Source organism: Triturus cristatus, chromosome 1_1, assembly GCF_964204655.1.
Source record: "Triturus cristatus chromosome 1_1, aTriCri1.1, whole genome shotgun sequence".
NCBI classification, from domain to species: Eukaryota; Metazoa; Chordata; class Amphibia; order Caudata; family Salamandridae; genus Triturus; species Triturus cristatus.
In genome coordinates this window covers 1,218,609,754-1,218,681,842 of record NC_140579.1, presented here as the reverse complement: position 1 = coordinate 1,218,681,842, position 72,089 = coordinate 1,218,609,754, and positions in this window count along the sequence as shown.

Here is a 72,089-nt window from a genome sequence, read left to right as displayed (position 1 = left end):
AACGTCTCAACGTCTTCCCCCACACTGAGTAGCCTGTCTATGTGATCCCCATCACCACTCATGTATTGATGAACAACTGCAACTTTGCCTCGTCCCTTAGTCTTACACTTCCTGACATAATGTCCTATGTGACCACATTCTATACATTCTTTATTGGTACAAAAACAAGATTTTGAATCTACTGTGTGACTGGTACTCCCACGCCTGCAGCACATTTTTGTACTCGATCTAGACTGCATGTCTTTTTTTTCCAACTCTACACTTATTTTTCAACACAGACACAACACCAGCTACTATTTCACCAGTTTTGCCACCCTCAGATACCTCGCCTACATCATGCACTTGGTTTTTATTTTCTAACTCTTGCATGCATAATTCAGACTGCTCCACAACTTTGCCTAAATAAATGGCCGCCTTCAATGTGGGGTATTGGCTGCTCAAAAGCCTCTCTTTAATTTGTTTATTATTGTGTTGGACAATTAACTGATCTCTGATGAGTTCATCAGTCAGAGTCCCAAATGTACATTTAATAGACAATTCTCTCGATCTAGCTATGAACTCATCAACAATCAATTTTTTTGGTACTGTGTATAAAACCTATAACGATTCATGAACAAATTCTATTCTTTGGCATATTTGGCCTACGATCTACCTCTTTATAGTCATCTACCACCACAAAAGTAGGGATAAGCCCAAGTGACCCTACTATACCTGAGCAGAGGTAACTGTCATACAGAAAAAATGGTATAGAGTAGGGACTTATATTTGCATTACAAGTCTATCCAAGTGAAGACACAAATTAACCCCTGACCCCCGCACCAGCCACGAGGACCGCCGCCTCCGCTACGACGCCAACACCCTCGTCGCTCTCAACCCAGGAAAGACCCACACCTGCTGCAAGGCCGCCCCGAAGCGCACCCTCTGTCCCTTCACCTGCCGGAACTGCAGCTTCTCCTGCCTGGAAAGCGCCGAGACGCCTGCCACGACAGGACCCAACCAGCTAAGATGCATCCTGATCAACACCCGTTCCGCACACAAACACGCCGTCGAACTCTGGGACCTACTCGACCCCGCATCACCGGACGTCGCCTTCCTGACCGAGACCTGGATGAACGAAGCCTCCTCGCCAGACATCGCCATAGCCATCCCAGACGGGTACAAGATCACCCGCAGAGACCGCACCAACAGGGCCGGAGGAGGAATTGCCATTGTCCACAAAACCACCATCAGGGTCTCAACAAACACCAACGACACCCTCAGCACCGCCGAACACATGCACTTCCAGATCCACACGGACCCCAAGACCACCCTAAGAGGCACCCTCGTCTACAGACCACCAGGACCCCGACCTCAATTCTGCGACTCCATCGCCGACCTCATCAGCACACACGCGCTGACCTCCACCGACTACATCCTCCTCGGAGACCTGAACTACCACCTGGAGAACGACAACAACTCCTCCACCCTGATTGACAACCTCACCAACCTCGGACTGAAACAGCTCGTCACGACACCGACCCACATTGCCGGTCACACACTTGATGCCATCTTCTCCTCAAGCCCCAACGTCACCTTCAGCCACGCCTCCGAACTCACCTGGACAGACCACCACTGCATCCACTTCTCCTTCCGAAAACCCCTCACACACCACCGCACCCCACAGACCCCCCGCCGCTGCTGGGGCAAAGTCACTGAAGAACAACTGCAGACAAGCCTCGCACTCAACCCTCCAACCAACCCCACCAACCCCGATGAGGGTGGACTCACCCTCGAACGCTGGATGAACGACTGCGCCAACACCGTAGCCCCGCTGAAAAAACCCACCAACAGAGACACCAGCAAAAGAGTCAGCTGGTTCACCCCGGAACTCCTCGACTCAAAATGCACCTGCCGGAAATTAGAGAACATATGGCACAGCGACAAGACGCCAGACAGCCGCGCTCCCCACAAAGACGCCATACGCAACCACCACCGCCAAAAGGACGTCCTTCACAGACCGCCTTGACAACAACGCACACAACAGCAAGGAGCTCTTCACCATTGTGAAGGTTCTCTCCAACCCCAGCTCCAGTGCCAACAACATCCCACCATCGCAAGCCCTGTGCGACTCCCTCGCCAGCTTCTTTCACCGGAAAATCACCGACATCCATGACAGTTTCAAACCACGGACGACCCCTGCAGACCTCGCCGCACCAGACCTACCGCACCCCACCGCCCACAACACCCTGACAACCTGGGCCAACGTGAGCATCGAGGACACATTCAAGACCATGGGCACAATCCACTCCGGATCCCCGTCCGACCCTCTCCCGCACCACATCTTCAACAAAGCCAGCAACTCCATCTGCGCAACATCATCAACCTCTCCTTCGAGACCGCCACCTTCCCTGAGAACTGGAAGCACGCAGAGATCAACGCCCTACTGAAGAAACCCAAGGCGGATCCGAGCGACCTCAACAACTTCCGAACCATCTCCCTGCTTCCGTTCCCAGCAAAGGTCATCGAGAAGATAGTTAACACCCAGCTCACCCGTCACCTCGAAGACAACAACATCCTGGACCCGTCTCAATCAGGATTCCGCAGCAACCACAGCACCGAGACCGCCCTCATCGCCGCCACAGACGACATCAGGATCCTTCTAGACAAAGGCGAGACGGTGGCCCTCATCCTCCTGGATCTCTCCGCCGCCTTCGACACTGTCTGCCACCGCACACTACGCACGCGACTCCAAGATGCAGGGATCCGGGAGAAGGCCCTGGACTGGACCACCTCCTTCCTCTCCGGCAGAACTCAGAGAGTCTGGCTCCCCCCATTCCGGTCGGAGGCCTCCGAGATCATCTGCGGCGTCCCTCAAGGATCCTCCCTCAGCCCAACGCTGTTAAACGTCTACATGACACCACTAGCACGCATCGCCGACAGCACAACCTCAACATAATCTCCTACGCCGACGACACACAGCTAATCCTCTCCCTCACCAAGGACCCTCTCACCGCCAAATCCAACCTCCACCAAGGAATGAAGACAATTGCCGACTGGATGAAGGAAAGCCGACTTAAGCTGAACTCAGACAAGACGGAGATCCTCATCCTCGGGCCCAACCCCTCAGCATGGGATGACTCATGGTGGCCCGCAGCACTGGGGACCCCCCCGGCCCCCACCAACCACGCACGCAACCTGGGAATCATCATAGACTCAAAACTCACCATGACCAAACAAGTCAGCGCAGTCTCCTCCACCTGCTTCAACACCACCCGCATGCTCCGCAAGATCTACAGATGGATCCCAACAAACACGAGGAAAACAATCACCCAGGCCCTAGTCAGCAGCAGACTCGACTACGGAAACGCCCTCTACGCCGGAGCCTCGTCCAAACTCATCAACAGACTACAGAGAATCCAGAACGCCTCTGCACGCCTGATCCTCGACATCCTGCGCCGCGACCACATCACCCCCCACCTGAGGAACCTGCACTGGCTCCCCGTCGACAGCAGAATCTCCTTCAAGCTCCTGATCCACGCACACAAGGCACTCCACAAGACTGGACCAGCCTATCTCAACAATCGACTCTCCTTCTACGTACCCAACAGGAAACTCCGCTCTGCTGACCACGCCCCAGCCACGGTCCCGCGCATCCGTAGAACAACCTTCGGAGGCAGGTCCTTCTCCCACCGCGCCGCCAGGACCTGGAACACTCTCCCCCTCTACCTACGACAAACCGAAGACCTGCTGACCTTTAGGAGACAACTCAAGACCTGGCTCTTCGACCAGTAGCAGCAGCACCCTCCACCCCCAGCGCCTTGAAACCCTTACGGTTATGTAGTGCGCTTTACAAATTTCATGATTGATTGATTGATTGATTGAATTAATCACTGGACAGAAATATATGTATTACAAAATATATTTTTTGCCAGCCCAGACAAGCGAATGAACTGGTTCTCTTGGTATTGCTACTTAAAAAGACTTACACAAATACATCTATACACAAAAACACATAAATGACAGTACATTTTTTGTATAAACACAACCAGTTGTCTTCATTGTGTGTTTATGAACAGACAATATCATAATTAACCATTAAACTTGATTTTGTCTAAATATTACTTTTACAGGTCTTTCTAGTTTCTCCATTGTCCTGATTTGGGACTTTTCTTTCTCTTTTCTTCCTCCAACGTCTCAACGTCTTCCCCCACACTGAGTAGCCTGTCTATGTGATCCCCATCACCACTCATGTATTGATGAACAACTGCAACTTTGCCTCGTCCCTTAGTCTTACACTTCCTGACATAATGTCCTATGTGACCACATTCTATACATTCTTTATTGGTACAAAAACAAGATTTTGAATCTACTGTGTGACTGGTACTCCCACGCCTGTAGCACATTTTTGTACTCGATCTAGACTGCATGTCTTTTTTTTCCAACTCTACACTTATTTTTCAACACAGACACAACACCAGCTACTATTTCACCAGTTTTGCCACCCTCAGATACCTCGCCTACATCATGCACTTGGTTTTTATTTTCTAACTCTTGCATGCATAATTCAGACTGCTCCACAACTTTGCCTAAATAAATGGCCGCCTTCAATGTGGGGTATTGGCTGCTCAAAAGCCTCTCTTTAATTTGTTTATTATTGTGTTGGACAATTAACTGATCTCTGATGAGTTCATCAGTCAGAGTCCCAAATGTACATTTAATAGACAATTCTCTCGATCTAGCTATGAACTCATCAACAATCAATTTTTTTGGTACTGTGTATAAAACCTATAACGATTCATGAACAAATTCTATTCTTTGGCATATTTGGCCTACGATCTACCTCTTTATAGTCATCTACCACCACAAAAGTAGGGATAAGCCCAAGTGACCCTACTATACCTGAGCAGAGGTAACTGTCATACAGAAAAAATGGTATAGAGTAGGGACTTATATTTGCATTACAAGTCTATCCAAGTGAAGACACAAATTAACCCCTGACCCCCGCACCAGCCACGAGGACCGCCGCCTCCGCTACGACGCCAACACCCTCGTCGCTCTCAACCCAGGAAAGACCCACACCTGCTGCAAGGCCGCCCCGAAGCGCACCCTCTGTCCCTTCACCTGCCGGAACTGCAGCTTCTCCTGCCTGGAAAGCGCCGAGACGCCTGCCACGACAGGACCCAACCAGCTAAGATGCATCCTGATCAACACCCGTTCCGCACACAAACACGCCGTCGAACTCTGGGACCTACTCGACCCCGCATCACCGGACGTCGCCTTCCTGACCGAGACCTGGATGAACGAAGCCTCCTCGCCAGACATCGCCATAGCCATCCCAGACGGGTACAAGATCACCCGCAGAGACCGCACCAACAGGGCCGGAGGAGGAATTGCCATTGTCCACAAAACCACCATCAGGGTCTCAACAAACACCAACGACACCCTCAGCACCGCCGAACACATGCACTTCCAGATCCACACGGACCCCAAGACCACCCTAAGAGGCACCCTCGTCTACAGACCACCAGGACCCCGACCTCAATTCTGCGACTCCATCGCCGACCTCATCAGCACACACGCGCTGACCTCCACCGACTACATCCTCCTCGGAGACCTGAACTACCACCTGGAGAACGACAACAACTCCTCCACCCTGATTGACAACCTCACCAACCTCGGACTGAAACAGCTCGTCACGACACCGACCCACATTGCCGGTCACACACTTGATGCCATCTTCTCCTCAAGCCCCAACGTCACCTTCAGCCACGCCTCCGAACTCACCTGGACAGACCACCACTGCATCCACTTCTCCTTCCGAAAACCCCTCACACACCACCGCACCCCACAGACCCCCCGCCGCTGCTGGGGCAAAGTCACTGAAGAACAACTGCAGACAAGCCTCGCACTCAACCCTCCAACCAACCCCACCAACCCCGATGAGGGTGGACTCACCCTCGAACGCTGGATGAACGACTGCGCCAACACCGTAGCCCCGCTGAAAAAACCCACCAACAGAGACACCAGCAAAAGAGTCAGCTGGTTCACCCCGGAACTCCTCGACTCAAAATGCACCTGCCGGAAATTAGAGAACATATGGCACAGCGACAAGACGCCAGACAGCCGCGCTCCCCACAAAGACGCCATACGCAACCACCACCGCCAAAAGGACGTCCTTCACAGACCGCCTTGACAACAACGCACACAACAGCAAGGAGCTCTTCACCATCGTGAAGGTTCTCTCCAACCCCAGCTCCAGTGCCAACAACATCCCACCATCGCAAGCCCTGTGCGACTCCCTCGCCAGCTTCTTTCACCGGAAAATCACCAACATCCATGACAGTTTCAAACCCCGGACGACCCCTGCAGACCTCGCCGCACCAGACCTACCGCACCCCACCGCCCACAACACCCTGACAACCTGGGCCAACGTGAGCATCGAGGACACATTCAAGACCATGGGCACAATCCACTCCGGATCCCCGTCCGACCCTCTCCCGCACCACATCTTCAACAAAGCCAGCAACTCCATCTGCGCAACATCATCAACCTCTCCTTCGAGACCGCCACCTTCCCTGAGAACTGGAAGCACGCAGAGATCAACGCCCTACTGAAGAAACCCAAGGCGGATCCGAGCGACCTCAACAACTTCCGAACCATCTCCCTGCTTCCGTTCCCAGCAAAGGTCATCGAGAAGATAGTTAACACCCAGCTCACCCGTCACCTCGAAGACAACAACATCCTGGACCCGTCTCAATCAGGATTCCGCAGCAACCACAGCACCGAGACCGCCCTCATCGCCGCCACAGACGACATCAGGATCCTTCTAGACAAAGGCGAGACGGTGGCCCTCATCCTCCTGGATCTCTCCGCCGCCTTCGACACTGTCTGCCACCGCACACTACGCACGCGACTCCAAGATGCAGGGATCCGGGAGAAGGCCCTGGACTGGACCACCTCCTTCCTCTCCGGCAGAACTCAGAGAGTCTGGCTCCCCCCATTCCGGTCGGAGGCCTCCGAGATCATCTGCGGCGTCCCTCAAGGATCCTCCCTCAGCCCAACGCTGTTAAACGTCTACATGGCACCACTAGCACGCATCGCCGACAGCACAACCTCAACATAATCTCCTACGCCGACGACACACAGCTGATCCTCTCCCTCACCAAGGACCCTCTCACCGCCAAATCCAACCTCCACCAAGGAATGAAGACAATTGCCGACTGGATGAAGGAAAGCTGACTTAAGCTGAACTCAGACAAGACGGAGATCCTCATCCTCGGGCCCAACCCCTCAGCATGGGATGACTCATGGTGGCCCGCAGCACTGGGGACCCCCCCGGCCCCCACCAACCACGCACGCAACCTGGGAATCATCATAGACTCAAAACTCACCATGACCAAACAAGTCAGCGCAGTCTCCTCCACCTGCTTCAACACCCCCCGCATGCTCCGCAAGATCTACAGATGGATCCCAACAAACACGAGGAAAACAATCACCCAGGCCCTAGTCAGCAGCAGACTCGACTACGGAAACGCCCTCTACGCCGGAGCCTCATCCAAACTCATCAACAGACTACAGAGAATCCAGAACGCCTCTGCACGCCTGATCCTCGACATCCTGCGCCGCGACCACATCACCCCCCACCTGAGGAACCTGCACTGGCTCCCCGTCGACAGCAGAATCTCCTTCAAGCTCCTGATCCACGCACACAAGGCACTCCACAAGACTGGACCAGCCTATCTCAACAATCGACTCTCCTTCTACGTACCCAACAGGAAACTCCGCTCTGCTGACCACGCCCCAGCCACGGTCCCGCGCATCCGTAGAACAACCTTCGGAGGCAGGTCCTTCTCCCACCGCGCCGCCAGGACCTGGAACACCCTCCCCCTCTACCTACGACAAACCGAAGACCTGCTGACCTTTAGGAGACAACTCAAGACCTGACTCTTCGACCAGTAGCAGCAGCACCCTCCACCCCCAGCGCCTTGAAACCCTTACGGTTATGTAGTGCGCTTTACAAATTTCATGATTGATCGATTGATTGATTGAATTAATCACTGGACAGAAATATATGTATTACAAAATATATTTTTTGCCAGCCCAGACAAGCGAATGAACTGGTTCTCTTGGTATTGCTACTTAAAAAGACTTACACAAATACATCTATACACAAAAACACATAAATGACAGTACATTTTTTGTATAAACACAACCAGTTGTCTTCATTGTGTGTTTATGAACAGACAATATCATAATTAACCATTAAACTTGATTTTGTCTAAATATTACTTTTACAGGTCTTTCTAGTTTCTCCATTGTCCTGATTTGGGACTTTTCTTTCTCTTTTCTTCCTCCAACGTCTCAACGTCTTCCCCCACACTGAGTAGCCTGTCTATGTGATCCCCATCACCACTCATGTATTGATGAACAACTGCAACTTTGCCTCGTCCCTTAGTCTTACACTTCCTGACATAATGTCCTATGTGACCACATTCTATACATTCTTTATTGGTACAAAAACAAGATTTTGAATCTACTGTGTGACTGGTACTCCCACGCCTGTAGCACATTTTTGTACTCGATCTAGACTGCATGTCTTTTTTTTCCAACTCTACACTTATTTTTCAACACAGACACAACACCAGCTACTATTTCACCAGTTTTGCCACCCTCAGATACCTCGCCTACATCATGCACTTGGTTTTTATTTTCTAACTCTTGCATGCATAATTCAGACTGCTCCACAACTTTGCCTAAATAAATGGCCGCCTTCAATGTGGGGTATTGGCTGCTCAAAAGCCTCTCTTTAATTTGTTTATTATTGTGTTGGACAATTAACTGATCTCTGATGAGTTCATCAGTCAGAGTCCCAAATGTACATTTAATAGACAATTCTCTCGATCTAGCTATGAACTCATCAACAATCAATTTTTTTGGTACTGTGTATAAAACCTATAACGATTCATGAACAAATTCTATTCTTTGGCATATTTGGCCTACGATCTACCTCTTTATAGTCATCTAACACCACAAAAGTAGGGATAAGCCCAAGTGACCCTACTATACCTGAGCAGAGGTAACTGTCATAAAGAAAAAATGGTATAGAGTAGGGACTTATATTTGCATTACAAGTCTATCCAAGTGAAGACACAAATTAACCCCTGACCCCCGCACCAGCCACGAGGACCGCCGCCTCCGCTACGACGCCAACATCCTCGTCGCTCTCAACCCAGGAAAGACCCACACCTGCTGCAAGGCCGCCCCGAAGCGCACCCTCTGTCCCTTCACCTGCCGGAACTGCAGCTTCTCCTGCCTGGAAAGCGCCGAGACGCCTGCCACGACAGGACCCAACCAGCTAAGATGCATCCTGATCAACACCCGTTCCGCACACAAACACGCCGTCGAACTCTGGGACCTACTCGACCCCGCATCACCGGACGTCGCCTTCCTGACCGAGACCTGGATGAACGAAGCCTCCTCGCCAGACATCGCCATAGCCATCCCAGACGGGTACAAGATCACCCGCAGAGACCGCACCAACAGGGCCGGAGGAGGAATTGCCATTGTCCACAAAACCACCATCAGGGTCTCAACAAACACCAACGACACCCTCAGCACCGCCGAACACATGCACTTCCAGATCCACACGGACCCCAAGACCACCCTAAGAGGCACCCTCGTCTACAGACCACCAGGACCCCGACCTCAATTCTGCGACTCCATCGCCGACCTCATCAGCACACACGCGCTGACCTCCACCGACTACATCCTCCTCGGAGACCTGAACTACCACCTGGAGAACGACAACAACTCCTCCACCCTGATTGACAACCTCACCAACCTTGGACTGAAACAGCTCGTCACGACACCGACCCACATTGCCGGTCACACACTTGATGCCATCTTCTCCTCAAGCCCCAACGTCACCTTCAGCCACGCCTCCGAACTCACCTGGACAGACCACCACTGCATCCACTTCTCCTTCCGAAAACCCCTCACACACCACCGCACCCCACAGACCCCCCGCCGCTGCTGGGGCAAAGTCACTGAAGAACAACTGCAGACAAGCCTCGCACTCAACCCTCCAACCAACCCCACCAACCCCGATGAGGGTGGACTCACCCTCGAACGCTGGATGAACGACTGCGCCAACACCGTAGCCCCGCTGAAAAAACCCACCAACAGAGACACCAGCAAAAGAGTCAGCTGGTTCACCCCGGAACTCCTCGACTCAAAATGCACCTGCCGGAAATTAGAGAACATATGGCACAGCGACAAGACGCCAGACAGCCGCGCTCCCCACAAAGACGCCATACGCAACCACCACCGCCAAAAGGACGTCCTTCACAGACCGCCTTGACAACAACGCACACAACAGCAAGGAGCTCTTCACCATCGTGAAGGTTCTCTCCAACCCCAGCTCCAGTGCCAACAACATCCCACCATCGCAAGCCCTGTGCGACTCCCTCGCCAGCTTCTTTCACCGGAAAATCACCGACATCCATGACAGTTTCAAACCCCGGACGACCCCTGCAGACCTCGCCGCACCAGACCTACCGCACCCCACCGCCCACAACACCCTGACAACCTGGGCCAACGTGAGCATCGAGGACACATTCAAGACCATGGGCACAATCCACTCCGGATCCCCGTCCGACCCTCTCCCGCACCACATCTTCAACAAAGCCAGCAACTCCATCTGCGCAACATCATCAACCTCTCCTTCGAGACCGCCACCTTCCCTGAGAACTGGAAGCACGCAGAGATCAACGCCCTACTGAAGAAACCCAAGGCGGATCCGAGCGACCTCAACAACTTCCGAACCATCTCCCTGCTTCCGTTCCCAGCAAAGGTCATCGAGAAGATAGTTAACACCCAGCTCACCCGTCACCTCGAAGACAACAACATCCTGGACCCGTCTCAATCAGGATTCCGCAGCAACCACAGCACCGAGACCGCCCTCATCGCCGCCACAGACGACATCAGGATCCTTCTAGACAAAGGCGAGACGGTGGCCCTCATCCTCCTGGATCTCTCCGCCGCCTTCGACACTGTCTGCCACCGCACACTACGCACGCGACTCCAAGATGCAGGGATCCGGGAGAAGGCCCTGGACTGGACCACCTCCTTCCTCTCCGGCAGAACTCAGAGAGTCTGGCTCCCCCCATTCCGGTCGGAGGCCTCCGAGATCATCTGCGGCGTCCCTCAAGGATCCTCCCTCAGCCCAACGCTGTTAAACGTCTACATGGCACCACTAGCACGCATCGCCGACAGCACAACCTCAACATAATCTCCTACGCCGACGACACACAGCTGATCCTCTCCCTCACCAAGGACCCTCTCACCGCCAAATCCAACCTCCACCAAGGAATGAAGACAATTGCCGACTAGATGAAGGAAAGCCGACTTAAGCTGAACTCAGACAAGACGGAGATCCTCATCCTCGGGCCCAACCCCTCAGCATGGGATGACTCATGGTGGCCCGCAGCACTGGGGACCCCCCCGGCCCCCACCAACCACGCACGCAACCTGGGAATCATCATAGACTCAAAACTCACCATGACCAAACAAGTCAGAGCAGTCTCCTCCACCTGCTTCAACACCCCCCGCATGCTCCGCAAGATCTACAGATGGATCCCAACAAACACGAGGAAAACAATCACCCAGGCCCTAGTCAGCAGCAGACTCGACTACGGAAACGCCCTCTACGCCGGAGCCTCGTCCAAACTCATCAACAGACTACAGAGAATCCAGAACGCCTCTGCACGCCTGATCCTCGACATCCTGCGCCGCGACCATATCACCCCCCACCTGAGGAACCTGCACTGGCTCCCCGTCGACAGCAGAATCTCCTTCAAGCTCCTAATCCATGCACACAAGGCACTCCACAAGACTGGACCAGCCTATCTCAACAATCGACTCTCCTTCTACGTACCCAACAGGAAACTCCGCTCTGCTGACCACGCCCCAGCCACGGTCCCGCGCATCCATAGAACAACCTTCGGAGGCAGGTCCTTCTCCCACCGCGCCGCCAGGACCTGGAACACCCTCCCCCTCTACCTACGACAAACCGAAGACCTGCTGACCTTTAGGAGACAACTCAAGACCTGGCTCTTCGACCAGTAGCAGCAGCACCCTCCACCCCCAGCGCCTTGAAACCCTTACGGTTATGTAGTGTGCTTTACAAATTTCATGATTGATTGATTGATTGATTGAATTAATCACTGGACAGAAATATATGTATTACAAAATATATTTTTTGCCAGCCCAGACAAGCGAATGAACTGGTTCTCTTGGTATTGCTACTTAAAAAGACTTACACAAATACATCTATACACAAAAACACATAAATGACAGTACATTTTTTGTGTAAACACAACCAGTTGTCTTCATTGTGTGTTTATGAACAGACAATATCATAATTAACCATTAAACTTGATTTTGTCTAAATATTACTTTTACAGGTCTTTCTAGTTTCTCCATTGTCCTGATTTGGGACTTTTCTTTCTCTTTTCTTCCTCCAACGTCTCAACGTCTTCCCCCACACTGAGTAGCCTGTCTATGTGATCCCCATCACCACTCATGTATTGATGAACAACTGCAACTTTGCCTCGTCCCTTAGTCTTACACTTCCTGACATAATGTCCTATGTGACCACATTCTATACATTCTTTATTGGTACAAAAACAAGATTTTTAATCTACTGTGTGACTGGTACTCCCACGCCTGTAGCACATTTTTGTACTCGATCTAGACTGCATGTCTTTTTTTTCCAACTCTACACTTATTTTTCAACACAGACACAACACCAGCTACTATTTCACCAGTTTTGCCACCCTCAGATACCTCGCCTACATCATGCACTTGGTTTTTATTTTCTAACTCTTGCATGCATAATTCAGACTGCTCCACAACTTTGCCTAAATAAATGGCCGCCTTCAATGTGGGGTATTGGCTGCTCAAAAGCCTCTCTTTAATTTGTTTATTATTGTGTTGGACAATTAACTGATCTCTGATGAGTTCATCAGTCAGAGTCCCAAATGTACATTTAATAGACAATTCTCTCGATCTAGCTATGAACTCATCAACAATCAATTTTTTTGGTACTGTGTATAAAACCTATAACGATTCATGAACAAATTCTATTCTTTGGCATATTTGGCCTACGATCTACCTCTTTATAGTCATCTACCACCACAAAAGTAGGGATAAGCCCAAGTGACCCTACTATACCTGAGCAGAGGTAACTGTCATAAAGAAAAAATGGTATAGAGTAGGGACTTATATTTGCATTACAAGTCTATCCAAGTGAAGACACAAATTAACCCCTGACCCCCGCACCAGCCACGAGGACCGCCGCCTCCGCTACGACGCCAACACCCTCGTCGCTCTCAACCCAGGAAAGACCCACACCTGCTGCAAGGCCGCCCCGAAGCGCACCCTCTGTCCCTTCACCTGCCGGAACTGCAGCTTCTCCTGCCTGGAAAGCGCCGAGACGCCTGCCACGACAGGACCCAACCAGCTAAGATGCATCCTGATCAACACCCGTTCCGCACACAAACACGCCGTCGAACTCTGGGACCTACTCGACCCCGCATCACCGGACGTCGCCTTCCTGACCGAGACCTGGATGAACGAAGCCTCCTCGCCAGACATCGCCATAGCCATCCCAGACGGGTACAAGATCACCCGCAGAGACCGCACCAACAGGGCCGGAGGAGGAATTGCCATTGTCCACAAAACCACCATCAGGGTCTCAACAAACACCAACGACACCCTCAGCACCGCCGAACACATGCACTTCCAGATCCACACGGACCCCAAGACCACCCTAAGAGGCACCCTCGTCTACAGACCACCAGGACCCCGACCTCAATTCTGCGACTCCATCGCCGACCTCATCAGCACACACGCGCTGACCTCCACCGACTACATCCTCCTCGGAGACCTGAACTACCACCTGGAGAACGACAACAACTCCTCCACCCTGATTGACAACCTCACCAACCTCGGACTGAAACAGCTCGTCACGACACCGACCCACATTGCCGGTCACACACTTGATGCCATCTTCTCCTCAAGCCCCAACGTCACCTTCAGCCACGCCTCCGAACTCACCTGGACAGACCACCACTGCATCCACTTCTCCTTCCGAAAACCCCTCACACACCACCGCACCCCACAGACCCCCCGCCGCTGCTGGGGCAAAGTCACTGAAGAACAACTGCAGACAAGCCTCGCACTCAACCCTCCAACCAACCCCACCAACCCCGATGAGGGTGGACTCACCCTCGAACGCTGGATGAACGACTGCGCCAACACCGTAGCCCCGCTGAAAAAACCCACCAACAGAGACACCAGCAAAAGAGTCAGCTGGTTCACCCCGGAACTCCTCGACTCAAAATGCACCTGCCGGAAATTAGAGAACATATGGCACAGCGACAAGACGCCAGACAGCCGCGCTCCCCACAAAGACGCCATACGCAACCACCACCGCCAAAAGGACGTCCTTCACAGACCGCCTTGACAACAACGCACACAACAGCAAGGAGCTCTTCACCATCGTGAAGGTTCTCTCCAACCCCAGCTCCAGTGCCAACAACATCCCACCATCGCAAGCCCTGTGCGACTCCCTCGCCAGCTTCTTTCACCGGAAAATCACCGACATCCATGACAGTTTCAAACCCCGGACGACCCCTGCAGACCTCGCTGCACCAGACCTACCGCACCCCACCGCCCACAACACCCTGACAACCTGGGCCAACGTGAGCATCGAGGACACATTCAAGACCATGGGCACAATCCACTCCGGATCCCCGTCCGACCCTCTCCCGCACCACATCTTCAACAAAGCCAGCAACTCCATCTGCGCAACATCATCAACCTCTCCTTCGAGACCGCCACCTTCCCTGAGAACTGGAAGCACGCAGAGATCAACGCCCTACTGAAGAAACCCAAGGCGGATCCGAGCGACCTCAACAACTTCCGAACCATCTCCCTGCTTCCGTTCCCAGCAAAGGTCATCGAGAAGATAGTTAACACCCAGCTCACCCGTCACCTCGAAGACAACAACATCCTGGACCCGTCTCAATCAGGATTCCGCAGCAACCACAGCACCGAGACCGCCCTCATCGCCGCCACAGACGACATCAGGATCCTTCTAGACAAAGGCGAGACGGTGGCCCTCATCCTCCTGGATCTCTCCGCCGCCTTCGACACTGTCTGCCACCGCACACTACGCACGCGACTCCAAGATGCAGGGATCCGGGAGAAGGCCCTGGACTGGACCACCTCCTTCCTCTCCGGCAGAACTCAGAGAGTCTGGCTCCCCCCATTCCGGTCGGAGGCCTCCGAGATCATCTGCGGCGTCCCTCAAGGATCCTCCCTCAGCCCAACGCTGTTAAACGTCTACATGGCACCACTAGCACGCATCGCCGATAGCACAACCTCAACATAATCTCCTACGCCGACGACACACAGCTGATCCTCTCCCTCACCAAGGACCCTCTCACCGCCAAATCCAACCTCCACCAAGGAATGAAGACAATTGCCGACTGGATGAAGGAAAGCCGACTTAAGCTGAACTCAGACAAGACGGAGATCCTCATCCTCGGGCCCAACCCCTCAGCATGGGATGACTCATGGTGGCCCGCAGCACTGGGGACCCCCCCGGCCCCCACCAACCACGCACGCAACCTGGGAATCATCATAGACTCAAAACTCACCATGACCAAACAAGTCAGCGCAGTCTCCTCCACCTGCTTCAACACCCCCCGCATGCTCCGCAAGATCTACAGATGGATCCCAACAAACACGAGGAAAACAATCACCCAGGCCCTAGTCAGCAGCAGACTCGACTACGGAAACGCCCTCTACGCCGGAGCCTCGTCCAAACTCATCAACAGACTACAGAGAATCCAGAACGCCTCTGCACGCCTGATCCTCGACATCCTGCGCCGCGACCACATCACCCCCCACCTGAGGAACCTGCACTGGCTCCCCGTCGACAGCAGAATCTCCTTCAAGCTCCTGATCCACGCACACAAGGCACTCCACAAGACTGGACCAGCCTATCTCAACAATCGACTCTCCTTCTACGTACCCAACAGGAAACTCCGCTCTGCTGACCACGCCCCAGCCACGGTCCCGCGCATCCGTAGAACAACCTTCGGAGGCAGGTCCTTCTCCCACCGCGCCGCCAGGACCTGGAACACCCTCCCCCTCTACCTACGACAAACCGAAGACCTGCTGACCTTTAGGAGACAACTCAAGACCTGGCTCTTCGACCAGTAGCAGCAGCACCCTCCATCCCCAGCGCCTTGAAACCCTTACGGTTATGTAGTGCGCTTTACAAATTTCATGATTGATTGATTGATTGAATTAATCACTGGACAGAAATATATGTATTACAAAATATATTTTTTGCCAGCCCAGACAAGCGAATGAACTGGTTCTCTTGGTATTGCTACTTAAAAAGACTTACACAAATACATCTATACACAAAAACACATAAATGACAGTACATTTTTTGTATAAACACAACCAGTTGTCTTCATTGTGTGTTTATGAACAGACAATATCATAATTAACCATTAAACTTGATTTTGTCTAAATATTACTTTTACAGGTCTTTCTAGTTTCTCCATTGTCCTGATGAGGCCCAAAGGTGACAGGGCCGAAACGCTTGGTCATTGCTACTTTCAGCTGAATGGTTCTGAGCTAAGGCGCACTCTCCCTTACTCTTTGGCCAACAGGAGAAGCGCACTCCTTCCGTCTTTTCAAGCAGACTGAGAGTGTCCCGCCCACCCATCTTTTCAATGCGGCTAAAACGAAGCGCACTCACAGCTCGTGAGTTGTGTTTCAGCACCTGGCACAGGGCAATACAATGCTTCCATAAGAGATGGTTTTCAGCCATTTAGAGGTGCAGGCTTGGGGGAAAATACCTTTAATAGTTACTTTGAAAGGAAAATACACAGATAAGCAGGAAATAAAGAAAATAGACACAACCATATATTGGAGGTCCCACGTAAAGAACAGCTACCTACGTAGACGGTGATAAAAACAGTAGACAATAAATGTAATGTTAAAGTCATATTACTTATTTTGTCAGGAGCAGCCAATAAAAGAGGGATATGCTTATGGGACCTGGAATTGAGTTATATACTGTTTTGAAAGTTTCAAAAGTATATGTTTGTTTATGATGTGTTAAATGTTCTTTAAAGGGCTGCATGTTGGGGCACTAATACAAGGTTTATTGCCTCTGGTCTTGTAATGATTTTTCTAGAATACAATCTAGCTACATCTCTATAGTCTTTATATCAAGGCTTATTCCCCTTTGATCCAGAGTATTTATAGGGAAGAGTATGTTTACGATATTTGTGACACTTTGTAATCTTTTCATTGAGCTTACTTCCAAACAACTTGTTGCCTTCAAACAGCAATCTTATAAATGCTGCTTTCTCCGAAAATTCAGTCTTCCAGTCTCTCACCCATACTTTGCGCTGAGCCAGAATTGACGGCCCTGAAGATAAGGAAGTCATTTTTATAATTTCGGAAGAGATATCTGTCAATAACTTAGCTTATTGATCCATTTGTAACAACAATTCAAAACACGCAATCTTCTGTTGTATGACTTCCAACAGCATCTCAAAATCCTGAGCCAGGGATTGTGACATGTAGGCTGCATATGTTGCCATTCTCAGAGCCAGAATAGATGCGGTACAAGATTTCTTTAGAGCCGCTTCTCCCTTTTTATCGACAGCATCTGTTGGAGAGCAAATGGAAGTTACATTGAGTTTGAACTCTCTCACAACCAGAGGTCAGATTGTTGATCTTCAATCCTGCTGAAGTTTTCTTTAGCTTTTGACATTTGTTGATGAGGTTGGAATGAGTATTTTGCCTGTCCAAACAATAAAGGACATGGGCAGGAGTTAATATGCCTGGGGCGTTTAGGGACTAAACACTTCACTCAACACTGAGCAGATCTCAGGGTTCTCTTGTTCTAAAGCGAAATAACTATCTGTGGCATGTGTGTGGTTTTAAAGCAATACTAGAAATTAAGAGGTTAATAGCTGCAGGGAAATGGAAGAGTTTCAAAATGGAACAGCCCCTAACATTTGTCCACAGGCTGTCTAGAAATGATTCGGTTTATCTGGTGAGATGCAAGCCAGACCCTTCCCACAAAGAAACGTCCCATCCTGGTTCCTCTCATGGATGTCAACGTTTGGTTGGGTCACCCTGACAGCAGACACACATGTGGGGCCTTCTTTACTCCATGGTGGCAGACTAAGCACAATTGGGTCTTGCATGTGCAATTAGAGAGCTGGTTACAGTGTAAACTAAGATTTTTTTAGGCATTTATGCATAATATTTGTGAAGAGGAACTTGTAACTGGGGGCACTTCAGAGCACACTGGATGGGATCAAATGTAGATAGACAAACTCCAAGCAGCCATTGTGAATAGGGTGTAAAATCCTTTAAAAAACCCTGAAAGTCATGATGGCCTTGGAGCGGCTAAATTGTGAGTCTGGCATGCAGTATCTCATTTGACTGAGATGACTGAATAATCTTATTGCGTCAAAGACAAAGGTAGTGCATTGGTCCTAGGTTGAAAATAAATGGTAAGCCTTCAGAAATTGCTGAATCTTTGTCGATTGTAGGTGTTCCGGAAGATTGCGCCACAGGGAAGATCTTGGCAAATGTGATACTGTAATGGTCATGTTTGCACTTTATAAAACACAATAAACAAAAATAAATAAATAAATACACTGCTGCTATAACACTCCTGGAGGTGGAGAAAATGTATCCAGCCGAAGATAGCTTGCATAGCTGAAAAAAGCTCACACAGCTGAAGTAAGCTCACACTGCTGGAGAAAGTGTTATTCCTCCTACATAGCAAATCATAAATATTGTCTGACCATTATATTATGACCTAAATATTGTGAGTACAAAAACATTATGCATCAAAATATTGAAGGTAAGTTTCTGATTTTGTTTTATTTTAACATTATTATTTGTAAAATACTCTAATTATATTTTTGAGGTTGTTGGGTTCGCTAGGGAATTGGGGGTAGTGAGATTTTATGCATGTATGTTCATTAAATATATTGCTTATTTTTGTTGTTACTTATTTGTTTAAAGGTTTAATGAATTTTCTAATTATGTATTACATTTTTACTTCTGGTTCTTGTGTTTACTGCGGTAATTGGGTGGGTAGATTTTTTTTTATCATGTATGTATTAATTAATGTTAACTGATTAATTTGTTGATTATTTTGTATATTTTACATGCTATTTGATTGTTTATTAAATGTTGTATTAATGTATTATATTTTAAGTTCAAGTTGGGGGATATATTAGGTGGGTCTTTTTCCATTATATATTAATTTATTAATATGCTAATTGTTTTCAATGCTTAAATTGTTATTTATTTGTTTACATTTGTATAGATTGTTGAGTTATGTATTAAATTAGAAATTCGTGGTGTGGCGTTTATTGGGGGATTGAGTGGGTATTTTTTTTAATAAGATATATCACTCCACATATTGCCACTCCAAACAATGCCATACCACTCCACATCACATAATATCACCCTTCTCTACTCCAAACCATGTCACTGTACTCCACGCCTCACAATGCCATACAAGCCAAACAGTGACACACCACGCCACACAATGCCACTCCAAGCCACAAAATGCCACTCCACGCATGACCACTCTAATACACACCACACAGTGTCACTTCATTCCATGTAAAACATGGCTGCTTCTTTCCATGCCATACAATGCCGCTACATGCCACACAATGCCATGCCACACGCTGCCACACCACTCTACTCCACCAAAGCCAATAGATCTACATAGGCGAGAACGATTGGCCTTTGCCAATGATTGTTAACAAGAGCTGTTCAAAAAGTGCAAACCAATAAAGTATGTGCTCAACTGTCATGTTTTCTGAGGCTCACATTAGCAGGCCGGAGAGGGGAACATTTCCATTCCCTGAAACTCTTTAATAAACCCAGTAGCTGAAATGTGATTAGGAAAATAGATGACCTTGCAAGGTCTGTCTTGAAGGAAAGAGAGGAGACATTGTAGCATTAGGCTTTGTGTACTTTCATTCCACTAAAATTTCAACAAGAGCTTGCTTTGTTAACTCTACAGTGTAGCAAACCAGAATCAGAGAACAAGCAAATACAGCTTTGCATATGCATAAGTCAAGCATATAAAATATAGTATTTTGGTGTGATATTAAAAACTAGTTGCTGTCGAGATACTTATATAAAAGTTCCGAATTCACACATGATAGCATAATGAGGCACAAAGAGAAAATTGCCTTATTTAAATAAACTAATACAACTATGAGGTTAGACTTCTTGTTGTAACTTAGATATTAAGCCAACTGATTAGAAATGTGTGATAAAATATGACTTTGGATTATCCAACTTTTGCTCTAATGTGGATATTTATTGCTGGGCTGTCATTAGTTTTAGTATTGTCATTATGTTTAGGCGAGTAGTGTGTAACAATCATATAGTATACAATACCAATATCTGTACGTGTGTACTGATTTCGAGGATTGGGCCATGGGTCTGTGGTAGCACCTGTAGAAAAGAGATTCTCTGACAGGCTTTGTCTCACTCCTGACAACCTTACTCTGCAGATTATACCTCAGTAAGAGGGTGAGAGACATCTGCCAGTTTTCTTTTTCTCCAACGAGGTAACAGTTTCATTTTGGGGGATAGGGACCCTAATTTTGAGGTTACACAACACAAGACCCAAGATCCCCTGCTGCTTTCAGCAATAATCTTTTCTATAATTTTTTTGTTTCAATCAGATTTCCCTTTGAGGGGTAAGTGACATTTGTTTGCTGCCACCATTTCAGCCTACAAAAGGTAGTTTCCTCTACTTTTGCCCAGGAATGCATCCCTTAGTAGCAGCTCTATAACTTGGGTTATCTGCAGCAATCCGATAATACTGAAAAATGACCAAAATAAGGAAAGTAAAATGTCAGAGTTTACATTTTCAATGTGAGCTCAGAAATTCTACTTACAAAGATACTGCTGCGGTTCCTAAGGTTCTGTAATTCTCGAGTCTGACTCCATTTTGTTCTGTGCCACCATTTTGTGTTGCCCTCACGTAGGCCTGTGAAGGTAGCCTGGTGAATAAAGTGGCCTGGCCTTCTTAGTTCATGTATACATTAACTAGGTTTCTTTTTGACTCTGAAATGAACTGTAAGAAACTGACCTCTGCACCTGAAACTGACCCCGCAAAGCCAATTTCCCTTATCGATCTTTGTCTGAGATTGCCAATCAATGTTCAGGACATCGTTAACTTTTAGTTTCCTTGCACATGCCTTATCTTGTTCAGCATCTGTTACCGTTTCTTTTTTTATGTTTCTTCATTACATGGGTTATGCTTTCAATTATAGGTTTGTCCGGCTTGTGGAGATTGAATTTGGGACATTCCTAATAATTAACTTTTTGGTTGGGATACTGTAAATTGAGTTTTTGTTATGTGACACTTTGTTTGAAAATGTACCTTATTGGCTAGAATTTTGTGCAGTGGGTGTACATTTATAATGTGAATATTGGGTATAAAAGGAGACGTCTCGCCTTAGTAAAATGAGCAGTCTCCTGAGAATTTACACCGTGATGTATTTCTAGGATCACTGTTACTAGCTGCAGCTAATTAACTTGGTCTCTGATGCCATCCAGAAGTATTCCGTGTCTCTGTATACCAAGACAGGTGAACCCGAAGATCTTAGGCTTGCCCCTGACGCCGCTGGGTTAAACCCCAGTTCTTCAACTGGCGCCCAACGTGGGGCGACTTCAGCGGTACTGGTCCAAGCCCGAAGATTGTGAGGAGCCCCGTGAGGAAATTCTGGAGGACGGCCGCCACTTCATTGACCCCTGCATGTCGACGTGGACCGAAGGTTTTTTCTGCGAGGCTTCCCCTTTCCGACGGCTGCGAAGGACTGCTGCCCTGACTGTCGCCCTGTCTTGGACCCTCTTGTGATGATTTGTAAGGCGAGACGTTAGACGGTCTTCTGGTGGCGTGACAGACATTTTGGTTAAGTATAAGTGGATCGCTCCCACGACTTTGTTTTGTTTCTTGGTTTTGATTCGGCCATTGCAATAGTCGAAGCCGGGGGGTTCGTATATTTGCGAGTGTATCATTTTTGATAACCCCTTGAAGTTTGAAGCAAGACTAGTGAGCTAAAAGATGCCTGGTTTTAGCAAATTTAGGAAATGGTTTTGTTGTAGTTGTAATAGGGATTCCCGATTGGAGGATTCGTGTCCGATACCTCCGGTTGGAACTCCAATTTATGAGCTCTATTCAAAGCATGGTGTAGGTCCCATTACCTTTAATGAAGTATGGGTCTCTTATACAAGGAAAGATGGTGTTTTACGATGGCCTCAACATGGTAGTTTTGAATCAGATGTTTTAGATAACCTAGAAGTTGCGCTATTTAAGAAGAAAGCCCGGCCGGCGATGTTTGACTCTTTCCGCCTTTGGCGTAAGGAAGCCAAACAGCGAGAAATTAAGCAAGCTAAGAGAGATAGGAAGGAAAGGAATATATCGGTAATGCAAGCTGCTAGGCAGTTTAAGGAAGATGAAGAAGATCGTGCAATTGAAGTGTCAGATAGACAACATTGCATGGCCATTGACAAATGTTACCCGGCTTTGTCACCTCCCCTTTCAAATGTGACTGTAGACCCTGAAAAGGATCTTTTGATGTCACATTTACTGAGATTACCACCCCCTTGTGTGCAGGGTGCTACTGCACCTCCGTTACCTCCAGTTGTTGCACCCGTTGTTGTCGTTCAACCCCCTGTTGTTGTTCAGCCACCCGTTGCTTCACAGGTGGTTCTTCCTCCCCCGGCGCAGCCCCCTCCAGGGCCGCCAGCCTTGCCACCAGCCTTGCCTCAAACTCCTTTGCCTTACACTCCTTTATCTTCGACTTCTCTTTTTTCTGTCCCTACGTCTCTGTCACCTCAAAACACTTTGTCTCCTGTCCTCATGTCAACTTCTTCTCCTTCTGCTCGGCAACGAATAACTGAGACTGTCACTAGTCTTTTGTCTCCTTTCTTTGGGTCACTGAATATGACCCCTGTTTCTGAACATAAGCAGAGACGTAGTCAGCTCCCTGGTCCCGAAGAGCGGGCAGTGTTAGATCTCCTTGCTCGTAGATGGGTTTCAAATACCTCCAAGTACAGTCCACAAGTGGTTATGGATATCTTCCTACAGTGGGAGGCACCAAAACAAAGGTATGTTTTTGATGTCATGTGTACCTTCCTTCGTCAGGAGTGGGAAGATAATGAGTTGGGTTCAATTCCATTGGAATTGCTTAATGTTCAGTCTGAATTTGCTAAAGGGACGATAGTGGGTTCCGATGTTGAGGAAGCGGTAGAGACACTACTCACTTTTAGGTCTAGACTTCCACCTCAGTCATTGTTCGAACCTGACCCTTCTATTAGGAGAAAAGTGAAGCAGTATCCTATGAGAGAGGTTCCCCCTGTATGGAGAGAGGCAGTTGTGGCTGATGCCGCTCATGGTATTGCGGCAGCACCAGCTCATTTTCAGCGAGTGTGGGTACATGTCCCTTGGAAGAGAGCTGAGGTCCTGGCTCTTAAGCAGACTTTGCCTGACCCCCGTAAAAATCCTGCTGGTTATTATAAGGAGTTGTCTCAGACAGTTGATGCGTGTGTTATGAATTTAGCTGACATAGATATGTTGATGGGTAATGTAGTTCCTCAACCCTTGTGGGCGAAGATCCGTCACGAGGATCACGCGCCAGAGTTAGGAGATACGTGGGTTAATATTACTGCTGCAGATGGTCGGCAGGTAGGAGGTGCCAAACCTGAACCCTTAGTTGCAGAACTACCTGGTAGGATTATTAATTTAATGAAAACTATGATGCCTCTTCTGCGGGTGAATTGGGACAAGTTAGCAGCATGCAAACAAAAGAAAGACGAGAGTGTGTCTGATTTCTTCACTAGGTTTGAGGAAACATTCATTGATCATAGTGGTCAGGATATGAGTACAGAAGGTGGTCAGAGGTTGTTTGTAGATAAGTTTGTTTTTAATTTACTTCCTGAACTTTCTAATAAGTTAAAGGACTCTGAGTGTTCATGGGCTGTTTCTTCTTCAGCTCAGATATTGGCTACTGCACAATACTATGAGAATAGAGATAAAGATGAGAAGGATAAAGTAGAGAAGAAGACTAGAGAATTAAAAACGAAAGTTCTTCTGCAGCAGGCTTATCCGCCTCGCCCTAATCAGCGTCAGTTTCAGCAACCTTCCCAGTTTCAGCAACCCCCACAGATTCAGAAACTGTTGCAGAAGCCTGAGTCTTTTGCTTCGCGACTCCCGCTAGGCCCTAATCAGTGTGCTTATTGTAAAGAAGAAGGTCACTTCAAGAATAGTTGCCCGATCTTGCTACAGCGTGCAAATGGTATGTCTGGTCTGAGAGGTCGTGGTGGTTTCCAACAAGTACCTAGGGGTAGGGGACGTGGTACGTTTCCCCAGAATGAACATTCCTTTCCCCCTCAGAATTCTATGAATTATTTTGACCAACAGAATGTTCCGACTGTTCCGACCGTCCAGTCCGCTCAGTACTACACTGATGATTATTATGTTGGAAGTGAGAGTGCTGGTTTTAATGATAGTTGGGACAGCCATGGACAAAGGGAGGGAGTAGTGTCAGTTCCAGTAGACCAGAGTGGACCTTATGTTGAAGTGATTACATCAGGTGTGGCAGAACCTTTTCTTTTGGATACTGGTGCAGCAAAGAGTTCTATCATGCACTCTAAACTCCCCGGCACACCTTTGTCTGGCTTGACCAATGTTTCAGTAGGATTTTCTGGCGCCCCAGTTCGTAATCCGGTTTCTTGTCCTTTGCCCCTTTCTATTGGTCCCTGTGAATTGGAGGCTCCCCTTATTCTAACGACGGGCTGTGGCGAGAATCTGTTGGGTTTGGACTTGTTGAAAAGATTGCATGCGACATTACATTGTTCTCCTTCGGGAGTACATCTTACGGTGGGTAAGAAAGTGATTTCCCCGATGTATCTGTCTAAGGATCGCCTTCCACTGGAACTGCGTTCTCTCCTTGATACACTTTGGGCTACAGGTCCAAATGATGTTGGTCTCTTGCAGATTCCACCCTACGTTGTTACCCTTAAGTTGAATGCTAAATTACCTCGCATTCCCCAGTACCAAATTTCCAGTGATGGCGAAAGAGCTCTTTTAGCGATTATCTATGACTTGGTTGAGAAAAGGTGTGGTTGAAGAAACGAGAGGTAATGTGTGTAACAGTCCTGTTCTGCCTGTCCTTAAGCGTACTGACTCTTCTCAGCCACCTGTGTATCGGTTTGTGATCGACCTTCGAGAGGTCAATAAGATCGTTGTGCCACAGTTTCCTGTTGTCCCAGACATTACTGCTTTATTGACTATGATCCCTGCCTCAGCTGCTTGGTTTTCTGTTATTGATCTGAAGAACGCTTTCTTCAGTATTCCGATTGCTGAGGAAAGTAGGGATATTTTTGGCTTCTCTTTAGGAGGCCGCAGTTTTCGGTTTAAGCGCGCTCCTCAAGGTTATTGTGAGAGTCCCTCCATTTACAGTCAGGCTTTGAAAACTCAGCTTGATACTCTTGCATTGCCTTCTGGTGTTACTCTTATCCAGTATGTTGATGATCTGTTGGTTGCTGCTGATGATGAAGAGATTTGTAAAGAAGTTACTCTTTCTTTGTTGCGACACCTGTCTGACCTTCATCATAAAGTGTCACCTTCGAAGTTGCAGTATTGCCGCCAAGAAGTGACCTACTTAGGTCATCTCTTGTCGAAGGAGGGAAGGCGATTGACCCCAGAGCGTATTCAAGCGATTGCCCAAATGACTGTGCCATGCACACAGAGAGAGGTGCGTGCCTTCTTAGGTATCACCTCGTATTGTAGACAGTGGATTCCGAATTTTTCTTTGCTAGCGAAACCTTTGTTGGCACTTACTCTTAAGGACACACCACACCCTCTTCCTTGGTCTGACGAATGTCAGAAGAGTTTTTCTGAATTGCGTGATGCATTGTGTTCTGCTCCGGTGTTGGGTACCCCCGACTACAGTAAACCTTTTACACTTTATGTACACGAGAGAGAAGGTTGTGCGTTGTCAGTGTTGACGCAACAATTTGGAGACAAGCAGCGCCCATGTGCGTGTTTTTCAGCTACTTTAGATCCGGTAGCTAGGGCGTTGCCTAGTTGTCTAAGAGCTACAGCGGCAGCGGCTGTTTCTATCCGACAGTCTGCTGGTTTGGTATTGGATAATACATTGATTGTGATGGTCCCACATGCAGTGGATACCCTATTGAATAGAACGAAGACTCAACATCTTACCAGTGCGCGTTTGTCAGGTTATGAGTTGACGCCTTTGGCTATCCACGTGCACATCAAGCGGTGCAACACATTGAATCCAGCTACATTGTTGCCGATTTTTCTAGAGACAGATGCTCAGGAACAGCATGACTGTTTTCTCCGGACAGAGGAGGCAACGAAGGGTAGAGTTGATCTGAAAGATACTCCTCTTTCGAATCCTGATGGTACCCTATGGGTAGATGGTTCGTGCTTTAAGCTTCCGAATGGAGAGACGACTGCAGCATATGCTGTCACAACTTTGCACACGATTGTTGAAACAGCACGTATTGCACAGAATTCAGCGCAAGCAGCGGAGTTGATAGCATTGACTAGAGCGTGTGTGTTGTCAAAAGGAAAGAGAGTGAATGTTTATACTGATAGCCAATACGCATTTGGCGTGGCTCACAGTTTTGGTCGCTTGTGGAAAGAGAGAGGATTTCTTACTTCCCATGGTACGAAAATTCAGCATGGACAATTAGTGAGTGAACTTCTTGAATCACTTACTTTGCCGACCCAAATTGCGATAGTGAAGTGTAGTGCGCATAAGAAGGTTACGGATGATGTGGGTCAAGGGAATGCGTTCGCAGATGAAGTAGCGAGAGAAACGGCGAAAGATGTGACGAGTAGGATGTATGTTGCAGGTCATGCCAGATGGGTTGTGGAAGGAGGAATGTGTGAAGATACAACAGAAAGTGTGAAGATGATTCAGGCAGAAACTACTGAGAAAGAATTAAGTATGTGGAGAGAGAGTACGGGAATGTTGGATTCAACAGGCTGTTGGGTTGAGTTGTCAGAGCACCAGCGATGGTTGTTGCCGGATGCATATGTGCTTCCGGTGGTTACTATGGCTCATGGGTTGGCTCACATTAGTTCAAAAGGGATATGTAAGTTGTTGGCTCCGGTATGGCAGAATGGTGGAATTCCTAAGTGTGCTGAGAATTTGGTTAAACACTGCATGATTTGCTTGATGCATAATCCTGGAAAGGGAACTCCAACTCCAGCGGGTCATTTTGCTCCTCCAACGTATCCGTTCGAGGTGCTGCAGATAGACTATATTCATATGGAAAGATGCAATAACTTGAAGTATGTCCTTGTGATTGTTTGTGCCTTTTCCAGATGGATAGAGGCCTACCCCCTAAAAAAATAATACTGCCTTGTCTACAGCCAAGGTTTTGCTCAAAGAATTCTTTCCCAGATATGGCTTGCCGAGGATGGTATGGAGTGATAATGGAAGTGAATTCGTGGGTCAGATTATGAAGAAAGTATGTGCGGGTCTGGGTATTAATCAGAAATTCCACGCTGCGAATCACCCCCAGTCAGCAGGCCTGGTCGAGTGCTATAATGGCACTCTGAAGCTGAAGTTGGCCAAGGTGCAAGCGAGCTCTGGTCTTACATGGCCCGATGCCTTACCATTGGCACTTTTGTCCACGAGAACGACAGTACATTCTCGCGTGGGACTTAGCCCATACGAGATTGTTTTTGGACGCCCGGCGAATGTCTCGGGTGTGCCGAGGCCTAAGAAGTACAGTGATATCGAGTACCCTATGTTGGTTGACTACTTACATGATTTGACTGCTAAATTGCGTGTTCTTCACCAACAGGTCCATGACACTTTGCCTTCAGTTTCTGTAGACGCAGGCCACACGATTCAACCTGGTGACTGGGTTCTAACCAAGAATTTCCAGAGGTCAAAGAACTTGGAACCAAGATGGACCGGTCCATACCAAGTCCTGTTATCAACTCGGACTGCTATTAAGGTGTTTGGCAAGAAAAACTGGGTACATGGTACCCATTGTAAGAAGATACCTTTTCCCTTACCGTATGATAAGTGGGTCCGGGAAGGTGTTGCCGATTCCGAGAGTGAAAGGGTTCCGAGATTTGTACCTTTTAGCGATGCACATCTGGAATGGACTCAGTCAAAACGTGCGGATGATAAAGTCTTGCAAGAAGCTGTGCCGCCGTGTTTGAGACTTGATACTACGTACCCAGAGACACTCTTTCAAGATCAAACTGTGCCTGGTAAAGAACGCTACAACTTAAGGTCTAAAAAGGACAAATAAAATTTGAATTTTTTTGTGAATTACACTCATTCAGACAAGAGACTAGTTTTCTTTTTCTTTTTCGAACCACCATCCGGGTTCAGCTGCAGGGTCGCGGTATAAGAACTTAAGGGGTGGCCCGCGTATTGACGAAAGGTCTGCGGTTCTAGGGACATCTAGGACGCCTGGACGCACACTTGAGTGAAGAAGGAAAATTGACGCGAGCAGCACGTTAGAGGATGGAGTCTGTTGTAACTGAAAGAGATGTTGAGAGAATAGTTCTTAAGACAAGATTTTGTACATTGATACATAGCAAATGTTTTATAATATTGTGCTTTTTGATGTTTTTAAGTATCACATTAGCTTGTGTGGGTTGGACTGTCTATGCTACACAACAGACATCTGCACCCACCTCCCAACCTATGCTTTCTTTCACTACTGTCTCTTTGCACCAGTTTTATACGTTGCCTGAACATGAACAGACAAGGAGATCCGAATTTGTCAGCAACTCGTTTATACAGTTGTTGCATCAGCATCAGTTAGTAGTAAATACCACTAATTGTTGGGTTTGTGGTCTTATGCCTCATACGACAGATAAAGGTATGCCATATTTGGTTTTGCCTTTTTCTTTTAACAGGTCTGTGTGGGCTTTTCAGACCATGTTTATCTATGCAAATGAGGTACGCCCCTTACGTTCCCTTAAAGATAACTCGAGCAATAGTGCCTTAATAAGGGGAATAGTAGCTATGATCCGAGATATTGATGCATATAATGCTATCCCTAAGGATGAGGTGCAGGCTTACGCTGGTTGGAACGTGACTGGATATAGTACCAGTTTGACCGAGAAGGAGAGACGAAAAAGGTCTCCCCCTATTTGGATTGTACCCCACCGAGGCCACTTTTGTTTTCAAGGTAATGGTCGGAATCCGAAAGCTCAGCTAGGTAAGAGTGTGTGTGCTCAAACCTATGTCTATTCATCTCGGACTTCTCCACCGTTTGTGCCAGCTAAAGGCACATATTTTGTTTGTCATGACAGAGCCTACACATGGTTGCCACCTGATTTTTCAGGAACGTGTCATGTGGCGTTTCTACTTCCCCCTACAGACACTACTGCTTCAGACTATCATAGAACGAGATATGGTAGAGGTGTCTTCAATAAGGAAGATACCGCAACACACGAAGTAGGAGATTTCTTCAAAGGCTTCTTGCCCTTTTGGGGTCCTATGATCAATAGTAGGCATATTCGACAGCTTGTCCACGTTGTTGAAGCTACTATTAATGAGACAGCAGGTGCTCTTAGTAATGTTACAGCTGAGCTTCAAGCGGACCGCCTTATGACTTTGCAGAACCGTATGGTATTAGACATCATACTTGCAGATCGAGGAGGAGTATGTAAATTGATTGGATCCAGTTGCTGTGTTTACATACCAAATAATGCCCCTACAGTGTACCAAGCCATCTCTAGGTTGTATAAAATCTCTGAGTCTATCTATGTAGACGAAGGAGACTGGTCATTGACGGGATGGTTTTGGGGACTGCTGTCCAAATGGGGATGGAAGATTTTGACATTCCTTGGTATGGTTTTAACCATCCTTTTCTCTTGTTGTCTTTGCATCCAGTGTGGTCCCGCCATTTGTAGTCTTTGTGCTACTATGTGTGTTCGGAGACCTGTTCCGAGAGAAGTAGAGAATAATAAGATGAACAACAGCAACACCTTGATGACCTAATGAATATCGACATAGACCTAGATTCAGATTAACATGAGTCTTAGGTTATTGCCTAAGTAATGGCAAAAGGAGGGTCTGAGGTTCTGTAATTCTCGAGTCTGACTCCATTTTGTTCTGTGCCACCATTTTGTGTTGCCCTCACGTAGGCCTGTGAAGGTAGCCTGGCGAATAAAGTGGCCTGGCCTTCTTAGTTCAAGTATACATTAACTAGGTTTCTTTTTGACTCTGAAATGAACTGTAAGAAACTGACCTCTGCACCTGAAACTGACCCCGCAAAGCCAATTTCCCTGATCGATCTTTGTCTGAGATTGCCAATCAATGTTCAGGACATCGTTAACTTTTAGTTTCCTTGCACATGCCTTATCTTGTTCAGCATCTGTTACTGTTTCTTTTTTTATGTTTCTTCATTACATGGGTTATGCTTTCAATTATAGGTTTGTCCGGCTTGTGGAGATTGAATTTGGGACATTCCTAATAATTAACTTTTGGGTTGGGATACTGTAAATTGAGTTTTTGTTATGTGACACTTTGTTTGAAAATGTACCTTATTGGCTAGAATTTTGTGCAGTGGGTGTACATTTATAATGTGAATATTGGGTATAAAAGGAGACGTCTCGCCTTAGTAAAATGAGCAGTCTCCTGAGAATTTACACCGTGATGCATTTCTAGGATCACTGTTACTAGCTGCAGCTAATAAACTTGGTCTCTGATGCCATCCAGAAGTATTCCGTGTCTCTGTATACCAAGACAGGTGAACTCGAAGATCTTAGGCGTGCCCCTGACGCCGCTGGGTTAAACCCCGGTTCTTCATTCCCTGTATCCTTCATGACTCTACTCATCCATGATCCTTAACCACCCAAACCCAGGCCTCCAGACCCCTTTTGGACCACAGCCTTTCCAACACCTCAAGAAACCTGATAGCTCTCAAGCACATCTGCAAGTGGCCCCAAAGGGTGCCTTCCAATCAATCCTGTTTTTATGCCTAAAGTACTAATCCTGCTGTAACAGCCACTGTGACAAAACATAAAGGCCCTTATTATGAATTGCTCATTAATGCCAGTCGCTGGCCATAGGAATTCCGAGTTCAGTGGAAGCACCGCTGATAAGTGGTAATCCACTTGATTTAATCTGATATCAGAAGTCTACAGGTGGAAAGCCATGTGGAAACTGGAGTGATAAGTCCGATTTCCACATGTTGTTTCCCATAAACTCATGTTATCTCCCCACCCATTCAATTACTGTGACCCCTGGCAATGGTAAATCCAGCACGGGAAAATGACAGGATAATGGGCTGCTCATAAAGGGAGCCAAAGAATCTAAGAAAGGAGTGGGGTGATTAACTAACAGCCCGGCCTTGGTTCTCAGGACGGAGCTAAGTAGTAGCAAAATGGCCACTGTAGCTGCCAGTGTGGCTTGCTCCTTCGGCTCCTCCACACAGTCCTGGATATCGCTGGGACCCTGCTGCTACCAGGGTTGGGTGTCCCTTTCCCTGCTTCTGTGCTTCTTACAAACCCATGTCCATCCATGATTCTAAGGACATAGCGGCTGGCATGATCGCTGTGGTGATCATGTACTGGTCTCGTTGATACAGCCGCTGATACTGCTCTTGCACTTGGAGGTAGGCAAGGTAGAGGAGAGGCCCAGCTGGGATGATGAAGAGGATCTTCGTATGACCATATGTAGCCCCAAGGAAGGGTGAGGAATGTGATCGGTGTGGAAGCTGCACTCAAAAGGAGCAATTCTGTGACTCTAAGAGGCTGGAACCTGAATGTTTGGAACTCAAACCCAATGTGGATACCTTTGCGCTGATATTTGGTTTAGTGTTGGGAGAGATGTAGAGCAACACAGTTCTCAGACCAGGCTGAAACAATGTGATGTTATATTGCTAATTTGGAAGAGGTCTGCTCCACCGCAGACCATATAGAACTATAAATAACCTAAGACTGCCCTATCCCCATCTCTCTTTCGCCTGAAGTTCCTCTATCCTTAATCTCTGCTGGCTTTATTGGCTTGCCTGAGCTGACATGGAGTTGAGAAGTGAAGGTGTGTGGCCAGTGAAATGTACACCAAGGAGGATAAATGGCATCGCCTCCCTACTCTCTCTGCTTGCCTTACCCCAAAGTGGGTAGACCTCAAGCCCAGATTAAGATGATGTTTGCTTGGCCAAAACCTGCAGACTGCAGAACCCTGGTGCAGAAGGGCAGGTGAGGGAGTGTAGGCTAGAAGATCAGGCGGGCAGCAAGATATCAAAGAGGCCAAAAATGCTTACAATCCATTAATGACAAAAGAACAGTTACTAATATTGGAAGGCTAACTGTGTTGCTGCCTGGAGACAGCAGAAGAGACTTTCCTGTGTCAAACGGTGTAGGTGTAATTGCTTGTAAGAAGCAGGGACTAAAGTGGCTTTAGCAATTAAATTCTGAGACCTCTGAGGATCCCACGTCAGATTCCAAGGTGGTTTATTTTGCTTATGTGCAGCATAGCATCTGAGTCATGCAAACTGGGTTAGGTGTGGTATTGCCCAACGTGTTAAATATGTACACAAATGCAAAACCAAGGCCCACAGACTTACGGGGAAATCAATTGGTGGAAAGGCTAAGGTACATCATTGGTTGGGTTCTATAACAAGTGAATCACTAATTAAAACTTTAGTCCAGGGACTTTGTAGGAGAAAACTATGAAACCAAAACAACTTGCTTCGATATAGTTGTATACCTCTGTCTCCAAGCATTAGAACACTCCAACTTCTATGGCACCAATTGTAAGTTGTGTAGAGTGGCCTCACCCTGCGCATTTACAAGTTTAGATAGTGCTTACATCTGTTAGGTGCTCCTCACAATTCCACACACTAAAACAGGTGGAATTTCACTGCAGTAACATGCTAGGAATATGGGTAAAGCATTTAGAAAAGGTTTCTGTGATTCTGGAATCTGTATGTTTTTCTCCATTCTAGGCCCGTAAAGTCCTAATTGGCTAGTAGAGGGCCTGAATACCTGCCAGAAATGGACCTTGTCTTCCCTTAACCTCTGTACCATGCAACTCAGAACTGGATCCGTGTCTTTGACACAATACCATAATAAACGTTCTATTTACCTAGAGGGTGCAAAGCCAATAGTTCTGATTTTGGCCACCAGCTTTTTGCTTTTCTCAATGCTGGTTTTGTTTTGTCATGTTTTTTGCAAAACATTTTTGTTGGAAAAGCTGCCTGACCCTCGTCAAACTAAAATAAAAACATTGGCTACAAGCAAAACTATTTTTTTGGGTCTCAAACAGCTCACATTGCCCCGGTAGTCTCTGGTACTTAAGGGAACTACTTTGTAGGTGGATGTGCTCCTTATGATAGGAAAACATGCTGTCACTCATTGTTGAGTTAGCCAATGGCTGAAGTGGGCAGACCCACTGTTCTATGCTGTGATGGGGAGAAGATAAACGTGAATGACCCAATAACAAATCAATGGATGATGAGGGCTGGCAGAAGGCCCCCTATATGTAAAAGTATTATACATATATTTTTATTAAAATTAAAAGGTCTAGGAAATGGGCACTTGCAAACATTTTCCCAAGGGCCACAAAGTTTGATCTGTGATGTGACTGAGGGCCGCATGGATGCCAGCATGGTGGTAATCTATGGGGGGAGAGGATTGTAAGGTGGTATAGGGGAAGTGAAGCATATGGATCTAGTAGCTGAATTGCACAATGTGAAACTAGAAAACCTAGAATTAATTAGTCCCAGCTTCCCCACTTACCAAATTGTGTGATCCGTGGCAATTGTTTTATTTCACTTTCCCTCCTTTTTCTTTTATTATGACATATAAAAAGGACTTTGAAATACATGACTTTAGGATGTGCGCTGTACAAAACCTTCTCCTGTGTTTGATTTAATAAACCCCACTCTTTTGCTGCTTTGTTGATCTAACTGCAGCCTTCGAGAAGGTTGACAGACAATTGTTGTGGAAGAAACTAGCGAACTGGGGCTTCCCATCTTCACTTCAAACAGCCATAATGTTCCTCCATTCGGAAACCTGGGTACAGGTGAAAACAGACCCTACGTCTCTCTCGGCAAAAAACTGTATGACCGGTGGTTTGAAACAAGATTGTGTGCTTGCTCCTCTCCTTTTCAACCTATATACCGCTGATCTGGGAAAAGCTCTTGTCTACGGATGCCTGGCCCCTCCACGACTAGGCAATCAACCTCTACACATTCTTCAGTATGCAGATGACATAGTCATCATGGATCACACCATAGTGGGTCTCCAATGAGCTTTGACCAGTTTCCATGAATACTGCACATCCACCCATCTTACTATCAACTCAGATAAGACCAAGATCATAGTAATAGGCCGTCAAAAACACAAAAAACCTATCACATGCACAATTGTCTCCAGGATAATTAACACAGTGCGGAAATATAAGTACTTGGGGATATGGTTCACAGAAACAGCAAGATCCACTGCTCATAAAAAGTATCTGACTAATAAATCGACTTCCATAACGTATGATTAAATAAAATTGAACAACAAGTTAAAAAGTCCATCAGCAGCGGCCATTAGAAAGGTCACTCAAGCCTCTCTTCTCTCAGCACTCTCGTATGGGCATCAAGCGTTCCCGGGCACTTGTTCAGAAACCCTAGAGTGAGCTCAGTATGTGGCCTACAAAATAATTTTTCAAATTCCAAAACACCTCTCCAGGGCGAGACTTAGGTTGGAACTCGGGTTAGTCAAACAATCACTAACCCTTGAGGCTGACTTCTTAAAATACTACATTCAAATCTTAAAATCTCCGGGGGGATTCTTTAAAAAGTTGCCTCAGAGACACATTTGAAAAAACTGGATCGCCATGGAATAAGCAGCTCATGAGAGCCATGGTGTCCATCAAAATATACAAACCAGCACTCGCTCTGCCTTGCATTTCATACACTACATGGAAAACGCGTATCAATAAACAAGTCCAACAAATTTCGGTCCAGCAAGACCAGGCAACATTAAAAACATTACCCTTCCTTAAGCCCCGAATGACTCATATTTAATAAATGAACCTCAGCCCTATCTTTTTGCCCTGCTTAACGCTAAGGCGAAAAGAGAGATTATGTACATGCGACTACTGGCACTCCCAATCACAGATTTTAGCCAGGCTTGGGCAAGCCAAAACACAGGAGGAGTATGCCGTCTGTGTGAATACAAACGAGAATCATGGCTACACCTCCTGTGCTGCTGCCTGACCTTAGCAACTGAAAGGAGGATCCTTCTTAGAGAACTTTGCTTGAGAGAAAAAGTAACCACCTGCCAGGAGGCCACTGTAGTATGCTTCACACAAAAAGAACCTTATATCCTGGCCCGCTGCAGGGGTGCTATGTACCCTGGCACGGCCCACGACCTAGCCCTAGAACTGTCCAAACTCTGATAATGGATTATTTTAAACAAAGGCCCGCGAAAGAACATTCCCCTACACAGTCGCAAAGCACAAGCACTTTACAAGAAAAAGAGTATCAGCAAAAATAATGGAAACCAAAGTAGTCTTGGTGACTTGAAGGAGCTAGAAGGGTGACATTCTCTTATGGGACCAGCCAAAAGGCAACGGCCAATTGCAAATATGAGAAGAAGCCCCTAGTTTCTGGAATAATCGACCGCCACGTGCATATCCCAGGACATATCCAGCAAATAATGTTCAACACAATAAGATTGTTTAGTAAATTGCAGGTTTGTGAGTGGGTGTGGTGAAATGACAGAGGCTTATTACACAGCTCAAAACACCATTTTCCAAAATAAAATGTGCGCAAATTGTTTTTACTAGGATGCTTTGTTTTACACATGACATAGATTGATAATAACACCACCAACATAAATTTGACGGGTGTGCCTGTTTTTCGCCACAGAGACGGTCAATCTGTGGATGGATTTTTGCTACTGCCATCCTCCGGTTGTGCTCCACATCCAATCTTGAATGGTACTCAATACGATGGCGGGTTGGACTGCTTGCCAGACATGCGGCGGTCCACCACTGCAATTAGGATGCACCCGCCATATTGGCGGGCACGTCCAGGGCATTTAACATTGCAGACGGTGCTGCTGGTTGCAGCACCGTATGCAATGCTAAAATGCCATGCTGTGCATTTCCCTGCACTATGTGGCAGGCACCACGCGGTGCCTGCCACGCAGTGCAGGAAAATGCAGGTGGGTACCATGGGCACCCCCCAACACAGAGGAGGCCTGCAACGGGCCCCCGAATCCAGCCTCCACCTGTGTTTTCACGGTGGGATGACCGCCGCGAAAAGACAGGCGGAAAGGGATATTCTAATCCCAACAGCGCAATGCTGGCCTGTGTTTTGGTTCCGTATGGCAGGCGGAAAAGGACCACCTTGCGGAACCGCGGCAGACCGACTTTCCGTCCACCGGGGACAGATTGGGATTCCCACCGCCATCCTAATTCGGCAGTGGGAATATTCTGTGTGATGGCAGCAGGAGCGCCACCGCCTGACCCCCATAGTCTTTAATACCGCAAGTGCTGTGAATCCAATCTCACACAAATAGGACAAGCTGTAAGGCAAGAGAGTTTTGATAGCAGTTTCTCTCAAAGCGGAATATTCTGCAGACATTTTCAGCCAAAACAGGGACTGTAAGGAGACAGTGTTGTCATATTTTTCGAGCACTCCCTAGCTCAGAGCTGGTACACGAGAAACAAATCTTCTCTAGAAATCATTAACAAACGTTTTAGGCAGCATTATAATGGGATAATTGTCCACCAACCAGTTATGGATCCGTTGACAAAGTTGAAAGTCTACAGAGAGGGCGCTGAATGAACACCTAATTGAGAATTCCTTAGTGGTACGATAAGTTGCTTGCCTGAAGCAGTGGGGGTTTAGGACACGTCGGGCTAATGTTTTAAAAAAATAGAACTAATAATAAATTAATGATGTTGTCTATTTTACTTCAGAGCAATGTTGTCTGACAGACTTTGTGGTGGCAGGGACATGTTAAGGATTTTAGGTGCCCTGGGCCACAACTATTTTGGGGGCCTCGGTTCAGTACAGCTTTGAGTTTAAATGATTTACTTTCAGCTCTGCCATACCCTCTTTAGCCAGGCTACTAACGGTGCACAGGCACTATGGTCGAAATTCTAAAAGCGTTTACATTTAATATTCTGAGATAGTGATGTGTTTTTACTGTTGTAACAAAGCAGCGGCCCACTAATTTTACAGCGAATAATATCTGTGATATCCTCCAATTTCTCATATGTGAGGGCCCGCTTGGATCTAAAATAAACGTTTTCATGGTTGTTGCATGAAATAAATACATTTCTCCGCAAATAGTAATAGAATCCCTCACATCAATCACATTAAAAAGAAATGAAACAAAACGGTATTTACAAGAATCTGTTAAGGAATTATTCCAGGCCATCAGGGCAAAAACAGAGCTGTCTCTATCAAGGGGCCCCCTGGAAGGCTGGATTGCAGTGCATGTAAATGTGTCCATTAGTAATTTAGGACGAAACCCTTGATGGGCCACGACATGCCCATACTTATGTACAGGGGCGCAACTAGACCTGAACTTCGGGTGGGGGCTAACACTCCCAGCCAAGGCTGGCCCTAGCACTTGTCCCACACAGTGCAACAGTCTTTTTTGGCACCCCTCCCCCATTTCCTCCTCCATGAATTTCCTCACTACCACTAACCAACGATGCACCGCATCTCTCTATAGCAGCTTTCTGACAAACATTTCATTTTTTTATAGCACTACTCATTGTTTACTCACACTGAGTTCAGTGATCTGCATGGTACACGTTCTTTGTAACGGCACATTAAACCTCTGCACGGTATGGGTGGCAGGAGTGCCCATGTAAGTGCATGGTGAGCCATGCGACAGTGTGAGAGGAGGGTAAGAGGAGTGACTGCAGGGTGAGTGAGGTGACCATATGAATTTGGGTGCGGATGTAAGTGCAGAGTGGGACGAATTAATGTGTGGTTAGTGGTGGGCTTATTTGAGTGAGATTGCAGATTGAGCAGTGAGGGGGCCAGGTGAGTGAAGTGTCACATGAGTTCAGGTTGAGTAGTGTGCTCGTGTGACTGCAGGGTGAGGTACCAGGTGAACAGCGCAAGTGCATTCTACAGTGAGTGCAGAGTGATCAATGTGAGTGCAGGGTAAGTGGGTGAATAGTGTGAGTGCATCTGGATCAGTGTGAGTGCAGGGTGAGTGTGAAAGTGAAGGGCAAGAATGAGGAGCGAGTTGTCTGAAAGCAAGGTGCAATCCCAGACGCTTCAAGTAACTCAGCATGTTATTGACGCAGCTTAGGGTTTCAAATGTGTTAAACTATTGCTATTATGGCAGTAACCAGGGATCAGGGTGGAGGAAATAAATAATGTGCTGATCCTTCAACAAACTCCCAGTCTTGTGATTAGGGTTGCCAGCTCATTATTTTGATGTCCCAGGCGGTACAAAAATAAGCAGTCACCTAAAGATGTAGTTTTAGCACTTGTCTGTGCATATTTTGAACAGCAATTATAAATAGAAATAACTTTTAATTGTGATCTAAGGCTGCCTGAATGATCCATGACTGATAATAAAAGGGAACAAAACAGAAAAGTCACATTACAAATTAATACACACTTCTTTGTTTATAACCATATTTAGTGTGAAGACAAGCAATTTGCAGGCTGTTTAAACAACACATGGCTGGCTGGCATTTTGCGCGCCTGCCTGTGTAATTTTAAAAGAAACTGTCTACTTTCTGGGAAGAGCTAACCCTCCCAGGAGGGGATTAATTCATAGAGCTGAAATGCTTCAGCTGCAGTGGGAGGCAGGACGTCTCTTCTGCTTAAACTGAAAGTATACGAACAGACAGTCATTTCAGCTGTAGTGGGAGGCAAGGAGTCTCCTCTGCTATGATATCAAATGCGAAGGAACATGAATGTCTGTTCGTTTGCTTTCTGTTTTAGCAGAGGAGACTTCCTGGCTCTCACTGCAGCTGAAGCATTTCAGCTCTATGAATTAATCCCCTCCTGGGAGGGTTAGCTTTTCCCAGAAAGGAGACAGTTTCTTTTAAAATTACACATGCAGGCGCGCAAAATGCCTGGGACGGTTAACATGACCAAAGCATGGGCACATCGTGCTCCATCGATATCCCCTCCCTCCCCCCTCCAACCATACCGGAGTTATCCAAGAAGACTCGCGATGCAGGGAACAAAGGTAAGATTTGAGTGGAGTGCGTGGCCCACCTGAGATGGTGTCGCCCCACAGATTGAAGAACTCTGCCCTAGTCAAACGCTGGCATTTACCTATTGCACTTTCCCAGATTTTCTTTTTACCTCTATGAATTGTGATGTCCTTTTTAAATGTTTTATTGTAATGCAATGGTTTTAATTAACTTATGCAAACAAATAAATAAATTACAGTCAATATACATGTGTTTCTAAAACATAATAAACTACAATTAGGCTGTCCGGTTTTAGGTTTAAACCTTTAATAACTGATAAAGCCCCACTGAAAGGGAAATAGCCTTCACCAGTGTAAACATATAAACCCTTGGAAAAAAACCTGCACAACCACAAACTAAATGCCAATCAAAGAAAGGAAGAGTAGAGTGAAAGAGTAATTTTTATTTCTTCCTGAAGGGGCCAATACATTGTAACTTTGTTATATAAGGTAGCAGTAAGAAAGACTGGGCTAACATTATTCTGCTTGAGTTTTGTGTTTAGGGATGTCACTAAATTATTGTTTCTTCCTTTTTTCAGTTTTGTGGTCTTTGTTCTAAAGATACAGGGGTTAGAAGCATGTTTTAGGTATTTATCTTTTTTATAAACTGTAGAGAATCTGGAAATATCAAAATCATATTTGATAATTTGGCTACGTTTGAGTCTTTCACTGATAGGAAAAATGTAGCTTTCATAAGAATCTTTCCCAATATGTACCATCACATTTACCCACAGAGAATGGGTAAAACCCCTTGATACGTCAGCCCCCTTTTCTAGTGAGTCAGTATTGATAGTAGGTGAATTGTCAAACACCCCAGGCTTTAAACTTTCAATGCAAGGTATAGTGACAGGTATATGTGAAAAGAGTGCAGTCACAAAGCAACTGGGATACTAGTGAAAACATGACACCAGACTTTTGGAAAACATGGAACACAGTGTCACTTGGAATGCTGCTGCAAAATGTTCTTACAAAGATTGGAATCATTTTATTTGTATTTGCAGTGATTCAGCTACGTATATGAAAATGTTGTGTGATGACCTGTCAAAATCGATACCTGAGCTGAAGTGCTTCCCTGTAAGAGGTCCTTGCCACTTGTTAGATGGTGTGCTGAAAGCATCTTTACAATTTTCAGAGTTAATGAAGAATGCTGTTGACTTTTTAGTCCATTCTGATGCGCTGTTTTGTAATGCACGGAAAGTAAAACGCAATTATTTCTAATTTTGTGCTTTGTGTGGCATCAAAGAAAGAGTCATCTCAACTGTGTCACTTAGCTGGTGGTTCTCAGTCCTAGAGGCCATGAATGCTATATTATCCATGTGGCAACCGTTTACAGTACTTTTGCTGAGTGATGATGCCAAAGGCAATAAATGTGAGGATCTTTGATCACATATTGATAGTGATTTGAAAAAAAGTACACTCTACTGGATTCTTAGATTTTTACAGGAAAGCATGACTGCTGTAGTGGACATAATAAAAGAAAACTAGAGTCTGAAAACACCCTTGTCTACCAAGTGTTCAGCAGAATTGGTGAAAATGTGAAACAACTACTTGAGAGTAGGCTGGGCAACACTTTTAGTGACTTTGGCAATGCAACATATTATATGTTAGAGTGCTTGTCACTTGGTAAGCAAAGAAATGTTGAGGAGCAATTCAGGAACTTTTATTTTACAGTGTATGAGAAATCGCCCTTCACCAATCATGGCATTTGAAGTCAATGAAGCCTCACTATGGTACTCTGCACAAGTTATAGAGCCCTTCCGTAAAGGGAAATTTTCTCCGGAATTTCAAAAGTGCTGCTTCATCAATGACCGCTTCAATAGCTTTGAGGGCCTATACGCCCAGCTCAACGCATATGTTGCAGAACCTATCGCAGAGAATCACAATATTCAGGTGCACCAGTATTGGCATGGAAAGCTATGTCAGTGGCCAGAGTTAGCAAATTGTATACTGGCTATTTTGGCGTTGCCTGTCTCAAGTGCCAATGTTGAGAGAGCCTTTTCACAGATAAAAGTTTGCATGGGAAGGAAAGAGCAAGCATAAAAAGTTATTTGGACCTCATTTACACTGTACGTACACTGTCTATATACCAAGCACTATCAGTGTAGAAAGCAAGCAATAATAAAAGCAAAAAGTTCCATAAACACTGGAAAAACACTGTTTCTGTTGTTTTTAATTGCGCAAAAATGTGTAACCACTGATAACCACAGTTTTTGAAGGTATTGAAATCACTTGAAAACACTGATAAAAAGGCCACACAATACCTAGGTACAGATCAGGTAATGTATGGCCTTTTTTTAAAAACACACCTCACTTGAGCACTTTCAATTTTTCATCACTGATCACTACTGCAATAACCAGTGATTACTCCTCCTGATGGAGGATAGCATTCGACGAAAAGAAACCCAATGAGTCTTCTCCCCGCCCTATTTCCCAAGGAGTTCCGCAGGGTTCGGCGCTTAGTCCGACTCTGTTTAACCTGTATGTGAGACCGCTGACGGAGGTTGCCAACAATTGGGGTCTAACCATGGTGTCATACGCCGACGACACTCAGTTAGCGGTCGCACTGAATGGGTACACTGCGCTGAATGCCTCTAGTTTTCAAAGTGCTCTTAGAGAGGTGGCAAGTTGGATGACCGATAATCGTCTCCAACTCAATGCAGCTAAAACCGAAGTGCTGGTGCTGGGCAAAGAAATCCATCTCTGGGGAGATAACTGGTGGCCGTCAGAGCTTGGCCAAACTCCTACGCCAGTATCCCAGGTGAAGAATCTGGGGATCCTGCTCGACACTAATCTTTCTTTCATCCCCCACACAAAGAAAGTGGCGGGTACCTGTTTTGGCGTTCTTCAGAGTCTCAGGCCTATTTTTAAATTCTTCGACGCTGCCACCAGGCAACTCATAGTGCAGGCCATGATCCTTTCTAGGTTGGATTATGCCAGTGCACTTTTATTGGGCACCAATCAAGCAGAGCTCACACGCCTTCAGCGTGTGCAAAATGCAGCTGCTCGAATGCTGATCGGGCTGCCAAAGTTCTGCTCAGTTAGGCGTTCTATCTCCGATCTTCATTGGTTGCCCGTCCGGCAGAGGATACAATTTAAAGTACTGTGTCTGGCTTTTAAAATTCTGAAGTTGTCTTCCCCTCCTATCCTAGCTCAGGCCATATCATACTATACTCCTGCCAGAACACTACGTTCAACGGGACAATTTCTAGCTAAAGTCCCCCGTTTTAAAAAAGCTAGAATGGGCGGTCGCTCATTCAGTGTTTTGGCGGCTAGCCTTTGGAATACATTGCCGGTTAGTATCCGATCTATCTCTGACTTGTTTCTTTTCAGGAAAGCTGTAAAAACATTCCTGTTTCCTCTGGTCTAGGGGTTCGGCTGGTCTGATACATTGGCTGTTATGTTGCTCGTCCTTTGTAGCGCCGGGACGCCGCTTGGCTATGGCATCTGTGCGCTCTATAAATAAAAAATAACATAACATAACATAACATGATGCTGTCACATTTGTAACAAGGCGAAGGACCAGGATATACCGCCTCACGGTCATTGCATACGGTGCTGGTTGCAGCACCGTATGCAATGCTAAAATGCCATGCTGTGCATTTCCCTGCACTATGTGGCAGGCACCACGCGGTGCCTGCCACGCAGTGCAGGAAAATGCAGGTGGGTACCATGGGCACCCCCCAACACAGAGGAGGCCTGCAACGGGCCCCCGAATCCAGCCTCCACCTGTGTTTTCGCTCTGGGATGACCGCCGCGAAAAGACAGGCGGAAAGGGATATTCTAATCCCAACAGCGCAATGCTGGCCTGTGTTTTGGTTCCGTATGGCAGGCGGAAAAGGACCACCTTGCAGAACCGCGGCAGACCGACTTTCCGTCCACCGGGGACAGATTGGGATTCCCACCGCCATCCTAATTCGGCAGTGGGAATATTCTGTGTGATGGCAGCAGGAGCGCCACCGCCTGACCCCCATAGTCTTTAATACCGCAAGTGCTGTGAATCCAATCTCACACAAATAGGACAAGCTGTAAGGCAAGAGAGTTTTGATAGCAGTTTCTCTCAAAGCGGAATATTCTGCAGACATTTTCAGCCAAAACAGGGACTGTAAGGAGACAGTGTTGTCATATTTTTCGAGCACTCCCTAGCTCAGAGCTGGTACACGAGAAACAAATCTTCTCTAGAAATCATTAACAAACGTTTTAGGCAGCATTATAATGGGATAATTGTCCACCAACCAGTTATGGATCCGTTGACAAAGTTGAAAGTCTACAGAGAGGGCGCTGAATGAACACCTAATTGAGAATTCCTTAGTTGTACGATAAGTTGCTTGCCTGAAGCAGTGGGGGTTTAGGACACGTCGGGCTAATGTTTTAAAAAAATAGAACTAATAATAAATTAATGATGTTGTCTATTTTACTTCAGAGCAATGTTGTCTGACAGACTTTGTGGTGGCAGGGACATGTTAAGGATTTTAGGTGCCCTGGGCCACAACTATTTTGGGGGCCTCAGTTCAGTACAGCTTTGAGTTTAAATGATTTACTTTCAGCTCTGCCATACCCTCTTTAGCCAGGCTACTAACGGTGCACAGGCACTATGGTCGAAATTCTAAAAGCGTTTACATTTAATATTCTGAGATAGTGATGTGTTTTTACTGTTGTAACAAAGCAGCGGCCCACTAATTTTACAGCGAATAATATCTGTGATATCCTCCAATTTCTCATATGTGAGGGCCCGCTTGGATCTAAAATAAACGTTTTTATGGTTGTTGCATGAAATAAACACATTTCTCCGCAAATAGTAATAGAATCCCTCACATCAATCACATTAAAAAGAAATGAAACAAAACGGTATTTACAAGAATCTGTTAAGGAATTATTACAGGCCATCAGGGCAAAAACAGAGCTGTCTCTATCAAGGGGCCCCCTGGAAGGCTGGATTGCAGTGCATGTAAATGTGTCCATTTGTAATTTAGGACGAAACCCTTGATGGGCCACGACATGCCCATACTTATGTACAGGGGCGCAACTAGACCTGAACTTCGGGTGGGGGCTAACACTCCCAGCCAAGGCTGGCCCTAGCACTTGTCCCACACAGTGCAACAGTCTTTTTTGGCACCCCTCCCCCATTTCCTCCTCCATGAATTTCCTCACTACCACTAACCAACGATGCACCGCATCTCTCTATAGCAGCTTTCTGACAAACATTTCATTTTTTTATAGCACTACTCATTGTTTACTCACACTGAGTTCAGTGATCTGCATGGTACACGTTCTTTGTAACGGCACATTAAACCTCTGCACGGTATGGGTGGCAGGAGTGGCCATGTAAGTGCATGGTGAGCCATGCGACAGTGTGAGAGGAGGGTAAGAGGAGTGACTGCAGGGTGAGTGAGGTGACCATATGAATTTGGGTGCGGATGTAAGTGCAGAGTGGGACGAATTAATGTGTGGTTAGTGGTGGGCTTATTTGAGTGAGATTGCAGATTGAGCAGTGAGGGGGACAGGTGAGTGAAGTGTCACATGAGTTCAGGTTGAGTAGTGTGCTCGTGTGACTGTAGGGTGAGGTACCAGGTGAACAGCGCAAGTGCATTCTACAGTGAGTGCAGAGTGATCAATGTGAGTGCAGGGTAAGTGGGTGAATAGTGTGAGTGCATCTGGATCAGTGTGAGTGCAGGGTGAGTGTGAAAGTGAAGGGCAAGAATGAGGAGCGAGTTGTCTGAAAGCAAGGTGCAATCCCAGACGCTTCAAGTAACTCAGCATGTTATTGACGCAGCTTAGGGTTTCAAATGTGTTAAACTATTGCTATTATGGCAGTAACCAGGGATCAGGGTGGAGGAAATAAATAATGTGCTGATCCTTCAACAAACTCCCAGTCTTGTGATTAGGGTTGCCAGCTCATTATTTTGATGTCCCAGGCGGTACAAAAATAAGCAGTCACCTAAAGATGTAGTTTTAGCACTTGTCTGTGCATATTTTGAACAGCAATTATAAATAGAAATAACTTTTAATTGTGATCTAAGGCTGCCTGAATGATCCATGACTGATAATAAAAGGGAACAAAACAGAAAAGTCACATTACAAATGAATACACACTTCTTTGTTTATAACCATATTTAGTGTGAAGACAAGCAATTTGCAGGCTGTTTAAACAACACATGGCCGGCTGGCATTTTGCGCGCCTGCCTGTGTAATTTTAAAAGAAACTGTCTACTTTCTGGGAAGAGCTAACCCTCCCAGGAGGGGATTAATTCATAGAGCTGAAATGCTTCAGCTGCAGTGGGAGGCAGGACGTCTCCTCTGCTTAAACTGAAAGTATACGAACAGACAGTCATTTCAGCTGTAGTGGGAGGCAAGGAGTCTCCTCTGCTATGATATCAAATGCGAAGGAACATGAATGTCTGTTCGTTTGCTTTCTGTTTTAGCAGAGGAGACTTCCTGGCTCTCACTGCAGCTGAAGCATTTCAGCTCTATGAATTAATCCCCTCCTGGGAGGGTTAGCTCTTCCCAGAAAGGAGACAGTTTCTTTTAAAATTACACATGCAGGCGCGCAAAATGCCTGGGACGGTTAACATGACCAAAGCATGGGCACATCGTGCTCCATTGATTTCCCCTCCCTCCCCCCTCCAACCATACCGGAGTTATCCAAGAAGACTCGCGATGCAGGGAACAAAGGTAAGAATTGAGTGGAGTGCGTGCCCCACCTGAGATGGTGTCGCCCCACAGATTGAAGAACTCTGCCCTAGTCAAACGCTGGCATTTACCTATTGCACTTTCCCAGATTTTCCTTTTACCTCTATGAATTATGATGTCCTTTTTTAATGTTTTATTGTAATGCAATGGTTTTAATTAACTTATGCAAACAAATAAATAAATTACAGTCAATATACATGTGTTTCTAAAACATAATAAACTACAATTAGGCTGTCCGGTTTTAGGTTTAAACCTTTAATAACTGATAAAGCCCCACTGAAAGGGAAATAGCCTTCACCAGTGTAAACATATAAACCCTTGGAAAAAAACCTGCACAACCACAAACTAAATGCCAATCAAAGAAAGGAAGAGTAGAGTGAAAGAGTAATTTTTATTTCTTCCTGAAGGGGCCAATACATTGTAACTTTGTTATATAAGGTAGCAGTAAGAAAGACTGGGCTAACATTATTCTGCTTGAGTTTTGTGTTTAGGGATGTCACTAAATTATTGTTTCTTCCTTTTTTCAGTTTTGTGGTCTTTGTTCTAAAGATACAGGGGTTAGAAGCATGTTTTAGGTATTTATCTTTTTTATAAACTGTAGAGAATCTGGAAATATCAAAATCATATTTGATAATTTGGCTACGTTTGAGTCTTTCACTGATAGGAAAAATGTAGCTTTCATAAGAATCTTTCCCAATATGTACCATCACATTTACCCACAGAGAATGGGTAAAACCCCTTGATACGTCAGCCCCCTTTTCTAGTGAGTCAGTATTGATAGTAGGTGAATTGTCAAACACCCCAGGCTTTAAACTTTCAATGCAAGGTATAGTGACAGGTATATGTGAAAAGAGTGCAGTCACAAAGCAACTGGGATACTAGTGAAAACATGACACCAGACTTTTGGAAAACATGGAACACAGTGTCACTTGGAATGCTGCTGCAAAATGTTCTTACAAAGATTGGAATCATTTTATTTGTATTTGCAGTGATTCAGCTACGTATATGAAAATGTTGTGTGATGACCTGTCAAAATCGATACCTGAGCTGAAGTGCTTCCCTATAAGAGGTCCTTGCCACTTGTTAGATGGTGTGCTGAAAGCATCTTTACAATTTTCAGAGTTAATGAAGAATGCTGTTGACTTTTTAGTCCATTCTGATGCGCTGTTTTGTAATGCACGGAAAGTAAAACGCAAATATTTCTAATTTTGTGCTTTGTGTGGCATCAAAGAAAGAGTAATCTCAACTGTGTCACTTAGCTGGTGGTTCTCAGTCCTAGAGGCCATGAATGCTATATTATCCATGTGGCAACCGTTTACAGTACTTTTGCTGAGTGATGATGCCAAAGGCAAGAAATGTGAGGATCTTTGATCACATATTGATAGTGATTTGAAAAAAAGTACACTCTACTGGATTCTTAGATTTTTACAGGAAAGCATGACTGCTGTAGTGGACATAATAAAAGAAAACTAGAGTCTGAAAACACCCTTGTCTGCCAAGTGTTCAGCAGAATTGGTGAAAATGTGAAACAACTACTTGAGAGTAGGCTGGGCAACACTTTTAGTGACTTTGGCAATGCAACATATTATATGTTAGAGTGCTTGTCACTTGGTAAGCAAAGAAATGTTGAGGAGCAATTCAGGAACTTTTATTTTACAGTGTATGAGAAATCGCCCTTCACCAATCATGGCATTTGAAGTCAATGAAGCCTCACTATGGTACTCTGCACAAGTTATAGAGCCCTTCCGTAAAGGGAAATTTTTTCCGGAATTTCAAAAGTGCTGCTTCATCAATAACCGCTTCAATAGCTTTGAGGGCCTATACGCCCAGCTCAACGCATATGTTGCAGAACCTATCGCAGAGAATCACAATATTCAGGTGCACCAGTATTGGCATGGAAAGCTATGTCAGTGGCCAGAGTTAGCAAATTGTATACTGGCTATTTTGGCGTTGCCTGTCTCAAGTGCCAATGTTGAGAGAGCCTTTTCACAGATAAAAGTTTGCATGGGAAGGAAAGAGCAAGCATAAAAAGTTATTTGGACCTCATTTACACTGTACGTACACTGTCTATATACCAAGCACTATCAGTGTAGAAAGCAAGCAATAATAAAAGCAAAAAGTTCCATAAACACTGGAAAAACACTGTTTCTGTTGTTTTTAATTGCGCAAAAATGTGTAACCACTGATAACCACAGTTTTTGAAGGTATTGAAATCACTTGAAAACACTGATAAAAAGGCCACACAATACCTAGATACAGATCAGGTAATATGTGGCCTTTTTTTTAAAACACACCTCACTTGAGCACTTTCAATTTTTCATCACTGATCACTACTGCAATAACCAGTGATTACTCCTCCTGATGGAGGATAGCATTCGACGAAAAGAAACCCAATGATGATGCTGTCACATTTGTAACAAGGCGAAGGACCAGGATATACCGCCTCACGGTCTGTATACGTGAATGAGGGTTTCATTGAAAGACGGCAAGAACATTGAACCCTGGTTACTCAGGTACAGGTGATCCATTCCCCTTTGATATTTTGCATTACGACAAGGAAGCTGAATGGATCACAGCTCCTTCTTCCTCCCTCCCTTTCTGATCAGATATATATACATGTATAATAGGAACCAAGGCCACCCTAAGAACGCACATAACAACTGACTTGTCTCTTAGTTCACTATTGGAATTGTTGTCAGTGGGGGTTGTGTGAATGTTTCTAAATTCATGTTTGAAGATTATCACTTAAAAGATACAGTTCAATGCACTGATATAATTTGATAGGGGAAATGGTACTGCATGTAAGTGAAATGCACTTTTTGAATTTTGAAGAGACCTCAATATATTGTTATATTTTTGCAGCAAGATGGCTTTGAAAATAAAGTTAAGTGGTACAAGACAATCTAGTTACTTCCTTTCCTTAACTTCAATTAACCTTTAAATAAAGGCTCGTATGTATGTTTAACATCTTTTTAATGTTAGTGCTGGGTTGAGTGAACATCAGCCCAGTGCTGCTGTGGATCAGGTGGCCGCATGTAAAGGTCAGGAGGGCCGCACTTTCAGTATCACTGGTCTAGGCTAATGCAAAAACAAACAACCATTGACAAAGCCAATAGTTCTGGCCTGGGCACGCTATGGCGAAGACAATTTTTTTTTATTGCAAGCGTATGCCACAGAAGTAAAAAACAAAATATAGTGTCACCTAATTATGGTGCAAAAAGAACAGATGATGGATGGAATGCTCAGTTAATTAAACATTTACTCCAGTCACAGATCTGGGTTAAATCCATCTTTTTTTGCACGCCACGTTATTCCAATTCAGACCCAGTGTTCTATTTCATATCGGTACCCTAATATAGGTCCAGGGAACATCGTACACTTTCCCTACATCATCTCCCCTTCATTTCATATGAACGAGCCTTATAAGGACATAACACCTAATAAGGACAGAATGCCTTATAGGGACATAACGCCTTATAAGGACTGACGCCTTTTATGGACTAAACCTTTCACCTAGTTCCATGCAGAGGGAGGGTTTTTTCCTAATCGATATTGCTAAGACGTCATCCTTAGCACAAATGAATAATTGATGAGAACACTCTCCAGGGGGTATACTTCACCTCTCCTATCTACACACAAAGTTTAACCCCCAACGTCATCCTCATACTAAACAATGGCTAACACACACACAAGGACTGTATAAATACATCACCTCTTGCAATCAGTAGGGAGGAGGGACCGAGACTTCACACTGACCAGAGACGCTGTGGCTCTGACATGCAATCGCTTCAGCTGACAGTGGTCTGACTATCCCTTGCGGGGTGTCCAATTCGAGTCCATGACGCAGTCCCACACTCTCACTATTTCAGGTAATGGGGTTCGACTAAATTCTAGAGGGATTCTTGGCTCTTAGGCTTATTAGCTCTTTCGCACCTACTCACATGCTAGGTACACTTAGGTACATCTAGACAGGCATCGTAGGAGTAGGCGCTTTATTTTATAAATGTATTTTATATTCATGTATATGTTCATGACTATTGCAAAATGGTAGAACTGTACTATTCCTTTTTATTCACTGTACTGCTGATCCTATATCTCTGCTACTGTAACAGTTGTAGCAGCGCATATATTTTACACTAGAAGAACAACGGTGCAATAAATTCTTATTGTAAACACGCTCGACTGTTTCTTCTGTGTATCTCTCTGAGACAAAATGAGCAAGCACGAGTGACTGGGTGAAAAGTAGTATATTGTTTCCACGAGTCTGAGGAATCAGGGTTTGTTGTGTTCTGAGGTTGCCAAAAACTAATCTCTTTGATAAAAGGAGATTCTAGGGGCACTGTGAGCTAGCTAATGTAAAACACGGCTAACATACGCGGTGGGGGTGCACAGAGTCAGTCTACCACCCGACCCACAGTGTATGTTGTCCAAAAGCGCAGGTCCTGCATGAGGGTACTATAGGAACTACACTACACCAGCCATATTCAAATCAGTCTTGAACCTGCCCCCATGGGAACAGGCCAGCCCGAACTACCAGACCAGGTCCTCCGTGGACCAGAAACAAGCATTCTGTGAACGGTTTTGGGGTAACAACCCTCATCAGTCAGGCTAGCTTGAATCTGGTGGCATAGCCAGCCCGGGTCCCAGCCTGGCCATACCATATAGGGTGACAAATGAAAAAAGAACAGATGATGGACAGAATGCTGAGTTAATCAAACATTCACCCACAGTCACAGATCTGGGTTAAATCCATCATTTTTTTGCATGCCATACCATTCCAGTTTAGACCCAGTCATATGCAAATCAGTCTTGACCTTGCTCCCCATGGGAACAGTCCAGCCCAAACTGCCAGGCCAGGTCCTCCCTGGACCAGAAACAAGCATCCTGGTAACACCCCATATCAGCCAGGCTAGCTTGAATCTGGTGGCGTACTGAGCACAGGACCTACATCTGAGCATACCCTTCCCATTCAGGGAAACAAATGCAAAAAAAAACTGATAGACGGAATGCTGAATCACTGTGCCACTGGATTCAAGCTAGCCTGGGTGATGCCCCAAAACGGGTCCTAGGATGCTTGTTTCCGGTCCAGGGAGGACCTGGCTTGGCAGTTCGGGCTGGACTGTTCCCATGAGGAATAGGGTCAAGATCGATTTGCATATATGGCTGGGTCCAAACTGGGGTGGCGTGGTGAGCAAAAGAACGGTGGATTAAACCCAGATCTTTGTGACTGGGGGTGAATGTTTGCATTGTTCAGCATTCCGTCCATCATTTGTTCCTTTTGCTTTTGTCACACCTAATTATGGTTGCCATGTGTTTACCATAAAATGTTTAGATCTGAAGGATTTACTAGTATGGCCATTTTAATTCTGAAGCTTTTTAAATACCACTACTTTGCAATCTCCTAATAGGCAAGATCCTGTATCCTGTTCTTTATTTACATTACAAAGGATCCTGGAATCTATATTGACTCTTTTAGAGAATTATATGGACATTTCTGACCAGATCTTGGAAACGCAAACGGGAATACTCGAATACTTAGTGGAAAAAAAGAGGAAAAAACTACTTAATCAATATCCTCAAGTTACCATAAGAAAAGCAGAAGAAAATGAAGAAGTAAAAGAGCAAGGCCACAAAGTATTCTTTATGTCTGAAGACCATTCCCCAATCAAACAAACAAATGGCGACCCAAACAGGTAGAACCAACCCAAAAATATAGAAGAAAGGCAAGAATGCTATGGATGGTAAAATTTACTCTCTCCGTAAATTATTTATGGACCTTGTAAGTGACAAAAAACACATGACGTCATCCCATTCTTTCCAATCTTCAATCAGAGAAGATCTCAAGAGCCATTTAATCACTCAACAAAAAAAGAAGAAACAACTAAACCTGGAACTTTAGTCACAAAAAAGTCAGAGCTCATGCCACCAAGAAAGGAAAATAGAATAAAAAAAACTAAGGGGAAACATATCAAGAAAACAGCAAAACGGAGATTCGAAACGAAAGGTGCAGAACCTAAAATTGACCCAGCCTCTGTGTCCCAAACAGAAAGCTTTAGCAAATGTGCAAACCATTATGTTTCCAGAATCTACACAAAATAAGGGCCATCATCAATCAATAATTAATACAAAAGAAGATCATAAACAATTAAATATCCTGGCATAAAATGTTTCCATAATTCCAGTAGATGACTGTCCATTTAGATCGAGAAATTTGATTAACTTCTGGGATCTTAAGTGGACAGGAGCAGCAGATTCACTCCTGCATCCTTGAAGTAACTGGCCTATTCCCCGTGGGAAATGATCTACTGAACCGTGGGAGAATAGTAGGGTGCCAATTACGATCCGGCAAAAAAATTCCCCGTACGACTCGTATCCGGTCTTTTTACTGTACGAATCGTACAAGTGCCGTACAAACTGGCAATCACGATTCGCATGGTAAAAAGTCCATACGAACCGCATTCGGAATATTTCCCCACACGAACTCGGGTCGGAAAATGTGTCCGACACGTCCTCGTACGATTTACCGTACAAATGTGAAAAGTGAAGTCCGACCGAGGAATCACGATCCAACCCGTGCGTCCGATCTCACAACCGTATGGTAAAAACACCGTCCGCACCGAACTCCCATTGCAACCATGGAGACATGTCCCCGCATACGCGCCCAACACTCCCCCCAGCACCCATACGTTCGAGTCGCACTCCCCGTTAATGTACACCCCCCCCCTGTATGTACACCCGTGTACGTGTCGAACCCCCACCCGTGTATGTACACCCCTGTACGTTCTAGTCGTACCCCCACCCCTGTACGTGTCCTACCCCCGTGTATGTACACCCCTGTACGTTCGAGTCGCACCCCCACCCTGTACGTGTCGTACCCCCGTGTATGTACACCCCTGTACGTTCGAGTCGTACCCCCACCCCTGTACGTGTCCTACCCCCCGTGTATGTACACCCCTGTACGTGTCCTACCCCCGTGTATGTACACCCCTGTACGTTCGAGTCGTACCCCCACCCCTGTACGTGTCCTACCCCCGTGTATGTACACCCCTGTACGTTCGAGTCCTACCCCCACCCCTGTACATGTCGTACCACCGTGTATGTACACCCCTGTACGTTCGAGTCCTACCCCCACCCCTGTACGTGTCGTACCCCCGTGTATGTACACCCCTGTACGTTCGAGTCGTACCCCCACCCGTGTACGTGTCGTACCCCCATGTATGTACACCCCTGTACGTTCGAGTCGTACCCCCACCCCTGTACGTGTCGTACCACCGTGTATGTACACCCCTGTACGTTCGAGTCGTACCCCCACCCCTGTACGTGTCCTACCCCCGTGTATGTACACCCCTGTACGTGTCCTACCTCCGTGTATGTACACCCCTGTACGTTCGAGCCGTACCCCCACCCCTGTACGTGTCCTACCCCCGTGTATGTACACCCCTGTACGTTCGAGTCGTACCCCCACCCCTGTACGTGTCCTACCCCCGTGTATGTACACCCCTGTACGTTCGAGTCGTACCCCCACCCGTGTACGTGTCCTACCCCCGTGTATGTACACCCCTGTACGTGTCCTACCCCCGTGTATGTACACCCCTGTACGTTCGAGTCGTACCCCCACCCGTGTACGTGTCCTACCCCCATGTATGTACACCCCTGTACGTGTCGTACCCCCGTGTATGTACACCCCTGTACGTTCGAGTCGTACCCCCACCCGTGTACGTGTCCTACCCCCATGTATGTACACCCCTGTACGTGTCCTACCCCCGTGTATGTACACCCCTGTACGTTCGAGTCGTACCCCCACCCCTGTACGTGTCCTACCCCGTGTATGTACACCCCTGTACGTGTCCTACCCCCGTGTATGTACACCCCTGTACATTCGAGTCGTACCCCCACCCCTGTACGTGTCCTACCCCCGTGTATGTACACCCCTGTACGTTCGAGTCGTACCCCCACCCCTGTACGTGTCGTACCACCGTGTATGTACACCCCAGTACGTTCAAGTCGTACCCCCACCCCTGTACGTGTCGTACCCCTGTGTATGTACACCCCTGTACGTTCGAGTCGTACCCCCACCCCTGTACGTGTCCTACCCCCGTGTATGTACACCCCTGTACATTCAAGTCGTACCCCCACCCCTGTACGTGTCCTACCCCCGTGTATGTACACCCCTGTACGTTCGAGTCGTACACCCACCCGTGTACGTGTCGTACCCCCGTGTATGTACACCCCTGTACGTTCGAGTCGTACCCCCACCCGTGTACGTGTCCTACCCCCGTGTATGTACACCCCTGTACGTGTCCTACCCCCGTGTATGTACACCCCTGTACGTTCGAGTCGTACCCCCACCCGTGTACGTGTCGTACCCCCGTGTATGTACACCCCTGTACGTTCGAGTCGTACCCCCACCCGTGTACGTGTCCTACCCCCGTGTATGTACACCCCTGTACGTGTCCTACCCCCCTGTATGTACACCCCTGTACGTTCGAGTCGTACCCCCACCCGTGTACGTGTCCTACCCCCGTGTATGTACACCCCTGTACGTGTCCTACCCCCGTGTATGTACACCCCTGTACGTTCGAGTCCTACCCCCACCCCTGTACATGTCGTACCACCGTGTATGTACACCCCTGTACGTTCGAGTCCTACCCCCACCCCTGTACGTGTCGTACCCCCGTGTATGTACACCCCTGTACGTTCGAGTCGTACCCCCACCCGTGTACGTGTCGTACCCCCATGTATGTACACCCCTGTACGTTCGAGTCGTACCCCCACCCCTGTACGTGTCGTACCACCGTGTATGTACACCCCTGTACGTTCGAGTCGTACCCCCACCCCTGTACGTGTCCTACCCCCGTGTATGTACACCCCTGTACGTGTCCTACCTCCGTGTATGTACACCCCTGTACGTTCGAGCCGTACCCCCACCCCTGTACGTGTCCTACCCCCGTGTATGTACACCCCTGTACGTTCGAGTCGTACCCCCACCCCTGTACGTGTCCTACCCCCGTGTATGTACACCCCTGTACGTTCGAGTCGTACCCCCACCCGTGTACGTGTCCTACCCCCGTGTATGTACACCCCTGTACGTGTCCTACCCCCGTGTATGTACACCCCTGTACGTTCGAGTCGTACCCCCACCCGTGTACGTGTCCTACCCCCATGTATGTACACCCCTGTACGTGTCGTACCCCCGTGTATGTACACCCCTGTACGTTCGAGTCGTACCCCCACCCGTGTACGTGTCCTACCCCCATGTATGTACACCCCTGTACGTGTCCTACCCCCGTGTATGTACACCCCTGTACGTTCGAGTCGTACCCCCACCCCTGTACGTGTCCTACCCCGTGTATGTACACCCCTGTACGTGTCCTACCCCCGTGTATGTACACCCCTGTACATTCGAGTCGTACCCCCACCCCTGTACGTGTCCTACCCCCGTGTATGTACACCCCTGTACGTTCGAGTCGTACCCCCACCCCTGTACGTGTCGTACCACCGTGTATGTACACCCCAGTACGTTCAAGTCGTACCCCCACCCCTGTACGTGTCGTACCCCTGTGTATGTACACCCCTGTACGTTCGAGTCGTACCCCCACCCCTGTACGTGTCCTACCCCCGTGTATGTACACCCCTGTACGTTCAAGTCGTACCCCCACCCCTGTACGTGTCCTACCCCCGTGTATGTACACCCCTGTACGTTCGAGGCGTACACCCACCCGTGTACGTGTCGTACCCCCGTGTATGTACACCCCTGTACGTTCGAGTCGTACCCCCACCCGTGTACGTGTCCTACCCCCGTGTATGTACACCCCTGTACGTGTCCTACCCCCGTGTATGTACACCCCTGTACGTTCGAGTCGTACCCCCACCCGTGTACGTGTCGTACCCCCGTGTATGTACACCCCTGTACGTTCGAGTCGTACCCCCACCCGTGTACGTGTCCTACCCCCGTGTATGTACACCCCTGTACGTGTCGTACCCCCCTGTATGTACACCCGTGTACGTCAGAGTCGCACCCCCACCACAACCTCCTAAGTACGGAGCGCACCCCAGGCCCCAACATCACAACCGCATGTACGAGTCGTACCAAGCCACACACAAGGACAGCACCGTACAACGAAATGGCCCATGTACACACCGTACACACGCTAAAAACGCACGTACACAACCAGGACAAAACAAAACAACACAAGAATACACCATTCGAATGGCACAAAGCCACAAAACATGTCCAACAAACACTAAAAAAACACATTCACTGACCTGCAACTGCCAAAAACAAACAGAGGCCCAAAACACCACCACTCCTTATAACACACCCACCCAAACTTCAAACACAGCCACTCCCACCAATGGACCAATAAAAAGGGCCCACACACACAAACCATGAGCCTTTGCAACAGACTCACTGCTGCCAGACACCACATACAACCTACAGCACCATACTACAAGCTTCACCACACCTTACACTTGCACACCTTCACACAACCACCTTCACAAACACCCCCTCATCACATTCACACACACACACACCTGCACAACCACACCCACACACCCACAACCATCCACACACCCCCCACCATCCACACCCACACCCCTCACCATGCCCACTAACAAGAATCCAAAGTTCAGTAACCGAGAGTTGGAAGTCCTTGTCGATGAAATCCTCAGAGTCGAGCCACAGCTCTTTGGAACATTGGTCAGACAGACCAGCATTGCAGCAAAAACAGCCATGTGGCAGACCATCGTTGATGCTGTGAATGCTGTTGCGGATACCAGAAGGACCAGTCATGAATGCCAAGCCAGGTGGTACGATCTGCGGAGGAGGGTCCGAGCCAAGATGCTGGAGGAACACAACCAGGCCAACGCCACTGGAGGAGGGCCCTCCCGCAGACCCGTACACTACCAGCCCTGGGAGGAGAGGGTGATGGCCATACAGCCGGTGGAGGCAGTCGAAGGATTAGGAGGACTCCGAGACCCGGGTGAGTACACAAACAACGCACCTCACATGGGGGGAACGTCATCCACAACCAAAATCACTAACAGGCACGCAACCACCCCAAGCTATCGCATGACTCAACCACACTCCATGAACACGCACATGCCACTGGCGCCACCATGCCCCATGCACCCAGCTGGACAATGTCAAGTCACAGGCCACAGAAGACACCAACACATGACACGGTAACCCGGATGGCGGGAGGGTGGGCCCCAAAATTCACATAGTGCAACTCAGAAGCAGACAACAATGCCCTGTGCCCATATGGCCTAGGTCACAGCCATACAAACACTGTGTCCCCACACAGGAAAGACTCGCCAGCAAATGGTGGACGACTTGCATCAACACATGGGGGTGAAGGCACTGTTTTGCACATGACAGCAGCTAATGAACAGCCAACATTGTGAAAGAGTGGCAGCACACACCACCACAGCAGCAGCGCAGAGACAGACACTACACCCAATGGGTGCCTGGAGATCAGAAACAAACTCACATCAACAAGCCAAGGGCCATTCAAAGATCTGCTAACAGTGTGTGCCCAGGAAGCTGGGCTGGGGTGACAGAGGGTGACACACAGAGGGAGGGAGAGGGGGACAGAGAGGGAGGGAGACACAGGGAGACGGACAGAGGGAGGAGGCTGACACACGGAGGGAGAGGGGGACAGAGAGGGAGGGAGACACAGGGACACGGACAGAGGGAGGAGGCTGACACACGGAGGGAGGGAGAGGGGGACAGAGAGGGAGGGAGACACAGGGACACGGACAGAGGGAGGAGGCTGACACACGGAGGGAGGGAGAGGGGGACAGAGAGGGAGGGAGACACAGGGAGACGGACAGAAGGAGGAGGCTGACACACGGAGGGAGGGAGAGGGGGACAGAGAGGGAGGGAGAGGGGGACAGAGAGGGAGGGAGACACAGGGAGACGGACAGAGGGAGGAGGCTGACACACGGAGGGAGGGAGAGGGGGACAGAGAGGGAGGGAGACACAGGGACACGGACAGAGGGAGGAGGCTGACACACGGAGGGAGGGAGAGGGGGACAGAGAGGGAGGGAGACACAGGGACACAGACAGAGGGAGGAGGCTGACACACGGAGGGAGGGAGAGGGGGACAGAGAGGGAGAGAGACACAGGGACACGGACAGAGGGAGGAGGCTGACACACGGAGGGAGAGAGAGGGGGACAGAGAGGGAGGGAGAGGGGGACAGAGAGGGAGAGAGACACAGGGACACGGACAGAGGGAGGAGGCTGACACACGGAGGGAGGGAGAGGGGGACAGAGAGGGAGGGAGACACAGGGAGAGCAAATCAGCCGTGTGGTGTGTGGGAATGTCTGCTCGTCAGCAGGTAGACTGCGTGCATGTAGCCAAGGGTGGCCAGTGCCAGAACCCCCCCTCTTCCCCATGGCAAAACACAGGGCCATGTCACAACCTGTTCACAAGCACAACGACAGCTACCTGCATTATATAAGTGTGTGGATCCACTCCATGTGCACATGTACAGTGCTACACGGAAGGCACCAATGCATGGCTCGCCACACCTGCCCACTCCACTGCTGACTGCAGTCACACTGGATGCAGCAAGTAAGACTGTGCCACACATAGTTAAAGGGGCCAAAGTGGTGCCCAAGGGACACACCCATGCACAAGTGCACTGTGAGTGGAATGCAAGACAGATCCTAATTGCAAGAGGAAATGTGCCAACGTTGAAACTGATGAAACATGGATGTTGCATGGACCAAAATTAACATTGTCTCTCTCACACACAGGTCAACGTCGTGGTTCACCCCCCAACACTGGGGGGGAAGACTCACAGGACCCGGATCTGCGGGAGCCCGATCCCACTGGCAGCGACGACTCGCACCACTCTGTGGACGACCCCGACCAACCTGGCACCTCTGGTGTCCAACCACCTGCAGCACCTGCGTCAGGTACAACGGGGCCAACCACCACCCCCACTCCTGCCACATCCCAGGAGACACCCAGGATCCCTGCCCCACCACCACAAAGCAGCCAGGCTGGCCAGGAGGGACACGGTGTCCCGGGCACCCAGGAGGAGGCAGGCGACAACGCCAATGCCACCCCTCAGGGGTCCCGGAGACCCGATGTGCCCACAAGGGCAGGCCAGGTGCAAGTGGGCAGGGGTGGTGGGAGTGGAGGATGGCGGAGGCGCCAGCCTGACCAGTTGGCTGGGGAACCGGTATATTCCCATGTCCGTAACATCCTGGACTCATACCGGCAGGACACCACGGGCATGGCCCAGGTTGTGTCCATCCTCGAGGGGATCAAGACCCAGCAGGCCCAGCAACATGCCTGTCTACTGCAACACCAACGGAGGATGGAGGACAGACAGGCTGAGCAAGTGACGGTGTTCCAGGGGATTCACGATACACTCCGTCGGATGGCCGACAACATGGGCAACCCTCCCTGTGCCAGAAGGCGTAGAACATCACCACCCACAGGGAGGGATCAGGAGGAGGAGGAAACATCCGATGGAGCATCCCAAACATCGTCACGGCCTGCTTCTGAGGGTCCCCGCAGGAGGCCGGGTCGTCCACGGAAAGGACCGTGAGGGTCGGCGCTACATCACCATCTCCCAGGACACCTGGCCTGGCACCTGGCCCACTGGAGCAACAGCATCACAGCATCACGAGACATTCTCTGCCACATGGCCTTGCTGGTCACTGTCTGACCAATGTGGACAAAGACTGTGGCATGGACTCTGAGGATTTCCAATGGCAAGGACACCAACTCCCCTACTGAACTTTGGATTCCAAACTCCCGGAAAGCCCCTCACGTCATACCCCCCCCCCCCCACCCCCCCACAAAAATAAAAATTCACACCATTAAGAGAAGATGCCTGCTGGTTGCATTATTACCTTACATGTGTCTTGTAAAGTCTAAACATGCCTGAGTTCTCTTTTGACTTCAACCATCCACACCCTGGGGCCTGAGTCTGGCACAGGACACACGGGCCACAGTGTATTAGGCAAGACAGACATGGAGCACCATACACACCCGTGATGGGCCCAACCAGCTGAGGGGGTGGCCGCACAACCGTGCTGACAGACACATTGAGTACAGCAACAGTCATGCGCAGAGGTCAGGGATCCAGTCCAGTGTCCTGGGGGGCACCCAGGTATGTGTAGACAGGTGGCAGAACCATGTCCTGCAAGCTTGAGTCCGGTGGATGCAGAGAATGGGGGCCTGGCCAACGTTGGATGCATGGGGATGACACATGTCACAATACCCACACAGTCATGGACATCATGCATAATACACAGTCTCAGCCCACACACACAGCTTGCATCTTGCTACTCGACACATAGACACATAGCCACTATCAGGGGAAACCCTGCCAGACATGCTGGATGCACCGTGGCAACACACCAGCATTGACTGAGAAGAGGCACCTTGGAGGCATAGGGACACCTTTATTAGTCATGTATTCGGGATTGCAGAGGCAACTTGAAGTACACATGAACACCTCATGTGGAGTAACATGTGGGTCCAACACTGGCACCCCCCTTCTGCAGCACAAATGCGTGATAGCCATGGAACTGGCACACAATTGTCGGCCAACAGCTAAACACCCACAGCTGCTCACGGAGAGACTGCCATACACCATTGATCCGCTGCTGTAGAAGTCCCACACCATGTCAAGCCAATGCAAACCGTATGTGTCCGAGGGCAGTGTTACACACATTGATGCCATCATCACAATCCACTATCCCATCACTGATGACTGTCAACCAGTCAGACCATCTATTCAGGTGTACACAGCTGCATGTCGTGTCCCATGGTGATGCTACATGGCTGCAGAGGAACCAAACATCGACAGGGGCAGTGTGCATACATCGTGAACAACTGCCACACCCAATACACCCCTGATGCATCCCTTACCCTAAGGAGACTTCCAAACTTGTCCGTGCGTGTAACGCTGAGTCAGCACACGATGACGTGTCCATGAGGAATAGCAGTGCCACAACAATGCAACCAGCAGACGGCATGTGCAAGTACCTGGGGATGAGAGACACACAAGAAGTCAGCCACAAAAAGCACAGCCACTTGCATGTGCATGTACTCGACACATGTATGGATGACAACATGCTAGGTCACAATTATGACTGGGGAAATACAACCATCACTGCCACCATCACTCCAGTGACACACCCACACACACATCTGACTCACGTGCCATACATGCAGGTGGAGACACACATCACAACACATGCCACACGTGGAGCAATGTGTGCACACTCAGACACTGGTACTCACCACTAAGCAAAGAAGTCGCGTATGAGTCGAGTCCGGATGTCCTCTTGCGGCTCCACATCCTCCACATCACTAGCCCCATTGCCAAGCCCTTCGTCCTCCACGGGTGGATGGTCCTCGTCATGTTGATCCAGGATGAGTGGCACAGCTTTCTCAACTGCCATGTTGTGCAGCATGCAGCAGACCATGAAGATTTTGCAGACCTTCGCAGGGGCATATGGGAGCGCGCCGCCGGTCTTGTGGAGGCACCGAAATCGGCTCTTCAGCAGGCCAAACGTCCTCTCTATCACTCGCCTTGTCCGGCCATGGGCGGTGTTGTAGCGGAGCTGGGCCGGCGTGATGGGGTTGCGGAGAGGTGTGAGCAGCCATGGCATGTTGGGATAGCCAGCGTCCCCTACATGGGAAGCACATGGACATCGTTAGAACTGGTGAAGCGGTCGTGCTGGTAGGCTATGCAAAATACAGGACAGACAGACTGTACCCACCAACAACACATGCTCGTTCGTTGCGCAGCTGCATCATCATTTCAGGCATCCTGCTACGCCTCATGATGTAGGCATCGTGTGCTGATCCTGGAAAACGAGCACAGACATGTGAAATCACCATGTTGGACAGACACACCACAAGGGCATTGATGGAGTGGTAGTGCTTCCGATTGCAGTACGCTACCTCCCGTGCGTGTGGTGGTACCAAAGCTACATGTGTACCATCTATGGACCCAATGACATGGGGCATCCCTCCCAGGGCATAGAATCCACGCTTGACCCCAGTCAACTGTTCAGGGGTTGGGAACTTGATGAAGTCATCCAGGTGAATCAACATGGCCTCTAAGAAATCATGCAGCACACGGCAGAACATGCTCTGGGACATGCCACCAACATGAGCTATGGTATTTTGAAAGGTACCCGTGGCTAGAAAATGTAGGGCTGCCATTACCTTCAGCTTGGGTGTCAGTGCCGTAGGATACCTGTGCAGCGGTTGCAGGTGTGGTGCCAGTCTCGCCGTCAACTCCAGAATCAACCGTCGTGGGAAGCGGTAGCACCAGATCCGATCATTCTCCCGCATGGCAGCCAAGTCCGGCATTGCTCGGGGAAGAGGCGGCGCTCTGCAGTAATTTGGAAGTGACAAGGAAGAGTGAGTGCACCACAACAACAAATCATTTGTACTGAGCACATGTTAATCTGTCTATACACATATGCTACATACGGAGTGAGGTATGTGCCACATGCCCTGGACACGTATGGCTGCCAGGTGACACTCCTACCAAGACCCAGCTACACACGGAGATTGAGAACCTCCCCATGCCATGCCATGGGATTAGCTGTGTCCCAGTGCAAGTGAACAGCCAGACGCAAGACAGGAGTGACATACACCCACACATCAGCAGAAGTAGGAGGCCGATTGCAGAGACTGGTAGCGGAACACTAGAGCCACAGGTCACATGACATTACACTAGGACAGCCCACACACCTTGCCATGAAGATGCACATGTCATGACTCACCACACATTCATTGAGAGGATGCAGACATGTCCTTGTCACGCTACTCTGTGTCCCATGCATACATGCGGACCTCACATCCGAAACCACATGTGGCATGGTGTGCGGAACAGTGTGCAATGTCAATCTACACACAGACACATGTTGGTTGCTGCAACAGCTGCAGCTTTTGAGGGTGCTCCAACATCAACCAAATGGGAAGCCCCCACACATACATGACATAGTCACATCGTGCACCGTGGGTAGTGACAAGTCAGGTGTGGTAACCCCTGTACCGGGCATCAGGGGACACTTCCGTGTGTTGGTGTCCGTGCCATGCCAGTGTCGGTCATCCCAAGTGTGCAGTACGACATGCACACATGTCCAAGGAGTCAAGGGCATGCCTGGCACACATTGCACCGTCACACATTACATCTGTACACATCTCATCATACATCTGGTGCCTTCTCGACTCAGGAGTAATGTGCCACATCACAGCCTGTCACACCTGTGCCCCACACATGTAGTAATGCACAGACAATGCCTTGATGTCCATTCATGGACAAGTATGTCCGCCCTATTCCTTCCTGTGTGCTGCCTGTCACCACTGTGATGTGTGAAAACCGCCGTACTGCTGCTAAGAGGGCCTGTGTACGTTCCCATATCACTATGGGAGTGCTGCCGTATGTGTACCCATCGTGATGGCGAGCGTACAGGCATGTGTACGGTCCGTACCACTACGAGTACGCATACGCAAGAACACCCATAGTGGTAGGGCCGTACACACGCCTGTACGCTCCCTATAACTATGGGTGTCCTCGCGTATGCGTACTCGTAGTGGTACGGGCCGTACACACGCCTGTACGCTCCCTATCACTATGGGTGTCCTCGCGTATGCGTACTCGTAGTGGTACGGGCCGTACACACGCCTGTACGCTCCCTATCACTATGGGTGTCCTCGCGTATGCGTACTCGTAGTGGTACGGGCCGTGCACACGCCTGCACGCTCCCTATCACTATGGGTGTCCTCGCGTATGCGTACTCGTAGTGGTACGGGCCGTACACACGCCTGTACGCTCCCTATCACTATGGGTGTCCTCGCGTATGCGTACTCGTAGTGGTACGGGCCGTACACACGCCTGTACGCTCCCTATCACTATGGGTGTCCTTGCGTATGCGTACACGTAGTGATAGTGAGCGTACAGGCGTGTGTACGGCCCGTACCACTACGGGTACGCATACGCGAGGACACCCATAGTGATAGGGAGCGTACAGGCGTGTGTACGGCCCGTACCACTACGAGTACGCATACGCGAGGACACCCATAGTGATAGTGAACGTAGGCACGCGTGTACGGGCCGTTGCTATGCATTTGGGGTGCCCTAGGGCCCCGGAACGCACCGTACCTGTGTGTGAAGCTCCAAATTACATAGGGGACACATGAGGGACAAGTATTAAGGCCTACATGCATGCTGGTTGTCATGGAGACCAAGTTCAAATTTTGAATTTGTTCAGGAAGGTGCACAGCAGAAGTCAGTTGGAATGAATCTACTTTGTTGCAATGTGTTTGTGGGGCTGACATCATGCAGGAGAAAATAACAGATTGAGAACCCACAGACTGCTAGGTTTGAAGGGATTGGAGGAAACATGGGATGCAAATGTGAGTGACCAATCACTCTTTACTCCTGTGCATGAGATGGGCCAGCAAGGCAAATATAAGGCAGCCAGGTCCCATGAGGGAGCACTTGCCTGCACATCTCTGTATTCCACGACCCAGCTGCTGCTACTGATTCCCTGGAACCATGTCAAGGGCTGTGGAGAGGTCACAGCCATTCACCCTGGAGGAGAACATGGCTTTGGTGGATGTGATCCTCCCACGGTACCCCATGCTGTATGGGCGACCAGGTTATCAGGTGAGTTCAGTGTCCACTGGCACAGACTGTGTCCCTTTTTTGTGACTGTGACTTCTGCCATTGTGTCCAGGTGTGACACACATGCTATGTACTGTAGGGGGGGGTCCCAGGGGGGGGGGAATGCCTGATGTCTCCCAGCAGTGCCCTGAGACAGGAGGGGTGGGTTCCTATCACTCCCAGCAGTGCCCTGAGACAGGAGGGGTGGGTGCAGAGTCCTCCCAGCAGTGCCCTGAGACAGGAGGGGTGGGTTCCTATCACTCCCAGCAGTGCCCTGAGACAGGAGGGGTGGGTTCCTATCACTCCCAGCAGTGCCCTGAGACAGGAGGGGTGGGTGCAGAGTCCTCCCAGCAGTGCCCCGAGACAGGAGGGGTGGGTTCCTATCACTCCCAGCAGTGCCCTGAGACAGGAGGGGTGGGTGCAGAGTCCTCCCAGCAGTGCCCAGAGACAGGAGGGGTGGGTGTGATGCACAGTGTGAGCCTGGCTCATTGATTGTGTAGTTGCCCTCATTCCACCTGTGTCCTTTCAATGGCACGTACTGCTTTTGGCCTTCCCCCAGAGGATCATGTCCCTATGACAAAGGTGCAATGCGTTGGATGCACACTATGCCTTGTTGTAAACAGCAAATGTGTTCTAATCTGTGTCCCTGTGACATGTGCCAGGTGTATTGATGTAGTGTCACTTGTTCATCCTCACAGGTAGACGCCTCTGCCAAGGAGCAGATATGGCTGGACGCCGTCAGCGCCGTGAGGAGTGCGGATGGTCGGAGGCGGCACCTGTCCCAGGTGAGGAAACGCTGGCAGGATATCCGGTGCTGGACGCGGAGGATCGCACGGGTCCTGCTGGGGGACTCACCTGAGAGCCATAAGAACCGCGGGCGCCGCCGTCTCTCCCACATCCAGAAACGTGTGCTGGCGGTGGTCTTTCCAGACTTGGACAGGCGTCTACAGGAGATGCAGCAGCCGGAAGGGGGTAGGTACATGTGTGTGTTTGTTGTGTTTCACCAGCATTTGTAAGTGCACTGTTCCATGGATACACTTCCAGGGTTTATGGTGCTGTGCAGATCCTGTTCCCCACAGTATTGCAGTGCTCTCCTGCCTCCCTTCCCCTCCTTGCAATGTGTTCCCTGGTCTGTGTGTAGTCACTCCATCACAAGGTTATGTAGCCTGACACCTTCTACAAGTGTACAATGCCTGCAGCATCATGTGTGGGGGTGGTGTGTAACAGGTTTTGTGACCTTGCCTGTGCCCTGTCCAGTTCTGGACTTGTGGGTTCCATGTCAGTTGGCACTAATGCTGAGTCCAGACATGGGAGTTAATCTCTCTAGTGGCAGGCCTTCCAGCAGGCATGTCCCATGTGGTGGCCTGTGACATGATGTGCATGAGTGTGCGTTACGCATAGTGCAGGGATGTTAGCGTGTGTTGCAGTCATTCCCATTCAGGAGCATGGAGTTGTGTGGCCACTACTGTCCCCAGGGGCATCTTTTCCTAGGTATCATGTGTGTAATCCGAGAATGTCGACAATCTCTGTGTCTACAGCATAGGTTGTGCTCTGTGCCATTGTCCCCTGGCACCATGTTTATTGACGTGAGATGTATTACAAGTGTCCACTGTCCAGCCTGACCTGATTTTCCAAGTACATACTCACGGTGGCCATTGCCTGTGTGTCTTGTAGCAATCATCTGATGATGCCCATTTGTACATGATTATTTGGACAGGCGCACCTTGGGTATTTGGGGTGCAATCTTGAATTATTGCATCCCATGTGTATTTCACCCAGACTAAGAGATGTAAGTGCTTCCTGTGTCTCCCCAGATTTGTCTCATGTAAGGGGTGGGTGGTGCGGCCATGGCCTACATGTCAAGACCTGTAATCTCCTTGCTCGGACTGGCCAGTGTGTGATGTTTGTCTGGACATACACAAGGTGCAGTGTGCCAGTCAGGGTGGGCATATTATCAGTATTACCTATGCTGCATGTGCCTCTAGTTCCTGGATATGGTCCCTGCTCATCCCAATTTCCTGCCACGCTGTGTGGTGCAGATGCAGTGCTGGATTGTCCCCAGGGCCTTGCTCCTCAGTCAAAATTCCATGTCATCTCATTTGCTATTGTGTCATGCTCTCCATAGTTTTTCCATGGCATGGTGGGTCACACAACTGTGTCTTGCAGGGCCTACATATGTACCTTGTTTTGTAGTTGTAACTCTTCCTTTGTTTCAGGCTATGCACTGTAACCTAAGTAGATTTGACTCATGTGACATATGTATACAGGTGTATGATTAATTTCTGTCTCTTCACCCTGCCCACAGCATCGTCGGGGGACACGGAGGGAGACATGGACACAGACGGCGCGGAGGGACCGAGCACCAGTGCCAGCAGTGACATCGGGGCTGGCACTTCGAGTGGGACTGAGGTGGAGGAGAGTGAACCCGGGGACCTGTCGACTGGCACAACAGAGTATGAAGCTGACGGGTCCGAGGATGATCTCTCCGAGTGGGCGGTGGCTGCACCACCATCTGACAGCAGCCCTACATCTGGCACCTCCCCCTCCATTGGCATCAGCCGCCTCCCACGTGCTCGTGTCCCTTCCCAACGTGCCCGGTCACCACATGTCTCCTTCCTGCCAGGCACCGCACCCCCTGCCCCTGTCTCCACTGCTGCCGCCAATGCTGAGTCTGTGGACATCCAGCGGCAGTTGCAGATTGGTCAGACTGCGATCCTTAATGTCCTCCATGCCCACAGCCAGGTCCTCAACAACATGGAGGCATACTTGGAGGGCATTCATTCATCGCAGGCTGACCAACGCAACTTGCTGAGGTCCATAGACTCCACACTGACTGCAGCAGTGGGTCTCCTGCTGCGCTACGTCCCACCCCCTACCCCTGCCCCTTCCACACTTCCCACTCCCATGCCTGTCCCACATACACCCAGACGTAAGCATGCACCCACCACAACAGACACAGGCACCACACCAGCAGGGAAGGTCCGCCGCACACCTCCTGACACGCACACACAGGGTGAAGTAGGCACACCCACTGGGTCGGGGGGCAAACGTGTGACACGCAGCCAGAGTGGGAGTCCGCATTCCACCCAATCCACTCCCTCCAAATCCCCTCCCCTCAGGTGGAGTCCTCCATCCCTGCACCCACGTCGCCTACCCTTCGCCCTCCTGTCCCTGCGGTGCCTGTTCCTTCCCCCCAACATGATGCCCTGACCCCTGTGGAAGACAACGGCTTGTAACTGTGCAGGCAAGCTAGGGGACACGCATCCCACTGTGTCCCCCATCCAGCTGGGACTCCTGGACTGCCCTATGGGCTTTGTTAATATTGGACTTACTTCATACTAGTTTTTTGCTCATGCTGAATAAAGCTATTTATTTTTGCCCTTGGAACACTCCTGCTTTGCTGGCATTGCTGTTGGTGGGGCTGCTACATGGTTGTGGGTGTTGGTCATGTGTTGGGTGTGTGGGAAATGTAGTAGTGTGCTGCTCACAGGGGGGACCCTGGGATCTGTGTGCCATCACACGGTGTTAGCTACCTTTCTCCATTCATGTAAGCAGTTGCTGCATGTTGCAATTGTCCCAAGGTGTATTCCTTCCTCTGTGTACCCTGACTTCTTCCCTGCAGGGTGTCCCCTGACTTTAGCGCAGAGCTGTGTGTACATTAGCTGGGTGTGTGACGGTGTCCTTCAACTTTGCACATGCATGCTGAGCCATTCTCCACCTGCATCATTCGTGGCATCCTTGGTAGTCATTGTACTTGTGTATGTGGACTATTGACATGACTTCATGTGGACATGTTTTCTTTTTGGCCCTATGCATGCGTATACTCCCAGCCTCGCACACATGTGGTACATGTACTGCAGGGTCTTTGTGCACCTGACTGACATTTGTGGGCATGGTATCTGTGGCTACTCCACCCTTTGCGTTCCATGGGCACTGCTGGGAGTGTTAGGCACCCACCCCTCCTGTGTCTGGGCACTGCTGGGAGGACTCTGCACACACCCCTCCTGTGTCTGGGCACTGCTGGGAGTGATAGGCACCCACCCCTCCTGTCTCTGGGCACTGCTGGGAGGACTCTGCACCCACCCCTCCTGTGACTGGGCACTGCTGGGAGGACTCTGCACCCACCCCTCTCATGTCTGGGCACTGCTGGGAGGACTCTGCACCCACCCCTCCTGTCTCTGGGCACTGCTGGGAGGACTCTGCACACACCCCTCCTGTGTCTGGGCACTGCTGGGAGTGTTAGGCACCCACCCCTCCTGTGTCTGGGCACTGCTGGGAGTGATAGGCACCCACCCCTCCTGTCTCTGGGCACTGCTGGGAGGACTCTGCACCCACCCCTCTCATGTCTGGGCACTGCTGGGAGGACTCTGCACCCACCCCTCCTGTCTCTGGGCACTGCTGGGAGGACTCTGCACCCACCCCTCCTGTCTCTGGGCACTGCTGGGAGGACTCTGCACACACCCCTCCTGTGTCTGGGCACTGCTGGGAGGACTCTGCACACACCCCTCCTGTGACTGGACACTGCTGGGAGGACTCTGCACACACCCCTCCTGTGTCTGGGCACTGCTGGGAGGACTCTGCACACACCCCTCCTGTCTCTGGGCACTGCTGGGAGTGATAGGCACCCACCCCTCCTGTGTCTGGGCACTGCTGGGAGGACTCTGCACACACCCCTCCTGTCTCTGGGCACTGCTGGGAGTGATAGGCACCCACCCCTCCTGTCTCTGGGCACTGCTGGGAGTGATAGGCACCCACCCCTCCTGTCTCTTGGCACTGCTGGAAGGACTCTGCACCCACCCCTCCTGTCTCAGGGCACTGCTGGGAGGACTCTGCACACACCCCTCCTGTCTCTGGGCACTGCTGGGAGTGATAGGAACCCACCCCTCCTGTGTCTGGGCACTGCTGGGAGGACTCTGCACACACCCCTCCTGTCTCTGGGCACTGCTGGGAGGACTCTGCACACACCTCTCCTATTTCACAATATGTACGCTCATTACATACACAGATGTGGGTACGCTCCATGCATTCGAGGTGGGGGTACGTGTCGTACTTACACTGTTGGGGTGGGGGTACGCTCCATATGTCCGCGGGTGGGGGTACGGGTCGTACTTACACTGTTGGGGTGGGGGGTACGCTCCATGCCTTCGAGGTGAGGGTACGTGTCGTACTTACACTGTTGGGGTGGGGGTACGCTCCATTCCTCTGCGGGTGAGGCCACGGGTCGTACTTACACTGTTGGGGTGGGGGTACGCTCCATACGTCTGCGGGTGGGGGTACGGGTCGTACTTACACTGTTGGGGTGGGGGTACGCTCCATTCGTCCGCGGGTGAGGCCACGGGTCGTACTTACACTGTTGGGGTGGGGGTACGCTCCATACGTCCGCGGGTGAGGGTACGTGTCGTACTTACACTGTTGGGGTGGGGGTACGCTCCATTCGTCCGCGGGTGAGGCCACGGGTCGTACTTACACTGTTGGGGTGGGGGTACGCTCCATACGTCCGCGGGTGAGGGTACGGGTCGTACTTACACTGTTGGGGTGGGGGGTACGCTCCATATGTCCGCGGGTGGGGGTATGTGTCGTACTTGCACTGTTGGGGTTGGGGGTCCGCTCCATGCATACGGGGTGGGGGTACGGTCCGTACATATCCGTCCCCACGCTATGTGATGCTTGTGCGGGCCGTACCCAGGCCTTTGCCACGTGGGTACGAGCCGTCCCGCCATTGTTGGGGTGACGTAGGTGTGGGCGTGGTACGACTCGTACCCACGCTCTTAAGGCGTGGGTACGGGACGTACCTGTCTGGTTGTGTTGCAGGTTCGCGTCGTCAAGGACTTCCGTTGTGGCGGTCGCTGGCTTGGCTGGACACGGCCCCACCCCCTCGTAGTGACCAGGGCCTGGGAGTCAGGTATGTCCAGGGCATGTGTGCTGTGTGACTATGGTGGGGGTTTTGTGGCCTGCCCCTGGTCCTGCCCCCCCTCCCCCTTCCCCCCCTGCCCCCCTCCCTTAGTTGTTCTGACCTTCTGCGGCGTCTGCGTCGTAACCTGTAGAGGAGGTCGACTGCTATGAGGGCCGGGATGACACGTAGGTTCGGGTCCATGTCTGTCCGTCGCATACGGGTACTCCTTGTTCGCGTCGTCCTGTCTGTCCGTCGCGTACTGGTACTCCTTGTTCGCGTCGTCCTGTCTGTCCGTCGCGTACTGGTACTCCTTGTTCGCGTCGTCCTGTCTGTCCATCGTGTACTGGTACTCCTTGTTCGCGTCGTCCTGATTTCCCGGCAGTTTTTGGCAGCCGGAAAATATTCACCGTGCGGGATGACGTCGGTGCGAATCGTAATTCCTGGTTCGTTAATGGCAGGCTGCGAGCGTCCCGACGTCAGGTCGGCGCTTTCCCGGATCGCATTTGTATGTTTATTTTCGTCAGTCGGAGTTTTGTACGATTCGTACGGAAATGGTGTTTCCGTGCGAATCGTAATTCCATGTTGGTAGATTTTGACGACCGGGTACGCGTCGGACGGAGAATATGCTCCGTCCGACGGTTCGTACCCGGTTTTTACAGGATCGTGATCGGCGCCTAAATCTATTCTGCAAGATTCACTCACTTCACTATCTGACAACATTAGAAATAAAACTGGTGGCCTTCCAGAATAAATCTCAAACTACGGTGGCAACTGTTGAGTTCTGGTCTCATGTGATCACCTCCATAATTTTAAAAGAGAGTGACAACCTTCACAAAAATGGATTTGACGTAGCAGGAGTAAATCACAAAGAAAACCTAATACAGCAAAAAAATCCTAAAGAGAGGAACAAGAGAATAAAATCTCCACTAAAATCAAATATCTTCTGGTCCCAAAGATTCCACTCAAACCGTCGAAGGAAATCTAACCATCTCTATCAAAAACGAAGCGAGACAAATCTGGAACATCCATCCAATAAAAGCGAAGATATAATCAAAGAAAAATTCCTGGTCCTGGATCTCCGGTAATCTGAATAGTAATGAACAGAGAAAGGCAAACAAACTCCGTTTTTAGCAGAGGTTTGAAAATTGCGACGTGGAATATTGCTGGGAAAAATCTGGAAAAGTTAGCCCTAATCCTCGAAAACACCCCTGCGGTAGTAACCCTCCATGAAACTTGGGCTCTAAAAACTTTCAATCAAAAAAACTACTTTGTCTATGATGTCCCGGCGAAAGCCGTGAAGAGGGGCCGCGCAAAAGGTTTAACTTGCAATCCTCCTAAGAGAAGAAATCCAGTGGGACTTGGAAGTAATTAATATGCTTCTCATGAAGTCCAATGCATTAAGATCAAGCACTAGAAAGAAAATTCGGACAACACTCAAGATCGCAAATTTTTTAATGTTTATATCATAATCCAAATCGGATTCATTAATGATTAAAACATTTGAGGCAATTAAATCAGTAC